Source organism: Tamandua tetradactyla, chromosome 12 (genome assembly GCF_023851605.1).
Source record: "Tamandua tetradactyla isolate mTamTet1 chromosome 12, mTamTet1.pri, whole genome shotgun sequence".
Classification (NCBI taxonomy): domain Eukaryota; kingdom Metazoa; phylum Chordata; class Mammalia; order Pilosa; family Myrmecophagidae; genus Tamandua; species Tamandua tetradactyla.
The window spans coordinates 77891855-77963943 of record NC_135338.1 but is presented as its reverse complement, the minus strand read 5'-3'; the positions used below and the strand labels follow the sequence as shown (position 1 = coordinate 77963943).

Genomic DNA, 72089 nt, shown 5'->3' with positions numbered 1-72089 from the left:
ATGTGATCACAGTGGCAGAGTAGGATGATAGTTGTGAATCAAGGAACACCTGAAGCCACAAGAAGCTGGAAGAGGCACAGAAGGATTCCTCCCCTCAGAGGGATGGTTGCCTTGCTGACACATTGATTTCTGATTTCTGTTCATTTTTTTCTGTTGATTATCTTTCTATTTTTTCAGATCAGATTAACTTTATTGATCTTTCATCATGTTCACTGATTCTATCTTCTAATCTCCACTCTGCTGTTGAATTCATTCAGTGAGGTTTTTTTTTATTTTGGTTATTATATTTTTCAGTTCTGTAATTTCCATTTGGTTCCTTTTATAGCTTCTATTTCTTTTACTAAATATTTTACTTGTCCCAAGATAATTTTTATTTCCCCTTGAAGCTTTTTTATGATAGCTGCTTTAAAATCCTTGTCAGATGATTCCAGAATCTGATTCATCTTGGTGTTGGTGTCTATTGATTATCTTTTCCCATTTGATTGTGGTTTTCCTGGTTCTTGGTTTGGTGAGTGATTTTCAATCATATCCTGGCCTTTTTTGACATCACATTGTGAAACTCTGGATCCTATTTAAACATCTTATTTTAGCAGGCAAACTCCCCTTTTGAGATATAGCATAAAGGCCTGGGAAATGTGTATGACCAACTTCCCACTGAACCCCACCAACACTATTTCAGCAGAATTGTAGGACTGAGTCACACTGCCTTATTGCAGATGGGTGGAGTGAAAGCTCAGGCTCTCCCCTACCCATTGATCCCTTCTCAGTGAGTGCACAGCTCTGAGTCATACCATATAACTGACTTAAATTTGTAAGTGTAAGCTTTCCTGCTGTGTTTTGCTAGCAGCAGGAAAGGGAGAAGCAGAAGGCAAACCCACACTGCCTTGTAGCTGCATGGTGAGAATGGAGGAGCTCTCCACTTGGCCCTACTAACACCAGAACTGTAGGGAAAGTGAAATAATCACCTCACTAGTCAGATCCTCGCTGCCTTGTTCAGTCTCATCGATACTGGGTGAATGGAAGGTAATTCCACCACTGGATCCTGCTGATGTTGAGAAAGTGAAGTAAAGTGTTTACTCACCCCATCTTGCACCTCCTTGTTTAGTGTTGTTACACCTGTATGTCAGTGGTAGCTCAACTCTCCTTTGGAGAATCAGAGCACTGCCTGGTTCTTCTTAGTATGCAAGGGCTGCTAAAACAAATACCACACAGTGGGTTGGTTCATATTGCACCTATTTGTTGTCTCATGGATTATAAGAAGTCAAAAATTAAAATGTTGGCAAGACAATGCTTTCTTCCCAAAGTCTGTAGCATTCTTATGATGGCCAAACTCCATGATATGGTGATGTCCTTTCTCTTCTCCTGTGACTTTCTCTGACTTCTGGCTTCTCTTTATGAGGTGCCCAGTCATGTGGATTAAGGCGCACCCTGAATTAGTTGGACAATACCTGAATAGGATCTTTGCTTAGAAGATCCTATTTACAAATGGGTCCACACCTTTGTTAGTCAGGGTAATCTAGAGAAGCAGAACCCACAGGAGAGATATGTAAATATGAGATTATAAAGGTGTCTCATACAACTGTGGGAATGGAAGAGTTCAAAATCCATAAGGAAGGCTGTGAAGCTGGCAGCTCCAAGGTAAGGTTTGGACAAACTCCACAGTACAGGCTCATCAACTGAAGATGGAGTGAAAAAGTCGCTCTTCTTCCTTAAAAGCCTCCAACTGGTTAGTTTAATTTTTAATAAATCACTGTAAGAGACGCACCTTAGTTGATCACAGATGTAATCGGTCACAGATGCAATCAACTGACTAATGACTTCATACACCAGCCATCCAGTTTGTGAACCAGCCACAGAATATCCTTGCAGCAACAGTCAGGCCAGTGCTTGCCTGATCAAATAATTGGGCATAATCATTTGGCCAAGTTAACACCAGAACCTAACCATCACACTCCACCCCTTGTCAACTTGACAGCTTTATATATCACCTTGAAACATGCTTAATTTCCAAATAGAACACAATAACAGACTTATGTTTTGCTTAACAATACTCAGTTGTCCTGCATACAACCAGAAATACACTTCAACTCTCCAGAATAGGATTCAAGTCCTTAGGTAACATTCACTTTCATTTTTTTTTTTAAGGAAGACAATGACTGTATTTTAGAACCATACATACTCTTTGAGACCAAAAGAAGAATGGTTTATTTGGTGTGGAACCAAAATTTTCTGTTGCACATAATGCAATTCAACCTATCTGTACAGCTCATTTGAACAATTGAAACACAGGGAGCCCAGAGTAAGAATGAGGGTTTTTTATCCTTGTTCTGGTTTACTAGCTGCTGGAACACAATATACCAGACAAGGAATGGCTTTTAAAAAGGGGAATTTAATAAGTTGCAAGTTAACAGTTTTTAGGCCATGGAAATGTCCCAATTAAAGCAAGTCTATAGAAATGTCCAATCTAAGGCATCCAGGGAAAGAGACGTTGATTCAAGAAGGCCAGTGAATTTCAGGGTTTCTCTCTCAAGTGGAAAGGGACATGGCGAACATGGTCAGAGTTTCTTTCTCATCTGGAAAGGCACATGATGAACACGTCAGGGTTTCTCTCTTGGCTGGAAGGGTTCATGGCAAACATGGCATCATCTGCTAACTTCCTCTCCAGCTCCCCGGGAGATGTTTTCCTTCTTCATCTCCAAAAATTGCAGCCTGGTGGTCTCTCTGCTTCGTAGTTCTGCAGCATTCTGCTCTTTCAGAATCTCATGGCTTCCTCTCGTTCTCTAGCTTTTTCTAAAGGGCTTCTTCTAAAAGAGTCCAGTAAAACTGATCAAGACCCACCTGGAATGAGTGGATACATGTCTCCACCTAATTCATTTTAACACTCACTCTTGTGTGAGTCACATCTCCATGGAGAAAGTCTAATCAAGTTCCCAACATACAGTGCTAAATAGGGTATAAGATTGGATTAGGATTAGGAAATGACTTTTCTTGGGTACGTAAATCCTCTCAAACCAGCACATTCCACCCTCAGGCCCCTAAATAAGACATGTTTTTCCCATATACAAAATTCACTCTTAAACCTCATATCCTATGACTTAAATATTATAACACAAACAATACAATAAATGTCGTATGATAAGAGGAAAACAAGATATTTTTTATGTACAAATGCAAACATACTTATAACAAAACAGGGAGGAAATATTCACACAATCACAGTCCTTATTTCTGTAAATGGTCACATAGTCATAGTTCATATTTATCACTGCCTTCTACTATGCATTCAATAGTCTCTTTAACCTCAACAAGTACTTCAGACGTCCATGGCTCTTTGTCAGGTGGGTGACGTAGACCCTCATTCTTGAAGTTTCTGGGCTATTGGTATTCCTAGCTGGATTGGGTTACTGCAGTTTTCCATTGCCTTTAAGCACAGGGCATGGTAGTACTAAGAGACACGCTAGGGGATCTCCTGCATTCCAGGCAAACTCTCCTTTACCTCCATTGTGTCGTTGCAGTCCTATTTCCCCTTGATGGTCAGGAATAGAACAGTAATCTCCTTTTATGCCTATTGATTCAGTGGCATGAGAAGCCCAAAGTGGCCAGGTCGTGTCTTAATTTCCAGTTCAATGGCATCATTGTTGTATCTCCTGGAAGGTGCACTCTTCCTTTTGGACTTAAGACTTATAGACCAGCAGAGTTTAACATTTCATGGACAGGAAGTAAAAATTTTCCTAGTGGATCACTAGGGGTGATAGTGAGTGGTGCCACTCCCAATTCCACCCCTTGATTCCTCAACTCATGAATCCTGGCTATGGGAGAAACAGCACCATAGAGTGGATGCTGATTGAGAGCATACACAGCCTCCTGGAGAACATTATCCCAGCCCTGCAAGGTCTTGCCACCTAATGGGCACCAGAATTGGGTCTACAAAAGGCCATTCCACCATTCTATTAATCCAGGTGCCTCTGGACTTACTTACCGTAAGTCCAGAGACTTACCATATTACCATTCCATGAGCATGAGGTCATTCACACACTTCATTTGCTGTGAAGTGGGCTCCTTGATCAGAAGCAATGCTGTGTGGATTATCATCATGGTGGATAAAGCATTCCATAAGTCCATGGATGGTAGTTTTTGTGGAAACATTGCATGTAAGGAAGGCAACCCATATCTGGAGTATGCCTATTCCAGTTAGAACAAATCACTGCCCCTTCCATGATGGAAGTGGTCCAATGTAATCAACCTGCCACCAGGTATTAGGCTGATTACCTTGAGGAGTAGTGTCGTATCAGGGACAGAGTGTGGGTCTCTGCTTTTGGCAGATTGCTAACTCAGCAGTGGCTGTAGCCAGTTCAGCTTTGGTGAGTGGAAGTCCATGTTTCTGAGCATGTCAGTTCCAATTATGTATTCTGGAACTTGGGGAAATGACCACAGAATGGGCCTGGGGACCCACTGGACCCACTGTGAGATGGATCTGAGCTAAAATTCCATCAGTCACCTGACTTCCATAAGCCTTACTCTGACTGGTGGACCAGAGCAGTGTTTTGGGTCTCCTGGAATTAGTGTCATTTCTGAGCCAGTGTCTAATAATCTCTGAAATATCTGATCATTTCCTTTTTCCCAGTGCACAGTCACCCAGGTAAAAGGTCATAGGTCTCCTTGGTGAAGGCTAAGAGCAGGTTAACTTGTAAATTTTTGGCAGTGTAACAGGGTCCTTCCCAAGCATACCTGACCTTCCCCTAATTCAAGGGGCTCTGGGTCTGTAAACTATCTCACTTCTGGGAATTGATTAAGGGGCCATGACTCTCTTTTTTTGTAATTCAAGTTAGACTTCTGTTCAATTGACCTAGAATTCTTCTGCTTATATAGCTCAAACAAGAATGTAGTAGACTCCCATCTATTTTACTTCCAGGTACCCCAGTATGTACTACCCAATGCTACAATTTTCTGCAAGTAAGATTATTTTGACAGCTGCTTTGAGTCTACTATCCATCATGGTGGTCAAGCCTGCCTTGTCTATGATGATTAGCTGTCCCCACATGGCTTCTTCTAACATGGGATTTAATTATTCCCATTGTGTTTAAGGATTCCAGCTCAGTGACAGCAGTTTCCACAGTAATAACTGACCCACAGGGAAGAGTGACTACAGAGCTCTTCAGGGACAGTGGAGCTAGTCTCATGAATTTATTTTTCAAAGTACTGGTGAAATATTTGTCCTTTGGACATTCCTGAGGTGTGTGAGCAGGTCTTCTATTATAAACCCACTCTAATATTCCCATCTTTCTAATCCTCTCGATCACCTCATCTACATTATACCAGGGGAGTTCTGGCATTTTGACCTCAAGTAATGCCAGCCATGCTTTGATCCATGTTTCAGCTAACCATACAATTAATGCCCTTTCTAACCCCTTGAGCTACAACATTGAATGCAGAATCTCTGCTTAGTGGGCTCATATCAATAAATTCAGCTTGATCCAACTTTATATTCCTTCCACCATTATCCCACACCCTTAATATCTTTTCCCACACATATTCCCCTGATTTCTGCCTATATAGACTGGAAAACTCCTGCAGTTCTTTTGGAGTATAGTGTACCTTCTCATGGGTCACACTTTGTACCTCACCTTTCAGGGCATGTTGGGGCTTTAGTCTAATTATAGGTCTTGAAGAAAAGAGGGGTAGTGGGGTTGGGTCATGAAAAGAAATAGAAGTGTCTTTCAAGCCAATTACCTCAGGACATTCCATTGTAGTTTCATCTGGTGAAACAGGATTAGTCATTCTAGACAGAGGAAGGAGGGCTATTTCCCCATGAAAGGTGATTAGAGTGCTAGCAGGTACTGAAAGTTGGATGGCAGACTCCTCTGAGGAGACTGAATGTTGGGAATTTGTTTCCTCAAGGCAGGGTGGAGGTCAGGAAGTTCTTTCCTAAGGTCAGTCCCTTATAAGTCTATCTAGCAAAAGCTCAGTAGATTCCAGGGATTCCATCTCCCCATTGCCATCATTATAAAGGCATATATCACCATTCCATGTTTCAGGATCCCATTCTTTTCAAATAAAAGCCCTTACTGTAACAGGAGACATCCTGTAAGGTTGAGATTTTAGCTTATATTGTAAATCTGCTACTCACACAATGAGGCTTTGTGTCCGGTTTTCAGACATCTGAAGTCTGCGACCACAGGAAAAAAGAGTTTCTTTCAGAGCACATATGGAAACTTCTACATCATTCATATGGCATATAAGGTGCAAATTTTAAGTTTTCAGTTCATCCCTTTCCTACTTTACTGTATCCAGTATATCTAACAACAACTAGCCAACATCATTATGCCTCTTAATTTCACAAAACCCCTTAAAAGTATTGAAAACATTATCACCAAAAGCCTTGACTCATATAAGCATACAATTAGCAGAATCTGATGGTGATATTTTGAGTATCTCTTTTTCAAATCATTCCATGGACTGTCAGTGCTATCTTGATTATTGGAAACAGAGTCAGTAGTGCCTCTAAATCTAGTCATAGTAGAAAATGAATTGTAAAAACTCACCTTTAAGATTCTGTACCTCAAGAACCACTCCTGGTGCCAAGATGTGTTTGTCAGCATTCTCTAGAGAAAGAGAACCAATAGGAGAAATCTGTAAATATGAAATTTATAAAGGTATCTTTTGCTGCTATGGGAATGGAAGAGTCAAAAATCTGTAGGCAGGCTGTAAAGCTGGTGGCTCCAATGAAAGGTCTGGATGAACTCCACAGGAGAGGCTCACTGACTAAAGAAGCAGTGAAAGTATCTTTCTCCTTCCCTAGTAGCCTTCAACTGATTAGATTATCTCATTGTGAGGTTGTGCCTTAGTTGATTGCAGATGTAATCAGCCACAGATGCAATCAACTGACTGATAATTTAACACACTAGCCTCTCGGTTTATCAACCAGCCATGGAATATCCTTGCAGCAATGGTCAGGCCTCCTTGCCTGACCATTCAATTGGGCATAATTATTTGGCAAAATTGACACCAGAACCTAACCAACATAGCACCTTAATTGATAGTACATCTTCATTGGGTCCTATTTTCAAATGGGTTCATACCCATAAGAATGCAGATTAAGTTTAGGAATATGTCATTTGTTGAGATACATGACCCAACCTACCATAAGATGGAAGATCAACTGTGTACTTGGATTTGGAATGCTTCCCCCTGCTTCTGTGGAGTGCGAATGGTTATACCTTAGTTTTGCCTGGAATAGGTCAGGCTTTGACAAAAATCTTTTCTATTATTAGCCCATCCATTCCCTGGTCCTTTGACTTAGGGGAGCAAGTCTTTCTGGGAACTTCTCTTTTATTTGCTTGTGCTTGTGGGCAGTTTAGAGTTGGAGGCTCCTGCAGCTCCCTGCCCAAATATCTGGAATGCAATAAGGAAGCCAAGGAACCCATGTTCCTCCATCCCTAGGCAGCCAAACTTCCTCCTTCTACCTTTCAGAATTTTCCTATGCTCATTTGTTGTATTATGTCCAGGGATTTTTAGTTGTAAGGGGAGGACCTGGGATGAATGAGGCTGTCTCATCCTGTCTGTAATAATATATTAGCATTTTTGTAGTATTTTATTTAATGGGAGGAGAGTCCCCTTAAAAATTTCAAAATTACTCTAAGTAATTTTCTACTCTAATCCTCTCTGGGATTAAATTCTCCAAATATGTGACATTTCAACTAGGTTGGAAACAAATTATTTTATTCCCTGAATCATTGCATACTCAGGTCTGTTGGCCTTGAGGGTATTATCCCAGAGAGGCAGTACAATGTGATGGCTTAGATTTTGAATGTGGACTACCAGTCTGCCTGGTTCCAAATCCTGCCCCACCCACTTACCTGCTATTAGTATAAGCAAGTTGTTTAATGTTTTTACCTCAGTCTCCTCAGTAGAAAAATGCCTGGCAGAGCAAATGCCATGTCTTAACTGCTGTTTATTGGCCTCCTTGCAAATTTCACACCCACGAATACACCCTTTTCCTTTGGCTTTCTCTTCTTTCAATTCTATGACCTTTAGTCTCCCATTTTTTGCTTATCACTGTGATTCTTTGCTCTCTAAATTAACACAATTTTTTTGGCTCAGAAGGATCAGGACAAGGAGAATTAAGAACACTTTACTGTGTGTAAAAAGCAGGAGTTGCTGAGAACAGCCTGGTAGGAGAGGGCTGGTGGATGGTCACTGGGTTTTTATAGAGCTCTAACGAGGAGTTTCATAAAGAATTCTGATGTAAACAAACATGTTTTACACCTTTATAATAAGAGTCTTGTGTACTTCCTTGTACCCAAAAGCCTTTCAACTTTCTTGTTCACTTAGCAAAATACAGTCTACAAGAACTGAGTGCTGAGTGGGAAATAGTCATTTCCCATGAACCTCCACAAGTGTCTACTCAGTAAATGCTCTTGGAGTGATTGGGTGTTTGGAAGGGCCCAGAGAGTTCCTTCTTTCTGCTTTGTCATGAGTGATCTAGGATAGATTACTTAGTTATTATTATTACCCTTGGGCTAAATTCACATTCAAGTGTTTTTTATTCTGGGATAAGCAAAGGTCCAGGGATCTTTTAAAGTATAATTGCTTTTTGTATACATATATATGTATACAAAATATATATATACAAGAACTCTGCCTGCTGAGCCACCACGGCCTGCCCTAGAAAAACCGCCTCACAAACAGAAGGGTTTTTCTGTTGCTGTTGTTAGTTTGTTAGTTTGCTTTTTAGCAGGTGCGGGGTCTGGGAGTTGAACCCTGGTCTCCTGCATGTGGATGAGAATTCTACAACTGAGTTAACCTTGACCCTGATTTCTGTGTATTTTTAAAGAGAAGCAGCGAGAAGAAAATGTTCTAAGCAAGCATATGTGAAGTCCCAAGACCTTCTGTATCAGTATAAATAGAATGTAGTAGCATATTTCAGAGGATCCATTTTCACCATCTGAATGATAGAGACTGTAGAACACGTTCCACATTTCCTGTTAGAGGTAAGCATCAGGATTTTCCAGCGTGAATGCATTCATGCTATCTCCTACTATCAGCTTATTGAGAAAACAGAATAACCAGTATGGAGCTATAACAAAGTCACTTCTAGAAACTTCTAGGTAGGAATGAGGTTTGGGAGAGAGCACACATCAGGTTTCCTTGCTTCCTTGCCAGCCTTCAAATAAAAGCTATAAACAATCCAGCAGACTTCCAGGATGATGGCAGAATAAGTTAGGCTGTTTATTTCTGTTCCATGGAACATGTAAAGAAGTGAAAGAAAAATGACTGGGACAGCAGCTCCAGGGTGGAAGTGGCCAGAGAGGGTCTTCTACACTATTTAAGGAGGCCCTGAATGAAAAAGCAGATGAATTGGTTCAGAGAGAATGGGATAAATGTGCTTACTTGTGACTCCATGGGGAACAAGAAGCAGCACCCACGAAAGTATAGGTCCTGCTTGCAACTTCAGCTAGATTGGGAGATTTGCCCTCACACTTCCACAGCTGAGATCTCAGATGGGGAACCATTTCCCTTTCCCTACAGAGACCTGGAGCCGTCAGGAATGAACAGACAGAGAAGTAGGGATGATAAAAGCAAGCCATGTCACATTCTGTGCCCCATACCCCATGCCGTACCATGTGCCCCATGCCCTGTGCCCTACAATACACCTTGTGCCAAGTGCCCCACACTGTCCCCTACCCAGCCACATGCCCCATGCCAAACCATGCACTCCACGTTGCATGCTGCACCATAGCCCCACCCCATGCCCAACACTTTGCCCCATTTGTACTTCTCCACATGCCACATTCATGCCCTCCCCCCATTCCCTGTCCCATGCCACGTGCCCTGCGCCCAGTGCCACAATGAGCCGGCAGGCTTTAACAGGTTGGCTGTGGGCAAGGGCAGTTGAAATACCCAGTCCAAGCAGGATCCTGGGTCATCAGACCAACCAGGCCCACAAGCAGAACCTCTGCTGAGATGCACACTACCCACTCCTCAGCTCCAGGGTTCGTGGCTTTCAGAGTGCACTGGGACCAGTGGACCTGGCTAGAATTGTACCTTGATTTCATCCAGCTCAGCCAGCTGCTGCAGTTGAGGCAGACCTGAGGAAATGAGGAGGCCCAAGTGGCCATCAGCAGGAAACAAGGGTAAAGGGCAATCTGGCAAACTGCCTATCTGTCTAGCTTTAAACAGATCCTCAAGTAGAGTGCATCTCATGCTTGAGGTCTGGGCCTTGGTTTGAAGGAGAATTATGGACAAACCAAGTGCAAAAGGAGACCTTCAATTCAGACCCAAGCAAATACAGAACCTTAGATGAATGAGGGAAATCAGCGTTTAGATTAACCCTATGAGGATAATCAAATGCCTTGAAGCAACAGAAAAATCACAAAGTACATGAAGATCCAGGCAGATATGGCCCAGCCAAATGACCAAATTAAAACACTAGAGAAGACACTGAATTTAAAACAATTAATCAAAGAAGTTCATAAAATTCTTCTAACTAAATTCAATAGGTGGGCTAACGACATAAAGAATGTCAAGAAGACACTGGAAGAGCACAGAGAAGAATGTGAAAGAATACACAGGAAAACAGCAGATCTCACCGAGATGAAAGAGACTGTCGATTGTGTTAAAAATATACTAGAGACATACAAAAACAGACTTGAAGAAGCAGAAGAAAGAATAAGTGAACTAGAGGGCAGGACAATTTAATTTGAATGCACAAAAGAACAAATGGCAGAAGGATGAAAAAATGGAATTGGATCTCAGGGAAAAGATGGACAAAACAACATGCACAAATGTAAGAATCATTGTATTCCCGTGGGAGAGCAGAAGAGTTAAGGGCTAGGAAGATCAGTTGAGAATATAAAAGGGGAAAACCATTATCTTAAGGTCTTCCCTTATAACAGACATAAATACAAAAATCGAATAGGATGAATGAACTCCAAATAGAATAAATCCAAATAGGCTTACACCAAGACACATACTAAACACACTGTCAAATGTTGAAGAGAAGCAAGTCCTGAAAGCAGCAAGAGAAAAGAGACATACCACACACAAGGAAAATCACATAGGGCTGAGTTCAGACTACTCAACAGGCATCATGGAGGTGAGAAGGCAGTGGTATGATACGTTTAAGATCCTGAAAGAGAAAGACTTCCAGCCAAGAATTCTTTATCCAAATAAGTTGTCCTTCAAAAGTGAGGGAGAGATTAAAATTTTCACAGACAAATAAAGGGTGAGAGAATTTGTCAACAGGAGAACTGCCCTAGAGGAAATAATAAAGGGAGTTCTGTCAGCTGAAAAAAAAGACTAGAGAGGGAGGTCTGGAGGACTGTACAGAACTGAAAAGTACCATTAAGGGTAACTTAAGGACTAAAAGAGAGAGAGAAGGAAAAAGAATATATAGATCTGACAAACAAAAACAAAAGAATAAGATGGTAGATTCAAGAAATCTGCTTACAACAATAATTTTGAAAATTAATAGACTAAATTCACTAGTTAAAAGATACACATCAGAAGAATGAATTAAGAAATATGATCCGTCTATATGCTGGACCTACTTGTCTTAGACCCAAGGATACAAATAGATTGAAAGTGAAAGGATGGAAAAAGATGTTCCATGCAAGCTGTAACCAAAGAAAGCAGGAGTAGCTATACTAATATCAGACAAAAAAGACTTTAAATGTAAAAGTGTCATGAGAGATAAATAATACCACTACACATTAATAAAAGGGACAATTCACGAAGAAGAAGTAGCAACCATAAATGTTTATGCTCCCAATCAAGAAGCTCCAAAGTACATGAGACAAATATTGGCAAAATTGAAGGGAGTGATTGATGTTTCAACAATAATAGTGAGAGACTTCAATACACCATTCTCCTCTATAGATAGAACAGTCAGATAGAGGATCAACAAAAAAATAGAAAACTTAAACAATTTGTAAATGAATTAGATCTATTAGACATATATAGATCTTATACCTCAAAATACCAGGATATACATTCTTCTCTAGTGCTCATGGAATATTCTCCAAGATAGATCATATGCTTGGGTGCAAAATAGGTTTTTATAATTTTAAAAGCATTGAAATTCCTCAAAGCATTTTCCCTGATCACAATGGAATGAAGCTGGAACTCTATAACCACCAAAGAACAGAACTTTCACAAATAAAAGGAGATTAAATAACACACTCTTAAACAATTAGTGGGACAAAGAAGAAATTGATAGAGATATTAGTAAATATCTGGAGACTAGTGAAAATGAGAATACAACATATCAGAACTTAGAGGATGCAGCTAAGGAAGTGCTGAGAAGGAAATTTATTGCCCTAAATGCCTATTTTTTTTAAAAAAAAAGAAAGAGTAAAAATGAAGGACTTAACTGCTCACCTGGAGGAACTAGAAAAAGAACAGCAAATTAACCCCAAAGCAAATTGAAGAAGGAAATAAAGATTAAAGCAGAATTAAATTAATCGGTGAATAACAATAACAAAAAACAATAGAAATAATCAAAACTAAAAGTTGGTTCTTTGAGAAAATCAATACAATTGATGGACACCTAGCTAGGCTGACAAAGAAAAAAGAGAGAGAGAGGATACAACTAACCAAAATTAGAAATGAGAGCGGGGTCATTACCATGGACACTGAAGAAAAAAAAAAATCATAAGAGGGTACGATGAACAACTTATATACCACTAACTAGACAACTGAGATGAAATGGACAAATTCCTAGAAACACATAACAACCTACACTGACTGGAGAAGATATAGATCTCAACAAACCAATCTGAAGTAAAGAGATTCAATCAGTCATCCAAAATCTTCCTACAAAGAAAAACTCGGGGCTACAAGAAAGGGAAACTACATACTGGCCAATCTCCCTAATGAATATAGATGCAAAAATTCTCAACAAAATACTAGCAAATTGAATCCAACCACACATTAAAAAATTATTCACCTTGGTCAAGTGGGGCTTATACCAGGATTGAAAGGGTGGTTCAACACAAGAAAACCAATCAATGTAATATGGCAAATTAACGAATCAAAAAAGGAAAATTACATGATCATCTCAACTGATCTTGGAAAAGCCTTCAACAAAATTTAACATCTTTTTTGATAAAAACATCTCAAAAAGTAGGAATAGAAGGAAACTTCCTCAATATGATAAAGGGTATATATGAAAACTGAGAGTCAACATGGAGAAATTGAAAGCCTTTTCCCTAAGATAAGGAATGAGACAAGGATGCCTTCTGTCACCACGATTAGTCAGCATTATATTAAAAAGTCTAGCTAGGGCAATTAGACAAGAAGGAGAAATAAAAGACCTCCAAATCTGAAAAGAAGTAAAACTTCCATTATTTGTGCATGACATGAGTACTATACTTGGAAAATTCTGAGAAATTTATGATAAAACTTCTTGAGTAATAAATTCAGCAAAGTGGTGGGATCCCAGATTAATGTGCAAAAATCAGTAGTGTTTCTATTCAAAAGCAGTAACCTAACTGAGGAGACAATTAAGGAAAAATTACATTAAAAATTGCAACTACAGCACTCAAGTATCTGGAATAAACTTAAGCAGGAATTTAAAAGGTTTACACAGAAAACTACAAAACATTGCTAAAAGCAATCAAAGAAGATCTAAATAGGTGGAAAGACATTCCCTGCTCATGTATAAGGAAGTTAAATGTTACTAAGATGTCAATTCTACTCAAATTCACCTACAGATTCAATGCAATAGAAATCAAAATTCCAGTAACCTACTTTGAAGTCTTGGAAAAGCTAGTTAGCTAGTTATCAAGTTTGTTTGGAAGGGAAAATGACCTCAAATAGCTAAAAAAAATCCTAAAAAAGAAGAACAAAGTGGAAAGACTAACTCTGATTTTAAAGCTTATTATAAAGACACAGTGGTCAGATCAGCGGGATTTGTACAAAGATAGAAATTTTGACCAACGGAATAGAATTGAGAGTGCAAAGATAGACCATCAATCTATGGTTTATCTTTCCGTGACAAGTTCCCCAAATCCACTGAAGTGAGACAGAAAAGTCTTTTCAATAAATGGGCATGTGAGAGCTGGATATCAATAGCCAAAAATTGAAAGAGAACCCTCACCTTACACCCTATACAAAAAATCACTCGAAGTGGATCAAGGACCTATATATAAGAACCATTTCCATAAAACTCCTAGAAGAAAACATAAGGAAATGTCTTCAAGACCTAGTAATAAGAGATAGTTTCTTAAACTTTACACCCAAAGCACAAGAAGTGAAAGAAAAAGTAGATAAGTAGGAGCCCCTCAAAAACAAATGCTTCTGTGCCTTAAAGCACTTTGTCAAATAGGTGAAGATGCAGCCAACTCAATAGGAGAAAATATTTGGAAACCACATATCAGATAAAGGTTTGATATCTTGTGTACATAAAAAAATCATACAAGTCAACAACAAAAGAGAAAACAACCCACTTATAAAATTGGTTAAAGATATGAATAGTCATTTTTCTGAAGAGCAAATTCAAACAACTAAAAAGCACATGAAGAAATGCTCATCTTCATTAGCTACAATGAGATACCACTTATACCTGTAAGAACAGCTGCTATTAAACAAACAGGAAACTACAAATGTTGGAGAGGATGTGGAAAGATAGGAACACTTATTCACTACTGGTGGGAATGTATAATGGTACAGCCGCTGTGGGAGAAAGTCTGGCGATTTCTCAGAAAACTAAATATCGAGTTGCCCTATAACCTGGCAATACCACTACTCCACATATACCCAGAAGAGCTGACAGCAGTGACACAAAGAGACATTTGCACACCAGGTTCAATTGCGGCATTATTCACAATTGCCAAAAGAGCGAAACAGTCCAAGAGCCCATCAGCAGCCAAATGAATAAACAAAATGTGGTATATAGATATAATGGAATATTATGCAGCAGTAAGACAAAATGCAGTCCTGAAGCATATGACAGCATGCATGAACCTTGAGGACATAATATGGAGTGAAATAAACCAGACACAAAAGGATACATACTGCATGATTTCACTATTATGACCTTGGTAAAGACAAACTCAGAAGTTTATAATGTAAAATATAGGGGACCTGGAAATATACAGAATCTACAGAAAAGTGAACGTTTATCTGACGGTGAGCTTAATGTAAGGGAATGGATAGAAGTAAAAGCAGCTCATGTGTGGGTTTATAAGGAATATTGCCATATTGAAGGTGACATGATTGAAAGGGGTTGTATAGAGCTATGTATCCCACCGATTAGCACTACAAATATAAATACAAACTTGCGTGAACTACTTCAAATGTATGAATCGTGTTCTGAGTCAATTATAGAGGAATAAAGATGCCTCAACACGGTCATCTGCAAATTGGTGATCACCTGGATTCTATACCTATGTGTTCCCCACCTTCCCTGTTTCTCACTGTTTCTCTCTCTCTTGCATTCATACATAAAGCTATAAACACACATGCATGTGCACACATACTTCCCTCTGCTTTCTAAGCTCCTTAGATCTAGCGATTGAAAATAAAATCTGACTTAGAAACACAATATAAAAACCTTTAAACTCATAAGCCAACAAAATTTATTCCCCCAATGTATCCCAGGTTAGATAAAATAAAATCACAAAACACTTCCAATTGATTTCTGAGTATATTACATAACTTGGTTTTATTCACCTAATTATATTTAACTCAGAGTGCTAAGAAACTTCAGTCTCCACACCAGAGCACATGCCAAATGAGATTCCAGGGGGTCACTGGAGCAGGGTAGATTTTCTGACCTGGGTCATGCATGAGAACATCCCTGGTAGACAGCAAGGAATGTTGCTCTACATCCCGAGAGGGCAGGAGTGCGGGCCCTACAGCACCAGAGCACTCAAGTTGCCTCTGCTACAAGGTGAGTCAAAGGGATGTCACTTGCTTATGTATGAAGTGGATAGTCGTGGAAAAAATAGGACTCCTGTCTAGGGAGGGCGAGATACCCAGCGCTGAACTTTGTGAAAACCTTCCCAGAATTGCCCAGCAGTTTCCCTTGATCTCCCTCACTCCCACGGAGCGACTCTTCTCTTCCTGGCACCTCCACTGAAGGTGAAAGCATTGAAGGTGAAAATAACGCACAAGATTCTTAGGCAAATTTACATCTTCACAGGGGCCCAAAGGCTGGCTCTAAAGGGAGATTTCCGCCTTGGTACCCAGTGTCTGCAGGAGGCGTGTTCTATGGGGAGGGAGGGATGCACGTTGCCTCTTCCAGATTGGTTCTGAAGATCAGACAGCAGAGGCAGCACAACATTTTCTCTACTCCAGGGAGACTAAAAATAGCTGCACTGCGGGATGGGCTAGAGCTGCAGAGGCTGCACTTGGCTGGGTTCCCAGGCACCTGGAACCACCCGCTGGGACGCCGCACAGCGAAGCACGCTGCTGCCAGCCCCAGGCAACCGCCACAGGGAAAAAGATGCAGGAGGGCAGTTGCCGAGATGGGAGGCAGGAGAGTGAAATTTAGGCCCCCAATTCACAGCTAGGAGCTCTGAGAACCTGCATGCCCCCTGCCCTTTGTTTCCGGGCTCTTTGTCCCAAAGCCCCAGTCCCTTACAATATGTCAGGGTGTTAAAGACCAGAAAGAGGAAGGGTAAATACTCACAGAGCTGCCACTGCATTTAGGAAATAGGCTCATAAATATTAGAAGAGTGATCCTTGTCCGCCTGTTTTACAAGCCAAATAATGGATTGCTCCTTTGAGAATATTTTGGGTTTATGTGGCTTGAAATTCGTCTGAAAAGGTTAATAGCAGAAGACAAAAAGGCAGCCAGCCACCCTGGGACCTCTAAGAAATGCTAGTGAGATTTAAGTGTACTACAGGGCACCCCTGAAAGGCAGTGAGACTGATTTAAAATTTCAGTGCCAATAAAGTCTAAGGGCTGATCATACAATTCTTTTAGAGAGAATATGTGACGTAGGGACCGGAGAAATAGCTTTCCTTTAGGATAGCGTTTCTTCCCTCGAAAGCATCCCTGTATGGTCAGTATTGTGCATGGTTTTAGAAGAAGTGCTCTCTTAGAGCCCCTCCCCTGAATGAGGAACACAGAGATGTGTGCACCAGTTAGGACTGGAACACAGGATTCTAGGTTTTCTTACATCCTACGGATTTGAATCACTTTTTCACAGTCAAGGATCCCAAGCAATATCTGAAAGGCTGGGACACTAACAGCCCCATGCAGCTGATCATGCCTCCAACTTTCTCGGAAGTGGCTGGGGTATGTAGAATGAGAAAGGATCTTCTTTTAACATATACATTGTTTAAAGTTTTTCATCTATTTTCTGCTTTCGATTGACATAATCTGTGGGTACGTGCAGTATAAAAACACATTTTTCCCTTATTGATTTATCGTGAGGGACATAATTCTGTTAGGAATGTAAAGGCAACAAAAAAGTCATCACCACATTTTTCCCTTATTGGTTTATCATGAAGGACATAATTCTGATAGGGATGTAAAGGCAACAGAAAAATTAACAGTCCACCAACATTTATTTAGAGCTTCATGCTGATGCCAGAGAAATACAAAAACAAATGCATCTGCCCCCTTTCCTGTTCAAGGTGTTCACAATCTCGTAGGGCTGCAGACCTATGAAGAGTATCACAGCACAGTACTCCACTCTTCCAGCAGTGGGGGTAGAGGGCACCAATGAAGGCTTCTCCGAGGTGCTTGTGTGTAGTCTCAGAAGATATGGTAGAATATGCCAGTGGAAAAAGAGGAAAAGTAGACTTACCCAACATGAAATTTAGAATTCATAAAACAGTGTCATTCTCAATTGATCTTGCCTTTAAATGAAGCTACAAATAAACACTCTGTATTAGTTTGCTAATGCTGCCAGAAAGCAATATTCCAGAAATGGAACATCTTTTTAAAAGAGAATTTAATAAGTTACTAGTTTACAGTTCTAGTGCCAAGAAAACATCCACACAATGGCACCAACAAGAAGTTACCTTCACTCAAGAAAGGCTGATGCACTCCAAACACCTTTGTCAGCTGGGAAGGCATGTGATTGGCATCTGCTGGTCCCTTGCTCCTGGGAGTCACTGCTTTTAGCCTCTGTTTCTTGTGGGGATTCCTCACTTGGCATCTGTGGGCCTTCACATAGCTCCTTGGGGACACTCTGTTCTGGCATGCTTAGCATCTCATGGGAAGGCACATGGCAATGTCTGCTGGGCTCTGCATCTCCAAACGTCTCAGTCTAACGTTGGTTCTGTTAGCTCTGAGGCAACTGTTCTCCAAGCCTCTGCACCAACTCTGTGCTCTCTCCAAAATGTTCCCTTTTTTAATGGACTCCAGAAAACTAATCAAGACCCACCTGGAACGGGTGATGCTACATCTCTATCTAATCAAAAAGTCACACCAAAAATCGAGCATGCCAAAACTCTGTGGAGATAACCTAATCAAGAGTTTCCACCTTACAATATTGAATGACGATTAAAAGAAATGGCTGCCCCCATAAGATCGAACCAGGATTAAAACATGGCTTTTCTGGGGTACATAATGGCTTTAAACCAGCACATACTTTTAGCTCCATGGCATTTTGAGGCCTAGGGGAGCCCAGTATAGAGGCTTTCTCTCTTGGGTCAAACTCTTTTCTGGAAACTCCTGGTGAAAAGGCAGGGCTAGCCACAGGGATTGCAGGAGAAAGGGGCTGAGGATTTTAAAATTCTGTGTTCAGTGGAAAAGACTTAGTGAGGGTAGGAAAACCTGGAATGGGCTTAAGGGGCTTCCTTGAGTGTTGGCTTTCAGATAGAACAGAAACAGGAGAGATTTGGAAAACAGAAGGAGCCCAGCTGAGCTACAGGGTGAGGTGCAGCAGCAGAATGAAAGGAGTTTATTGAAACAGTGGTAAGAGAGCAGTGAACATCACATTGGGCTCCCTGAGAGCTTTTCAAATGCTGTCCAACACTGTAGTAAGGCACAACCCTTTGTGGTGGGTGGGTTCTGGGGCTGTGCAAAAGCACCTCCTTCAGAATTTTTATTCTCAAAACAAACCTCTGTTTTTACCTCTGCTTAGCCTGGACAATCTTTCAGGAGTTGGAGAAGTAGAACAACTTGGCATGAACAAAGATTGTGAAGAACCCAAGATGGGAGTACTGGGTATTTGGGGAGAGGGTTGGAATTCCCTTAGAGCCATCTATGCTCCCAGCCATCAGCTACTGGATTGAGGAGGCATTACCTGGTTGTCTGTGAAGTTCGGTGGATTGCCCTTTGAGTGCACCTGAAATTTTATACTATTTAGTCATCAATTCATTCAATGAGTATTTTGCCCATATGTCTCTCAAAATTGAATTAGCAAACATTTGCTGAGCACCTATGGTGTGATAAGCCCTGGGCATATGTGCTGGTTTGAAATGATATATGTACCCTAGAAAAGCCATGTTTTAATCCTAATTCCATTTTGTAAAGGCAGCCATTTCTTCTAATCCCTATTCAGTATTGTATGTTTGAAAATGTAATTAGATAATCTCCCTAGAAATGTGATTTAATCATGCCTAGTTGTTAAACTGGATTAGATAGAGGCATGTCTCCACCCATTTGAGTGAATCTTGATTAGTTTCTGAAGTCCTATAAAAGAGGAAACATTTTGGAGGGTGAGAGATTCAGAGAGAGCAGAGCAGATCAGCATAGCCACGAAAAGCAGAGTCCACCAGCCAGCGACCTTTGGAGAGGAAGAAGAAAAATGTCTCCCAAGGAGCTTCATGAAACAGGAAGGCAGAAGAATAAGCTAGCAGATGACACCTTGTTTGCCATGTGCCCTTCCAGATGAGAGAGGAACCCTGACCGTGTTCACTATGTGCCTTCCCACTTGAGAGAGAAACTCTGAGCTTCATTGGCCTTGTTGAACCAAGATATCTTTCCCTGGATGCCTTTGATTGGACATTTCTATAGACTTGTTGTAAATGGGACATTTTCTCGACCTTAGAACTATAAACTAGCAACTTATTAAATTCCCCTTTTAAAAAGCCATTCCGTTTCTGGTATATTGCATTCCAGCAGCTAGCAAACTAGAACAGCATACCAGTAAGACATGCTCTATTATAATTTGTGATTTTCAATAGTTACTGGGGAAGGGCATAGATCTCCAAATCACATAAGAACCTTTTCCACCACCTCTTTCCATTAGGTGTGATTTTTTCTGCTGTTGTCATGTACACCAAATAGGCTGGAGCAGAAAAACAGTTGGGAACTACTGATTTAAGTGCTACAACCAAGTAGATAAAATATCTCTCAGGAGACATAAGGAAAAGAAACAGATTCAATGACAAGGATCTTCAGACCCTTTTCAAAGGCTGTGTGAAGGGTGGACACTGAGGCTTAGTTGTGGGACATCGCCTCCACCCACGGAGGTTGAGGATGGCTTTATGAAGGAGTTGTGTGAGCAAGTCCCAAAGGGGGGCCATGTGGAGCTGGTGGAGAGGACATTTGGTTCCATCCTGTGCAGAGCTGGACGGTTGGGGAGCATTCTGCTGTGCTTGGGTCCTCCTGGGCTCAGCCTTCTTAACTAGAAATAATGGGTCTGACAGGTACCCCCAAGGCTCCTTGAAGCTACATGAACCCACCATCCAGCTGCCTGGAATTTGGGTTTTTGTCTGCTGCTTGGAATTGCTACCTTCCCTACTCTCACCAAATCTGCTACACTGTGTTCTTCCTACCAACTTTCACCTGCAGGGCACTGGCCGTGTTCCCTTTGTCCTGGCTGCATCCAGCCCCTACTTGGGCTTAGGACCCCACACCTTGCTCATCTTCTTGGTCATTGCCAGGAGTTTCAGGTTCCTGTGTTGTCCCTGATCTCTCCTTATGGACTGGCAAGTATGGTGAAGAAACCAACTCCTATTTTGAAAAAATAATTAGAAATGGTAGAGGGATTTTAGGACTAGAGCTTCTTCTCACCTAGTCATCCTTGGCACCCTCTTCCCTGAATCATTTTAGACATCCTTCCAACTGGGTGTTGCTGCCAAACACAGGTTCATGTTCGCATTGCACCCACAAGTAGGGCACAGGGAATGCAGTGATCCTACTGTCTTAGGAGGAGATGATTGAGCACTTGGAGGCTGCAGGCTTGGCCCTGCCCATTTACAATACTTTAAAATATAAAACACTTGGAAATAGCTTTTACCAGGAAATTGCAAGAACAGTATGAAGGAAATTTTAAAGTGTCACTGTGAGAAACTGAGAAAGTCTTTAAAAATGGAAAGACATAACATTTATTGCATGGGAAAATTCAACATTATTTAAAAAGAACACAATTTTTCCTATTGATGTATAGAATTAATGTATTCATAATAAAAAATCAATAAGATCATTTTAGGAATTAGAATATAGCTGGTTCTAAAGCTTATATGGAAAACTACACAAGTGAGAACAGCTATGAAAATTATGTAAAAGAAAAGTATTGAAGATGGAGTAACCTAACTATTCATTTAAAAATAATGCAATCTAAAGTCAGTAATTAAAACTGTGGCCTATGGAATATGAACAAATGAAAAGATCAGTGTAAATAAACTGAGTATGTAATTAAGATGAATTAATGGGGAACATGGATTAAAAAAATAAAGTTGGATAACTGGGGAGGAATGTGGAAAAGTTTGGATTAATATCTCATATTTTGAAACAAAATAAAACAAATATTTACACATGAAAAGGCAAATCATAATTGCATCAAAATTTAAAAATGGGGCCTAACTTAATTTCTCAGTCTTGAGAATAACTTTCTGAGAATAACTCAGAATCAAGAAGCTGAAACAACAACATATACAAACAAAAGAATGAAGGAGGGTAAACTCAAGTACAACTGCAGGGAGAAAAATTACCTTAGACAATATTAAAAGATAAATGACAAGTGGGGAAACTATTTGCAATTCATAGCCCAGACAAAGGCCTCTTAGCATCAATAGGGACTGAAAACCATTATAGAAATGAGCAACACATACAAATCGACAGTTTGATGATGAAATAAATACTCTTTTACTCATAATAAGAGAACTGTTAATTAAATCCATAAGATGTCTGTTTTCACTGACCAGATTTGCAGACATTGACAATTTGACTAGATACCATGCTGACAAGGTTGTGGAAAACTGCCTGCCCATCCACTGCTAATGGAAGTGTGAATTGCTGCAGCTTCTATGGAGAGAAATTTAGCAATGTATTCACTGTGTGATTCCATTTCAAGGATTTTATCCTGCAAATGTGTCCACATTGCATGAAATTATGTGTGGGCAATGTTTGTCATTGAGGAGTTTTTGTAATACTGAAACATTAAAATGCCATCTAAGTTCTCATCCACTGGAAACTGGTTAAGCAAATCATGGCATATCCATAGAATGGGAAACTATGCATCTATGAAAAAAGATGAAGGAGACTATAAGAATTGATATTGAAAGATCCCTAAGGTATTAAGTGGAAAATGTGTGGTAAAGCTATTAGGGAAGTGCAAACTCCAACTGTGAGATATCATTTCACACCCACTAAGATGGCTATTTTTTTTTCTCTTTCTTTTTTTCTGGGTGCACGGTCCAGGAAATGAACCCAGGTCTCCTGCATGGCAGGCAAGCATTCTACTACTGAACCACCCATGCACCTTGGCTATTATTTTCAAAATGAAAAATAGCAAGTGTTGCTGAAGATGCAGAGAAATAGTGGCCCTTGTACATTTTTGCTGGGAATGTAAAATGGTTCAACAACTGTAGAAAACAATTTGGTGGTTCCTAAGAAAGCTAAGTATGGAATTACCATATGACCTGGCAACTCTACTTCCGGGTGTATACCCTAAAGAATTGTAAGCAGGAATTCAGACAGACATTTGTGCAGAAATATTCATAGCAGCACTATTCACAATTGTCAAAAGATGGAAGCAACCCAAGTATACATGAACACATGAATGGATTAACAAACTGTGGTATATGCATACAAAAGGAATACTATTCAGCCATAAAAAAGAAATGAAGTACTGATATTTGGTACAACATGGATGAACCTTGAAAACATCATGTTAAGTGAAATAAACCAGATGCAGAAGGAAAAATGTTATATAATGTCTTCTATATGTAATAATTAGAATAAGAAAATTCTTAGAGACAGAAGTAGATTAGTTATTGCTAAATGGGTATGAATTTGGGGTGATGAAAATATTCTGGAAATTCTGACCTTCCTGCATCTATTACCTTGTCAAAAATAAAATAAAAATGAGGATGGAGAAATGGTCAATAATTTGACAAGAGGGAAGTACTGCAGGCATTTGAGGTCAAAACAACAGTGGAACAACTGAAGAGGCAGGGTTTAGAATGGGAAAGTGAGGAATAACCTCAGTGAAGAGAAGAGAAGGGTGAGAAAGGATGAGGATAACATCAAGCTCTCCCTCAGCCCCCTGGGATCACCAAGTAGCCTTTGGTATACCTGGCAGCAGTGCCCACAGGAACATGGACTCTGGATTCAGCCTCAGCAGCCTGCTTCCAGGGCCATCCCAACCAATGAGACTGTCAGATATCATGTGGTGACATGGTATCTTGTCATTTAGAGGAGGGTCAGAAAGTCAGAGGACACTGATGCGGGGACCTCATGCATTGGTGCTTATCTCTCCCGTGACACTATACTAATACTTACTTCTCTAGGGCTGCCATCACAAGTACCACCAACTGGGTGACTTAATCCCAGAAATTTATTGCCTCACAGTTCTGGAGCCTAGAAATACAAAATCAGTGTGTCAGCAGGGCTGAGCTCCCTCTGAAATCTACAGGGGAGAATCTTCCATGCTTCTTTTCTGGCTTCTGGTAGCTACAGGTGTTCCTTGCCTGGTGGCAACATCACTCCAGTCTCTGCCTCGTCTTTACATGACTTTCTTCTCTCTTGTGTCTAGTCTGTCTCTTATCTTCTTCTGACAAGAACACCAGCCATTATGAGTTAAGGGCATGCCTACTCCAATATGACCTATCTGAATTAGTACAACTGCAACAGTCCTAATTCCAAATAAAGTGACATTCTGAAGTACTTGGGGTTAAGACTTCCATATAGCTTTTTAGAGGGCACAATTCAATTCATATCTACATATATATAACAAAAATGTGTGTATTACATAGAATAAGCAATTCATAGAGATAGATAGGAGATTAGGAGGAGGTATGAAGGCGAGGGGGAGTTATTGCTTAGTGGATGCAGTTTCTGTTTGAGATGATGAAAAGTTGAGATAATGGAGTTTGGTTATGGTAGCACAATTTTGTGAACATATGTGCTGGTTTGAAAGGAAGTATGCCCCCTAAGAAAAGCCATGCTTTAATATAAATCCCATTTCATAAAGGTAGAATCATCCCTATTCAATACTGTATATTCGAAACTGTAATGAGATCATCTTCCTGGTTGATGTGATTTAGTTAAGAATGGTTGTTAAACTGGATTAGGGGATGACATGTCTCCACCCATTTGAGTGGGTCTTGACTGGTTTATTGGAGTCCTATAAGGAGGAAATATTTTGGAGAATGAGAGATTCAGAGAGAGTGACACTACGAAGCAGAGAGTCCTTCAGCCAGCGATCTTTGGAGATGAAGAAGGAAGATGCCTCCCGGGGAGCTTCATGAAACAGGAAGCCAGGAGAGAAATCTAGCAGAGGACGCCGTGTTCGCCATGTGCCCTTCCAGCTGAGAGAGAAGCCCTGACTGCGTTCGCCATGTGCCTTTCCAGATGAGAGAGAAACCCTGAACTTCATCGGCCTTCTTGAACCAAGGTATCTTTCCCCGGATGCCTTTGATTGGACATTTCTATAGACTTGTTTTAATTGGGACATTTTCTCGGCCTTAGATCTGTAAACTAGCAACTCATTAAATTTCCCTTTTTAAAAGCCATTCCGTTTCTGGTATACTGCATTCTGGCAGCTAGCAAACTAGAACAACGTAATTAATACCGATGGATTTTACACATGAAAGTGGTTATAATGGGAAATTTTGAGTTGTATATGTTACTGAAACAAAATGTTTTTTAAAATATGTATAGATAGGTAGATGGATAGATGAATAGATAGATAGATAGATAGATAGATAGATAGATAGATAGATAGATAGATAGATAGAGATAGGGAAAATGTGGTAAAATGTTAAAAGTTGGTGTATCTGGGTGTCTGATGGGAGGTATGTTGGAGTTCTCTGTAAAGGTTTTGTGTTATTTTTGCCACTGTCTCATGAGTTTGATATTATTTCAAAACAAAATGTTTAAAACAAAATAAAAACTGACTGACTTAATTGCATGGCGTTGAATTCCAATTCTTATTTGTAATTTCAAATGAAAAGGTCTTTGGTTACATAGTCAAAAATGTCTGTGTGCAGTTCATATTTTTCCAAATGTAATTACTGAAATAACAAAAATGTAAGAATTGGTTGACAAATGCCAAAGGTAGAAAAAAAACCCACATAAAATGTACCTTTTTGAGTCTTCCTTTTCAGTAACCTTTTTCTTCTCCTTCCTTCAATGAATATTATGTTAATTTTGCAGTTTGCTTTTGTTCTGCAGCAAAAAGAAATAAAGAATGCCTTTCGATGTTGCTATTGCTTGCTTGAACTTCTGTAGATCTGTGCACCTGTCTCGTTGCGTGATGCACCTGCTGGAACCAGGCAAGGAAAACATTTCTTTCTTATGAAAGTGCAACATTTCCTCCTATGGAAGAGCAACAGAAATTCATTTCTTATGGCCTACAAGTTACTCTGTTAATGACTTTCAAGGCTACAGTGAAAGCAATAGTCCCAAATGGGAAAGATGAGTTATTGGTGATAGTAGGAGTGAGAAGGAAAACCCTATGATCTGTGGTGAACAGTGGTCTGAAATGTGTTTAGATTGTCTACAGGGAAAGACTTTAGAACTCAGTTACAGCTGAGTTTTAAAATTTTTCATTGACAACCTACTGATAACTACATAATGAAATAAGTGCCTACTGATGACTACATAATGAAATAAACAATAGGGGATAAGGCAAGATGAGGTTTGTCTTTGAAGAACTTTTAATTCAGTGGGGAGGACTGTGATAAAACAGATGGAATGAGCTCAAATCCAGCATACAGCTTCATGTGCAACTTCAAATTTACAGGAAATTTGCAAAAGTAATAAAAAAAATACCTAGAATTACAACGTATCTTCTATTCACATACCCAGATTTAACAACTATTAACATTTTGTCACATTTGTTGTATCATTTTCCCTTTCTCTCTCTCTCTCTCTCTCACACACACACACACACACATATACTCTTTCTCGCTCTTACTCTATCTGTTTTATAAACTTTTTAGAGTTGGTTTCATGCATCATGTTCCTCTAACACAACATTTTCATGATGGATTTCATGGAAACAAAGACACTCATTTATGTAACCACCTTAATATAGCTAGCAAGTTCAAGAAATTTAACACTGGAGATGGGTAAACTTTAGTCAGGTCAGTTTCTGCTTCCAGACCCCTTCCTAGGCCCCAAACAGTGAAAGGTCTCAGGTCCCAGGTCTCTGCTGTCGATATGTGTTCTCATCAGGGCACTTCATTCCCCAAGGTTTTGTCAGTGGCTCACATGGTCTTTGCTGGCTCCCCTGGTCTTCAGAACCCTCAGGGTGAAATGGACCCTCAGACACATCAGAGCCTTTCACAGGAGCAGTACAGATGCCAGGTACTTCCAGAGTTCATGTCTCATGTGGTTACTGAGGAGGTAGGTGGCATCTGTCCAGAGTCCTTTTCTCTACCATAGTCATTCCCAAATAGATTACAATCATGACTGGATAAAGGACATTTCCCTTAATCTCTTTACAACTGGGAATCTGATTACAGTTATCAGGTGGAGGCACTAGCCCCATCAATCAGGATTGCTCCATATTCTCCTGGAAGGTTCTCCATAGCATTAACCTCTGATGGCTACAAGTACCAGAGGCTTTGCTTAAAAGCAGCCGCATTTGCTTCTCCTCCCTCTAGGAGCTCCACAACACCTCCTTCTTCTCATAAGTATCACCCAGTCTTTGCCAATCAAGCATAGAGTCTCTGGCTTCTCTTTTGCTAGGAGCCCTAAAATTCCTGTTAGCATCTGCAGTTTTTAAAAAAATCCTGTGGGTTATTTTAATACGCAGAGTCTGTGGAGAAATAATCTGTCTTCCCAAGACAAGGCAAAAATAGTTGTTTGCATGTCCTTAATGGCTGAGAAGCTGTCCCAAATGTTCCACCTTTGGGCTCTGCTATTCCTTCTCTAGCCTGGCTGTGACTGCCTAAAGCAGGATAAGTTGTTATGATGGTTAACTTTATGTACCATCTTGGTTAGATTTTGGTGTCTAGTTGTTTAGCCAAACACTGGCCTAGTTGTTACTATGCAGATATTTCGAAGACAGCATTAACATCTAAGGAAAGAAGGCTACTCTCCATAATGTGGGTGGGGCTCATTCATTCATTTGGAGGTCTTAAAATCCAGAATTGAGGATTTTAAGAATCAGAAGGTATTCTGTCTCAAGAGTACACTTTCCATTCCTCCTTGGCTTCCCCTACAGACTTGGACTAAGATTTCAACATCTCTTCTCTTGGAATTTCCAGCCTCTGACTAGCTCTGTGGAATCAGGATTTGCCAACCCCCACAACCATATGTGTTAATTACTTATAATAAATATCTTTTTATATAATGAATATAATATAATATAACATAATATAATATATACTATACTATAATATAATATAATAAACATAATATAATAATCTTAGTGGTGTTTCTCTGGAGAACCTAATACAATTTCCTTTTGATACACTTTATTGAATATCATTCCCCTGTAGTAAATGTCACAAAATTTTATGGAAATAAAGAGTCCAGGGAATATCCCCACTGAGGAAATTTGGGTGCAGTGAAAACTATGCACAGGTGTGAGATAATGTTCTGGGCAAGGTGTGCAGATCATGCTTCATTACCTGACTCTATTTCATATACCAATTTGTTAAACGTTTCCTGTATGATGCTCCCAGTGAGACTCTTGATTAATGGAGGGATGGAGTTCCTTAATTTTATTCCCTGTTGATTCTTCCATGCTTAGAATATAGTCTGTAATACCTCTGGAATGTCAATAAATATTTATTGGAATGCCATTCATCACCCAGGCCAAATTAACAGGCATTTTCTAAGGTATGATGTCCGATAGCACATTTAGGTAACAGTTGCTCCAGCGAGACGCAGCACCTCTGGGGTGTGGGGTGGCTGTTGCATGGGGAAGGATGTCTGTTGTAGGGTCAAGGTGGTTGGGTCAAGGTTGTTGGATCAAGTGATTGCTGCTGACAGTCTGCTGGCTTCCAGGGTGGACAGGGGAGCTCTGACCTCTTCAGCCTTGGGAAATCCCTGCCTAAACAATCAGCCCAGCAATGGGAACGACACAGGTGTCTTCATGGAGGTTGCGCTCCTGGTAGGAATTACGTTCTGGGTTGTGTGTAGAAACCATTTCACTTTTTGAAATCTTTACTTTCCTGGGCTTTATTTTATTTTATTTTTAAAAAAGAGAATTGGGAATCTTTAGCAGTTCAAAATCTTCTGTTTATAGTTTTGGAAGCTCTGATGGTGCTTCACCAGTTTGTGTTCTCTGCATCTTAGTTTTAGATTTGTGGTTTCCTTCTTTTTACTGAAGTCACTGGGTTTCCTCCTAGAAGTGAGAAAAAAAGAGGAGAATTAGATAACCTCTGACTAGGATGACTCCATGTCAATGAATATATTCTACTCCCTGAGGGAATTCAGATGTTTGGGACATAAAAGATGACCTCAAATTCTGAGTTTTTTTTTTTCTCTTTCTACTTAGTAACCAATTAAATGTTTAAAAATTAAATTTCAAGTTGTATAATCAGTTAGAATATGTGGAAACTTACTGTGATGGTATGGAAGTGGAGGCATTGGTAATGAGCAATTTGTAGATCTGAAGTGTGATGACTTACAACCCGTTTGTCATCCCTTCCTCCCTGAGATGTGAAGCCAGGTGGCGACAGGCACACGTTTGCTGGAATCTTGGTCCCCTAAATGCGTGGTGTATAATGACAACATTCTGTGAGATTTTGTAGAGCTCTCGTATCTGAGGGAGGAAGACTGCGATTTCTTGACTATGGTCCTTACTCCTCTTTATGGAGTGAGATGGCACTCCGGTTAACACTATATAAAAAAGCTCACTTTCCTAAAAATATCAAGGACAGCAATTACAGTCAAAATTTCATTAAATGATTTCAATTGGAATAATCATGGAAAAAAATGCATCTGTGTACTTTCTCTTTCTCTTTCCTCATCACTCAGGGTACTGCAGATATAATGAAAAGTGACAAATCTCCTTTATTATTTGGTCACTGTCATTTAGTAAAATTATATTCCCATAAACCTGCACCTTTACTATTTTAATCTTGGCAGCCCTTGCATCACGACTATAATTGAACTCCTTCTGCCTTACCAATTCCAGAATGTTTCTCAATCCAGGCCTCCCTCTCTGTGTACCCAGGAATTCTTGCAGATGTACGCTCAACATGCCCCCCTGGCTTCCTCCTCACCTCACAGAATAAAATCCACATTCTTTTCAAGATCTTCCCAAATCTGGCCTCCATGGATCTATGCAACATTGCCTCTTGTAGTCTCAAGCTTCCCCACAGTGTGCCTATGTTCTAGCCATTCTCTTCTCTTCACACTTCTCTGAATCCCACGTGATTTTGTCCATTCATTTGCTAGACCCACTCCCCTCGTCATAAGGACCTCTTTTCTGCTTTTCTGAATACCGCTCACCTTTAGACTCCATATTTTCCAAGAAACCTTTCTTGGTCACTCTTTCTTTCATTCAAAAGCTCTATTGAGCCCATACCATGTGCTGAGGATGCATTGGTGAAGGAGAGCTTCCATCACAGAGGTGGGAGGTAAACAATGATCCAAGAGTGAGAAGTCATAGGGACAAAGTGCCAAGGAGGAAAATGAAGCAGGTAAGGAAGAGGGGATGCTGAGAGTGAGGGTAGGAGAGCAATTTTAAAGGAGGTCATCAGGTCATCAAGGAAGGATTCACTGAAAAGGTGGCATAAAATAGAAGACCAGGAGCCATGCAGATATTCCTGGGTGAGGGAGCTGTGAGTACAGGGATGCTTTCCTAACCCCCCCCCCATTCAGGCTCAGAAACACATTTCAGGTTACACCATCTATGGTATGGACTGTGACATCCTTGGACATCATTGGGGCCTCTGGCTCAGCCTCTGCTGCTCAGGCTCTGACACTCCTCTCCCTTCTCCTACTGGCAATTTGCACCATGTGGAGGGCTTTCTCATTTTGCTAAGTTTCCAACACTCCACTCTGTGTCACTGCAGCACTCCATACACAGAGACCCACCTTGCTTGGTCTCTAGTGGCCAAGGGACTGGATTTTTCAGGAAGAGAAGGGAAGAGGAGGGAAAAGAGTTACATCACATTTTAATTCCAGTTGAAGCCCCAGGCTCAATCTTTGGGTGTTTTCTCTACTCTATCTATAGCTCTTGTTCTCATCCAGTTGATTAGTTTTAAAGATTGCACAGGAAATGGGGATTCTCATATTTATATCTCTAGCCTGAACTCCTTCCCTGAACTACAGATCTGTGTATTCAAGTGTCCATTTAACATCTCCATGTGGCTATATAACAGGCATCTCAAACCTAATGTAGCCAAAGTGAACTCCCTGCTCTTTCTCTACAGCTGCTCATTCTGTACTTTCCCCACCTCCATAGATGACAACTCCATTTTCCAGTTGCTAAAGCTATAAACCATTATCAATTATCAATGGCATTATCAAAGAAGTCTTCCTTCCACAAGCTTTTAAAAACACTAACAGTACCTGGTGCCAGCTGACATCCACTGCTAAGAAAAACATGATCTCTCTGAATGGCCATGAAAACAAATATGCTTTTTACTAGAGAATGTAAGATATAATATTACCTTGTTCAGTGGGACTGATGTTCAAAGTTTCCAGAAACTCTGAACTTTAACCAAAATGAGACACTTGGAGAGGAGAAGGAATAACTGCTTCTTGGGAGAGCTTTGAGGAAAATTACCATTAACTAGTAATTTGTATGTGAAGCTACATAAGAAAAAAAAGCTACATTTTTGGCCACCGACTTTGAAAATCCAGTTTTGATTCTGCTCTAGAAATTTCTTGCTTCTTTTTATTTTTGTATACTTGAAATACTCCCAGAGCATAAAGAAGTGGACAAGTTGTATGAGGCTCAGAATAATCTCTTTCTTCTGGCCATAATATATTTAACTCTGTCAGGTGGCTCTTTGTTTCTTTGGCTGCTATTCTTAGACTTGCAGTAACTCATGGATAAAGTTAACTGCAATCCGATAAGCAGAGTATTGATCATCATTCTCTGATGAGTCATAGTTTCCAGTTACTAAAACTGAGATGTCACTGATGCTTTGCCCTCCTCTTCCACTATTTTCTTCCTTTTAAACTAGATTTCTAATGGGTAAAGTGTTAAAGAAAAAAATAGGGCTGCTTTAGAAATCTATTCCTTACTGGGATTGAATATATAGCATATGCCCAACCCTGAAGGATTTCTGGGATGACTGAATAACTAGATTACGCATTGTGAATTGTCATTTATTCGCACGTCATAGGTGGTGTTGCTAATCAAAAAAGGGGAGAAAACTACTTTACACCTTTGGCAAATGAAACACAGATACTTTTTTCTTTTCTCAAAACCAGAAACAGAAATGACTGTGCTCAGTTTCTTTTTTTTAACTCTGACCTGGATGACATTAAAACAAAATTGAGTTTCTGTAAAAGTGAGTTCAGCTTAGAAATTACATATATATATTTACATATATTCCTCTCTTTTAATGTTATTCCAACAGTTATTTTTATTGTTGAGGTAAAGAATTTTATAAATAATTGCTAAATTATTTCAGGATTATATTGTATAAGTTAATCATTCTCAAATATTTAATCCCCAAAGGATGAGTTTTTCACACGCTATTTCAAAACAAGTAGAAAAATCTTTCTGAAAAACGTGAATGAATCATCATGATGATTCTCTTGAAATGTATGTATTAAATATATACATACATTATATTTATTTACATCCTACTACAATAAGTGATAGGTTGCCTTTTTCTATTAAATTGTATCCTGACCGTGTTTACCTACATTTTATTGGTAGGTATTTTGGGGAGATAAGAGTGTTAACATACTAGAAAACAAAATATTCATACCTCAGGGGTTACTGCAGAAAAATCCTGTGATATATTAACATATTCATAGAACTTTCCTGTCTCACTCAAGTGCAAAGCAGAAATAACATTTTTTGATGGCTTTTAATGTTTATGGATGGATTTCCTATCACTCACTGATTTGTTTGTATAAGGAATTACCTATTTTATTTCTAGACTAAACTTATTTCTCTCATAACAGAACAAAAATCCCAACCAAAGTATTGCATCATTAAAAACCCTTCAGTTTGATTGAAGTTTTATAAAATTATAAAGTTTTTTGTTTATTTGAGTGGTTGGTGTTTGGTTTGGTTTGGTTTAAGCTAATTCAGCTTTCCCAGAGTAATGACAGTAAATATCTGTTCTTCAGAATTCTATAAACTGACCAGAGTTTCTGCAGTTCTTTTGAAATGACTGATACTGACGGTGACTACTTGAGATAATTGCAAAGTCCTAAAGAACCATTATAGTCTCTTCAGCGTATTTTTAGTGTTGAGTGCAATTCAATCCATTTGAAATTTTTGAAAATCACCAATCCATGGAAATGCATAGGTTGATACCTCAGGTCAAATACGTATTTACTGTGTTGATTGCTGTTTCTCTTTAATTGTATAATTTAATTGTATAATCAGATATATAAGCTATAAGCACAAGTTTGCAGGAAAATTACCTTCTGAAAAGACAGTATTTGAAAACTGTAGAAAATTTTTTAAAGTCTTTTTTTTTCTATTGAGAACTCCATTAGTTGCCCCAGGACACCTTGCTGGTGATGAAATTAATGGCACTTTTCTTGACATACAACCTTAGGGAATTTAAGTTTCAGACACTTCTTAAATGTCACCTGTTACAAAGCTTTACCCTGGTTACATTGTACCCAGGTCAAAGATCCCTAGAACAGATGACCCATTTGCGCCCTGGATTGGTAAGTGAAGTGGTATTGACATTTTTACCAAGGATGAAGACTGTGAAAGATTTAACAAGGTGAAATAGGTGGAGAAACAATGAACTGTTTGAAAAAGTCTCTCTATAAAATCACTGGTGGACATATGTATTAAAAGATTGAAATGTTATTGCATATCTAAAACTAAAAATTAATTATTTCCCAAATAGGAAGATATTCTCTTAAGAAAGAAAACATTGCTGAATTCATATATTCAAACTAATTATGTTAGTCCTAACTGGTAGTTTCATACATATGTATCTTCATATACTTTATAAATACATACATACATATCACTGTGGATATCTTCTTAAAATTTATTATGTGTAAATCCTCATATGTGTTATTAAGGATTACAAAGTTGTATTCACATAGGACAAACTGAAAGCTTTTCCTAGTTCTGTAAAGACGATTCTTTAATTTTCCTTTTGGTTTATAATTTAGGTCGAGGATTAATGATTTTATTTTTCGGTCGTATTGTAGAATGTTCACAAAGTCTTTTAGATTTAGCCGCAAGAAATCAAATTAATGCTTATTCTTAAGAGTATTACATCAAATACATGGAAAGCAATGCCTGACACATAGTAGGAACTTTGGGTTGGACCTCTGGTTGCCAGTTTCATACATTCATCTTTTCTCAATTTTAGTTACATTAGCTCCTTTTAAATCCAAATGAAAGTAAGTTCCATCATTTATACCTTTTCAACATGAATACAAAATAATTCCAATGAAAATATTTTACTTTTCCTAATAAAACCAGTAAAACTAAACTAAATGCTATTTTCACCTTTCAACTAAGTTTTGTGAAGAAGTCTTTTATATGAATAAATGAAATGTTCTGAAGCATGTGAATAAACTATGGTCATAAAATTTTATTTTCAAATGTTTATAAATATGGTTCAATTTTAAAAGTACATAAGCTTTAAAATAATGTTTCTGTATAGTTATCAGTTAAAATAATTTTGGAAAAATAATATTAGTGTTCCTTGAATGGTGGGGTTATGGATACTTTTTATTTCCTTTTTGTTTTCTCTATTTTCCAATCCACAATGAATTTTTGCTACTTTTCTAAAAGTATATAAAGGTAAGGAAAAGTGGAGTAACCATATTAATGCCAGGTATAATAATTAACCAGGTTGTTTACTATAAAGGTATTATAATGTGGTGGCTTCAGAGGTAACTAATAAATTGGATATTAATTTATAATTTTTGTTCCAGACATACTTCTACCATGGGCCAATTTGGAAAGACATTATTCATTCATTCACAGCATTTCTATTAATCACCTACTGCATGCCAAGCACTGTGAAAGACTTTGGGGTTTAAGTCTGGTAGGGGAGACAAGCAACATACAAAATAATTAAAAAAAAACTCTCCTTCTCGCTTGAGTTTGCATGTATAATGCATGGTATCTAAGGTAGTAATATGTGTTATGGAAAAGCATTAAGTGGAAAGGACAAGGTCATGGAGAGAGCTACAATTTAAAAAAATGTACCATAGAGTACTTGTCTTCTCCTTTCCATATTTCTCTCCTGGCTTCTGGTGGGTGACTGAAAATCCATGGCATTCCTTAGCTTATCACATGGCTTGTCCCATGGCCAACTCTCTCCCTTTCTCTCTCTGTCTGTGTATGTATGTCCAAATTTCCTCTCCTTATAAGGACACCAGTCATGTCGAACTAGGGCCCATCCTAATCCAGTTTGGCCTCATTTGAACTAATATGGTTTTCAAAGATTCTACTTACAAATAAGTTCACATTCACAAGACTGACAGAACTTGAGTATATCTTTTGGAGGGCACAATTTGATGTATAACAATTATATTTTAAAAGGATCACACTGGCTGCTGTGCAGAGATTAGATGTAAGGAGCAAAAATGAGGCAAGGAGACCAGCTCCAAGGCCGACTACTGAAAAATATTCTGTGTCAGAGATAATATTGGCTCTAAGCGCAGCCATTGCAGAAGAGGTCAGCAGTGAGTAGATTCTGGGTCGATTTTGAAGTCAGATGTGGAGTGTGAGGGACACTGGAATTAAAATGGTGAAAAAGCCCATGATATCTCCAGCTTTCATGCCATATCACTGCTGAAATCAGATAGTAGAGTGAGTCACTACCTTGGACATGAAGAAGACATAATAAATGGGGATATTAAGTGATGTATTAAAGGTGTTCAGTGTCTTTTTGAGGTAGTTAATCTGTTCTACTGAAAGCACAATACTTCTAGCAAAACCAACACCAGAGGATGATTGTAAACTGGATTCCATTCTAATAGTTCTTTACTGGCAATTCTTAAAATGCTCCAATCAATGAAAAGCTTGAAATGTAGACCAATATATTGATCTATCCATTCTTGTTTGCTATAACCAAAATCAGCAACAGGGACATCACAGTTTTGATGATAACAAAGAAATAAAGTCCTGAAGCTCTGAATTTCATTTCCATTTTATGCAAAGAAGAATGGATTTCTTCTTGCAGGGAATGGATGACCATCGCAGTTGACCTCAATATACTTAATATGCAGCATATTTCCCCATGAATGTTTGAGTGCTAATTTAAAAAATAGGAACTAAATATTGCACTTACGAAGACACTGAGGTCATCCAGTGGGGTGACCAAGGTGACAGGTACAAAAGCATAAACTGCAAAATTTGCAGCTTCTCTTGCTACCATTGAGAGTAATCCTGCTTACCAGAGCCATTCCCTGAGATAAGAATTTCCGCTTGTCCAGCTCTGATAACTCCTTTTAGGCCAGTTATGAGGTCCTTCTTTTTCACTATGAAACTGGAGCCAATAAAAACTGAATTTACTGCCAGTACCAAGCCCACAGAAAGATTATTTGTTTTCTGCTTTTGCAGAAATGCTCCATTTGGTTAGGCTGGAATTCAAAATATCTTCACAGAAACATGTAGGCTAGTGTTTGGCCAAACAACTGGATACCATAGCCCTAGTCAAATTGACACAAAATTAGCCAGCACAATACATTTGAAAATTCTATTCAGTTGTGTAACCATCACTATGAACAACACGTGAAATTTTCATTGCCCCTTTGCAGTCAGTTCCCTTCCCTTCTCTAGCTTCAGGCAATCTCTGGTTTTCTTAGCTTCTAGGGATATTTCTTTCCACTCATCCAGTCTTGAGTTCCATATACTCTTGTTGCTTAATGAAGTCCAAAATTGGGACTGAAATTTTCTAGTGCATCAGAATAACCTGGAGGGAGTATTAAAATACAGACTGTTGCCTCTGATTCAGTAGGACTGGCCCAGATGGGGCCCAAGAATTTACACTTATTACAAAACTGTTTACAAAAATTATCAGTGATGCTGATTCTATTGGTCCAGGATCCACACTTTGGAAACTAGTGAGCCATGAGAGTATCACCTGAACTGTCCAGCAGAAGAGAAAGAAGAGTAAGCAGAAACCTTTGTAAAAGCTCTTGGTGGAGTTGCCAACATTGGAGAGTAAGATGTGAGTCTTACCTAGCCAGAGAAGGCATCTCTGCCTTTCAGAGATGCTGTGGTTGTCAGCACCACTTAATATGTCTTGTACACATTTATATGTGTTGAATTCCTATAGTACTACATAATTTTAGGCTCTTGCTCTCATATATCCTAGTGTAGACCTTGGAACAACCCACCTGAGGACAAAAATAGTGAGCAATGTCCACTGCCTTGACATAGTCCTGGGTACAAGGGTAGGAAAGGAACAGTGTTCCACTTCCCCTTAGCCCAAGACATCTAGTCCAGTTGAGAAATATGGACCAGTAGGCTGTCATTTACAGTTCCATCCATACTCTCTTCATGATAACCAGAATAGTGGAGAGTAAGACTTCTTCTTCTCATGGCCTCTGAAATCTCTTGGAGTTTCAGTTCAAGCATACTTGTTTATATTTTTATTTCCTCCTTCCTACAAAATAGAAATTGGATTGGCTGCATTCAGAGGGATTAACATCATACAATACATAATATGATTTCATCTAATTATCATTTGTCTATAAGATATATAAAATGCTTTATTAAAATATCCAGGGTGGGCAATGGTGGGACAGTGGCAGAATTCTTGCCTGCCATGCCGGAGACCTAGGTTCAATTCCCAGTGCCTGCCCATGCAATCAATCAATCAATCAATCAATCAATCAATATATCCAAGGATAAGCATAATACTATTAGAATTTTACCTGGCATTGAACAATGTAGTTATGTTCACGTGCTATGAAAAGATGCAATGTCAGACAGATGTTTAAGCCGAGATCTAGGAATGAACTTGAAATAAGTTGCTGGCATGGATGAATCCTCAGTTATTCACTCACTCTGAAGCTTTGCTCACTAAGCCCACATCCAGTAAAAGTGTATTTGAGCAGTTTATCCCTCAGGTCATAGAGGCTAGGCCATGCCAATGAGGACTCATTAAGAGTCACTGCAGGTTTTATTTTTTATAAGTGTATCAACACCATAAACACATGCACAACTCTAAAGCCAACATCATCTCTGACTTAGAGGGGTATGTAGTTCAGTGACAAAACAAGACAGGTATGGCAGGGAAAAATTCATGTGGAGTTTAACCCAGGAAATCAAAAAGAAACTGAGCTAGTCCAATAAAAAGAGGGGGCATGAGAAAGGTGGTCTCTATGGATGACCTTGAAGTATAGATCCTTGGTGGATATCTTCTCCTGGAGCCTTGGATTTCCTGGTAGAGTCTTGAACTTGAACCAACAGGACAAAGTTCCTTGACTGAATGATGTTTGACTTGGGAATGGTTTCATTGAATCTGACCTGATTTTCAAATTGTAATGATGCAAAGGAATTACAAAGGATGTAAAGAAATATATCAGGGATGGATTTTATTTGTGAAAATATGGAAGACCAGCAGAAATTCCTGTAGGGCAGAATCCTGTGCGTTTAGGGGTAGTGTATCAGCTCCACTTGCAGGCTTATCCCTAATACTGTGATTAATCCAATTAGTACATCAAACTAGCTGTCCTGACGGTGGTCCAGACTTTGGAAGGGATGAGGGCAAACCAACACACCTCCTGCATGAAAAAATGCTGATAATCACCCAGTGTGGGAGCAGCCTGACTCTTTCAGGAATATTTTCCAGATTTATTTGAGATTAAAAGGACAGGGTTTGAGAAATGAGGGTGATTTTCATAGTTCTAATTCACTACATCTCATTACATCATATGCTATTTAGTGAGCTTTTTATAGAATCTCGCTGATTGTAAGCCAGGTTTTTGTCTGAGTACATGTGTTTCTAGGTAGAAAGAAAAAGGTGCATGAGGATGTCTAAAATGGCTTTTGCATATCCCTCAGCAACATCACTTAGATAGCGTCTTGGATGGAGTGCACATTCACTGATCAGAGGAGATGATGCCTGGAGACTTGAACCTTGGACAGGAACTGAACTCTGCCTATACACATGGCAGGTGGACAATGCTTCCAAGTGCTTTTTGAGTTCCAGGCACCATTTAGGACGTCAAAGAGGCTCAAACGAGCCAGCAGACATTTTACTTTTATCAGGACATAAATATATGTCTTTAAAATATATATTTAGAAAATTCAAGTCTTTGATTCACACAAAGAACATTGAGCTGTTGAGAACACACAGATTTGACTGTGACAGAGCAGGGGTAAGTGACTGATCAGAGAAGGGAGCTTATATTTCTGAAGCTCAGGGAACCACTGCCAGGACTCTTATTTAAAACATGCCTCAGAATAGGCGAATGTGGACGCCAGCATAAGCCGCATTTCAGAATGCTTTGGAATAACCCTATGTTTTTATGGCCAAAGTTGTGCATTGCTGGATGCCAGGTTTCTGTTTGAAATTTGTCAGTGTGGCCTAAAGAGACACTGCTGGCTTGTGGCCACCACTGATCCTACATTAACAATGTTTTCTTCCATGCTTGAGGATCCAGAAATGGATACCCAGCTTGAGCCTTTAGCATATTTAAACATTTCCTCAGTCTTTGAATGAAAATTGTGACAATTACTTCCGTTGAGATAAAAGATACTTTCAGTTGAAAGTAACAATTTACGTCTAAATTCTAGCCAACTTAAACCAGAAGGGGAGTAGTGGCTTGAGCAATGTAGAGAGGCAGGCATTAGTAGAACTTAACAAAATCTCCTTTCCAGGCATGATACCTTTTGGAGTAAGGCAGCAAAGATGGGGTGTGTCCATTCTGGGGGGAACGTGTATGGTCTAGTGCGAGTTTCCATGTTCTCCTGCATCTAGAGTGATCATGAAGTCACGTGCTGATATGGAAGGGCCAGAAGACTGAAGCCATCAGGAACACTGAGCCACCTCATGGACAACAGCTGACCTAAAGCATGACCTAGACCCACAGCAGACTGGATGAATGGGAAACACTGAGATCAGTGGTTTATGGTTACCACTTATTCTTGCCCATTCTAACCAGTACAGAACATTTTCAGGGTGGGTTTGATTCTGTGACTCAACAGTCATTGAGGGCCCAGTTCCAGTCTGTCCTTCTGACATCCTGTTTTAGTTTCCTTGGCTACTCAAAGGAAGTATTATGAAATGAGTTGGGTTAAACAGTGTGACTTTATTTGCTCACAGTTTTGAGGCCAGGAAAATGTTCAAATCAGGTATCGTCAAGGTGATGCTTTCATCCCAAAGACTAGCTGTTAGTGATCCTTGGCTCCTCTTCACATGGCTATGTCTGCTGGTCTCTCCTTTCTTTTCCAGGTTTTATTAATTTCTGCTTCTTGTTCTGTAGCTTTCTCTTCCTTTGCCTGAAGTTCATTTTCTTATAAAGGACCCCAGTGATGAGATTCAGACCCATCCTGATTGAGATGGGTCACATCTTCATCAAAAGGTTCTACTTACAAGGAAAACATACTTTTCTGGAGTACACTCAGTTCCAAATCATCATACCTCCCAAATGTGATGAAGTGACTACTGTATTTCTAACCTTTAAATCTCACACTGGACCATCCAGGGGGCACCCAATAATCTCCCTTCCACTACATTGGTCCAAACTGAGGGTACACCCCTCCTTGAAGCAAGTTTTTTGTTCAGAGAAATGCTATGCCCTGATGGACTTAGATAAGGGGTCAATCATTGGACAAGGATAGGATGTGGGATTACAGTAGTTAATCATGTTAGACTAATTGCAGCCAGCTCCTTGAGCTGGGGTTAGGATTATTGTTCCTGAAGCATGTGGGATTGGAAAGGGGTAGGAACAGGGGAGACTTAGGAGATGGATGGGAGATCAGCAGGCATATGAAGCTGAGTCCTATGCTGGGTTGGAAAGTGCTGGGTCAGGATTTAGACCCAGGTCTTCCTGACTTCTTTGTAGTATATAAGAAGTTTTAATTTTTTCATAATCAATGAAGTAGGAAATTTCTGAGTACATTGTAAGGAATCAAATTTAAAAAACAAAGATTCTCCTAAGTCCATTAAAAAAATGAGAAAAAGTTGGGCCATGCATGTTTCGAAAGGATAACATATTTAAATCAAGTACAATGTCATGAATTTGTCAATGATACCTTTGTTTTATGGGACCGATGTTGGTAAATAAGGAAGAGATGGGAATTGCAAAAGGGCAATGAACAAGACTATTTCATGTAAAAATAGTAACCCCAGGTGATTGTCTTGAAATAAAATTGAAGATACTTGTTTTCTTAATATTATTATAAATGCCTAAATATAATAATTTCTCATATTAATTCCTTGGGTTCTTGCTCCCCAACTGGGCTTTTGCATAATGATTTGTAAAATATTATTTCACCCAAAATTTGATATCCAATTTTAAATTCCTGTAAAATAAATCAGCCAACAAAAGCAGGCTAATTTATTCTGAATGTAGGTGAGAAGAAGCAAAATGCACTGTTGGGATCTTAGCTGGTCCCCCACTAGGACTTGTGACTTGAGTTTGTTTAAATGTACTGCTATCCCCTTCCCTGCATTACTAAGTAAAAATGCCCTCTATCTCAGTGGAAAAGTTTATGAAGAAAGTAGGTGAGCCTAAGAAGCCTCAAAAGGCCCAAGCACTAGAAAATACACAGGATAAGGAAGGGAGAGGGAAACAAGAAGCCAAATCTTTAAAAGAAATATCGTCATATAGATAAAATTATTGATGTGGCATCATGATATTAGAGTGATGAAATTATGCCTCAATTTCACATTACCAACAGCTGCGGAATATAAACCAAAGGAACACAAGCATACCCTAATTGAGTTTTACATATGTGTACACCCATGTAACACTAGACAGATCAAGAAATAGAACTTTCCATCACCCTGTCCCAAGTCAACATCATCCACCCCTAGAGATAACCACTTACCTAACCTCTATTATCATAGACTAATTCTGTCACTTCTGGAACTTTCACAATGTAATTATATGAATACATACAGACACACACTCTTTTTGCATTTGACTTCTTTTACTCAACATTATATTTTTTAAATTCATCCATCTTTTATGTGTGTATCAGTAATGTGTTCTTTATTGCCGTGTAGCATTTCATTGTATGAATATGCCACTATTTATTCATCCTCTATGCTTTAATGAACATTTGGATTGACTTACAATTTTTTGTTATTAATAGTAAAGTTACTATAGACATTCTTGTACAATATCTTTTTCCTTGGGGTATATGCTTCTGGGTTTTAGAATAGGCAACGTTAAGTTTTAGAAGATACTTGCAAAGTTTTCCAAAGTGATTGAGCCAATTTACATTTCCTCCATCAAAGTATGGGCGTTTCAGTTGTTTCACATCCTTGTCAATAATTAGTATTGTCAGGCTTTCTAATTTTAATGGAAATTTACTGATGTTTTATTGTGATTTTAATTTGCAGTCCATTGATGAGTAATGATGGTAAGAATGAATTTATATGAATCTTGATCATTTGGATAATCTCTTGTGAATTGCATGTTCAAACCTTTTGCCCATTTTTATTTGGATTGCTATTATTTGTATTATTTATTTGTAACCATTCTTCATGTATGCTGGATACAAATCTTCTGTCATATTTCTGTATTGAAAATATATTCACCCAGATTGTGTCCTCCCTCTTCACTTTCTTAATTTTATGTCCTGTTGAACAGAAGTTCTTATACTGAAGTAGAACATCATTTTTTTGTTGTTTTATTATTAGGGCTTTTTGTATCCTATTTTAAATAAGTTTAGTCATTTCATGATCATGAAAATATTAAACTGTTTCTTTTAGGGTTTTTTTTTTTAGAGTGTGTATGTGTAGTATTACTTAGAATGTTCTACAAACTGAATTATATCATCTCTGCATTTTATATCTTTCTTCAGTAATTTTGTCTTTTATTTCTTTTTCTTGCCTTAATATACCAGTTAAACAGCAATAATAATAGTGGATATCTTTGCTTTGGTGCTGACCTCAGGGGAATTCACTGTTTCACCACTGAGTCTAATGGTGGTTTCAGAATAAGGAAATTCCTTTCTACTTCTAGTTTGCTCTTAGTTTCAATGCATCTGCTGAATTTTAGGAAATGCTTTTTCTTTTGGAAAAGAAATATTCTTTTCTTTACATAATCACGTTGTTCTCTGTAATTCTATCACTGTGATGAATTGCACTGATTGATTTTATTTTTTTGAGGGGGTTAGTGTATCATCCGGGAATTGAACACTGATTGATTTTTGAATGTTAAACCAACATTGCATTCCTGGAATAAACCTCACTTAGTCATGTTGTATTGTTCTTTTTATACACTGATGGAGTCTATTTACTAATGCTTCATTTTGAATCTTTGCTTCTATATTCAAGCAAGATAATAGTCTTTTGTAATGTCCCTCTCAGGTTTTGGTATCAAGGTTATTCTGGCTCACAAAATGAGTTGGCAAGTTCTCTGCTTTTTCTATTCTTTGAAAATTTTGTGCTTGTGTGAGGTATTATGTCTAATTTTATTATATTAAATGTTTGGAAAAATTAACCATTGAATCCATCTGGTCCTGGAATTTTCTTTGGATGAATATTTCTAATTGTGGATTTAATTGCTTTAATAGATTTAGGACATTTTTTATGCCACTTTTCTTAAATTGCATTCTTCAACTAATTTGCTAAATTAAGTCAATATTTAAATTTATTGGTACAAAGTTTTTTTTTACAATATCTTCTTACTATCTTCTTACTGCCTGTAGGACATTCTCTTAATATCTATAATATCAATTACATATTTCATTATATCACTTTTCATTCCAGATATTGCTAATATATGATTACTTATTTCTTGATAATCTTGCTAAAGGTTTATCAAATTTTAAAAATCTTTTAGAGAATCAACTTCTGGTTTTGCTATATGCATATTTTTATTTAATTGCTTTTCCTTATCATATTTGTTTCTTTTATTTCTACTTCGATTTTAATTTGTTATTCTATTCCCAATATCTTAACTTGGAATCTTGGAAAATTGGTATATTACCTTTTATTCCTTTCTAATATATACATTTAAAACTATAAATTTCACTTTCACTATTGTTTTAGCTGTATTTCACAAATTTGGATGTAATGTTTTATTTAATTCAACATATTTTCTAATTTCAACTGTGATTCTTTCTTTGATGTTTAATTCAGAACTTTGCTGATTTATTTTTAAAAAATGGAGATTTTCTGCATTTGAATTCTTATTGAATTTCACAGTTGGTCAGGAACATTTGCTGTATGCTTTCATTACTTTAAAAGTTGTTGAGCAGTTCTACATTGGTAAATGGCTTATGGATATTTGAAAAGAATGTGTTTTCTGCAGATTTCGATTGTGCTGTTCTTAATATATCAATATTGCCTAATTGTAATCTTCAAATGTTCTATATCTTCACTGATCTGATTTTGTCTTTTTGATCCAAGAATTGCTAAAAGACATAAGTTTATACATCTAACTATAATGTGGACTTATCTAGCTCTCTCTTTAGTTCTCTAAGCATATTGAAACTTTGATATTAGATACATACAGATTTAGGATTGCTATGACTTTCTTTTGAATTGATTCTTTTATCATGGAATGTTACCACTTGTCTGTCAGAGTATTTCTTATTTTAAAGTGTATTTTAATTAATATTAATTTTTCCATGCAAGGTTTTTTTTTAGTTTCTGTTTGCATGCTATATTTTTTCATCCCATTACTTTAATCCTATCTGTAAATGTTTATTTAAAATGTGTTCATTGTTAATATCATATGGTTTGACCTTTCTTAAAAATAAATCTAACTCACTTTGATTGGGTATTTAGTCCATTCAAAATCAATTTAATTACTTATATGGTAGCTTTAAAAGTGTATCATTCTGCTACTTGTTTTCCATTTGTCCTGGGTGCTATTTTTTTCCTTTTTCCCAATTTCCTACTTTCCATTGTATTGTGCTTTTTGATATTGCAATTTATCTCATCCATTAGCAGTTTGTTATAAATTTTAGCATCAGTTTTTGATGGTTACTTACCCTAGAAATTACAAAATGCATCCTTAATTTATTACATTTGCCTAAAATTTGTGTTTTTCTTTTTTAGAGGCTGTGGGTTTACAGAACACTCATGCATAAAATACAGCAGTGTAGGAGCTCTGAAATCTCTGCCACGCATCCTTTCTCCCAGCAGCTATTCACTGCCAATCTCTTAGAAACGGCACCTGAGTAGTTTCAGATTAGGACAAGGACCAAAAGGGTACTTTTATCTAGATTTATTGGGTGCCCTTTCTCAGAGGTTCCCTGCTCTCCAGTGTTCCCCCAACCCCCTTTTCAGCTGCCTGAGCAGTTCAAAGCGAAAAGCTGTTTCCTCTACACAGAGACAGCTGCTGTTTGCATAGGTAATATTTCTCCATGCTTCCATTTGGAAAATGCAGCCAGGATAAAACGGGTATATGTACACTCACCTGGGGTACTCTCCTTCTTTCAAGGATTATAGCTTTACATTCGCTGTTGCCCAAGGCTGCTGTACAATGAGCAATTCTTTTATATATTTTGTCCAGCTTTTATAATTATTTAAAACAGTATGAGTTTGATATCAGATATTTTGTTATGGCTGGAAGTAGAAAAGGAAATCAGGAAGCAACCAGTTTTTAAAAATTGTCTGTTCATTTTATTCTGCCAGGTGCTATTACATTCATTATTTATCTTTAATATATTATTTCATTATTCATTTACATTAAGTACATGTTTGTTTCTGTGCAGGCAGAAAGTATAATCTATATTTGATACAGACAAGATTAATGCACAGTGCTCATAAACATTCTCATTAGTGAGCCCGTAAGTGCTAAATTATTAACTACTTGGACTTTTAAATGCCACATTATGCAGAAAATACATGATGAGTTGCTACGTCTGTGTTAAAAGTGTTTTAGTAATATTTTGGGGGGAAATCTAGGTGTTTAGGGATGGGTCTAGGAATGCATTATTATGTTTACATTTACAAAAATTGTATGGGCTTCCACTTTCTCAGAAATCTCTTCAAAATTTTTGCAGGAATAAACTGGATTTAGATAAAAAACATTTCCCACCTACTGCTGTTTCCATGATTCTTTCTCTTATACACAAAATATTAACCCAATAACCTAACCATAAGAATTCACAAGGCTCTGACATTCATATAATTAATCCTAGGCTTTTTACAGGTGTGACTTATCATGTCTTAGTGATTCCCGAACTCAATTCCCTTAGAACTTGCTCCTTTTGCATTTCCCTTAGACGTCAGATTTCACCTTATCCCCTCAATGGCTTGTAACTGCCTCTCTTACATTACTGAGAAAAGTAAGGTTATTCTTTGAGAAAACTGTGGTCTCTTTCAATTATTGCTGAGATACCTCTCTTGGCTTTTCCACCTGGCTTAGCAGAAGGGTTATCCTCATAACCCAAGTCACTCCTTCTCCAAGGCAGAATTTTATTTTCTCCCTCTCAACGGACGCTTTTTCTTTTGCTTTCAACTGAGTCACCCTCCTCTGCCTGAAAAACTCTGAATCTGACTCTGTCATTGCCCAAGTTGGCATCTTCATTCTTCACATCCATCCACCGCTCAAAGTCCTCCCATGTCTGGGCTGCACGCACCGCATTCTTTCACAGCCACTCATCGGGGGTTGACGGTGGCCCCCAAGAAGTCACGTTCAAGGGTCAACCCTCAGACTCAAGAATGTCACCTTACTTGGAAATAGGGTTTTTAGGTCCAGATCAAGCTTGTACAGTGCCCAGGAAGGGGTGGTTGCTAGACCAAAAGACATACCCGGCACAGAAGTGGACATGGGTTTCTTGGGATTTAGAAGCTTTCTGGTGATGGCCAACTGGAATTTAGTGCTCTGTGAAGGGACTAAAAATGCACAAGGCAATATATGATTTCAGAATAAAGGCATTCCATATAGTGTGAGGACATTGGGTCTCTAGAATAATCACTAAAGAGGCCTAAGAACTGATGTTTTACTAAGGTTGGTGTTTAAGATTAAGATACAATCAATGCCATTTTTCTACATTTGTAATTTCATTCTTCCCCTGTGGGAAGATTGTTTACTTTCGTGACCTTTGTCCTTGGCTAAAGTAGGCTTTTATGGGCTTTCAGGAGGGGTCCCAGGTATTGGGCTGCCATAAGGGTCTTTGAAGATGTGAACGGTAAAGATGAAGCCAAACTGGATTAGGGTGAGCCCTAACGACTGGCGTCCTTTTAAGAAGGAAAGGATTAGACTAAGACAGATGAATGAATGCCTTGTGATGACCGAGGCAGAATGCACCATGGAAAAGGCACCAGTCGTTGCCAGAAGCCAGGGGAGAGTCAAAGAACATATCCTTCCCACAGATGTCAGGGGAAGCAAAGCCCTGCCAACACCTCAATTTTGGACTTCTAGCCCCTAGAACTGTGATATAATAAATTCATTTTGTCTTTAAGGCATCCAGTTTGTGGTGCTTTGTTACAGCAGCCCCAAGAAGCTTAGACACCATTCATACCCGGCAAATCTCCCCTAACTGACCTTTACTCTTCAAGGTCGGCAGTGGCTTCCTGATAGGAAGGCTAGTGCTTTTCTCATAGCACTTGATACAATTTATTGCCTCTTCCTAGTCAAGGTATGCATGTCAATTCACTATACTGGCTGTCTTCCTTCTTCCCTTCCCCCTTTGCTGATTACCCTTTCTTTGCCATCTCTTTATAATGGAAATTCACTAAGGTTCAGTCTTTGGCTCTCTCTTGTCCCTGCTTTTGTTTTTTTCTCTCAGAACATTATTTTTTATAATAGATATAGCTGTTCTCTTCAGATACCTCTTGGATATACATTCCTGGTATGGTTTTAATGTGAACTTTCATAAATGCTCTTGAGTAATTTTTCTTCCCATTACTACAGCAGAATCTACTGTTTCAATTGCCCAGTGAGCCCCTGCCATAGCTCCCATGTTCCTCCTTTCTTCCTTGCTAACACAAAAGCCCAGTTTTGTTCTGGCAGCTTTTGCCCCATTTCACTGAAGAGATGATTGAGGCTTGCCTGGATGGCAGTCTTGGAAATCTCGGAAGATCATTATCCCTTCTGCCAGATATGTGTGTAACTTAGTTTTACCTAAAGAGACGTAAGAGGAAGTGTGACGAGCAGTTTGGGAATTTTTTTTTCTACCTGGTAAGAGTTATTGCTGTGGGCAGAGAAAGCTATTTCCCCAGTGTTCCTTCCTTTCCACTTTGGATGTTGTTCTGTGAAGATGTAGATGCCTTGAAGCAGTGGTCGCCTTCTAAGAAAATGAGGAGCCAGGCAGAAGAGGGAAAGGTTCCCGTCAACTGATGACTTTGTCGACCTGCAGAACCAGTGCTGAGACTACCTGAAGCCTGACTTCTCATTAAGAGAACTCCTTCTGCTTTTAACCAATGTTATTAGCCGCTGAAATATCTAGGCACTGCACTGCCAACCTCTTAGTCAAAACCCAATTTCAAAATTGGGTCATTTGGGTTCTTCCATCTCTCTGTCTCTCCCTATCCATCAAGTCCTGAAGTTGAGCATTTTGTCATCATTTCCTGCTCTCATAGCCCCACCCCCACCACCACCATCTTTTTTCCATGCCTACAGCTACCATCCAGTCTGGACCTAGTTGCTGCTTTCCTCATTTTTTTTTTAACAGCAGCTTTGCTCTCTCCAGATATTACCCTTTTATTCCAGTATATATTCTAAGATTATTGTCACTTTAAAAATGATATTCATCTTCAAAATCAGTTTTTCTCTAACTTTTTGGTCTTAAGAAGTTTTTACATTCCTGAAAAAAATTGTGGATACCATAAAACTTTTGTTTGGGTGAGTTATATCTTTGCATATTTACATACTACACATTTAAACTGGAAATGTTTTAAATATATTAATGAGATCATTAAAAATAATAATTTATTAAAGGTTAAAATTCTGGTATATGTGACAACATGGATGAAGCTTGAATGCATCATGTTGAGTGAAATAAGACAAACACAAAAGAACAAATATTGCATGATCTCACAGATTTGAAACAATGAGAATAAACAAACTCATAGAGTGAGAATGTAGAATATAGGTTATCAAGGGATAGGACAGGGATAGAAAATGGAAAGTTGAGGCTTAAAATGTACAGGGTTCCAGGTGGGCCATGGTGGCTCAGCAGGTAAGAGTGCTTGCCTGCCATGCCCGAGGACCCGGGTTCGATTCCTGGTGCCTGCCCATGTTAAAAAAAAAAAAAAAAGATGTACAGGGTTCCTATTTGAATGATAGAAATATCTTGGTAATGGATGATGATGATTTTATTAATGTAATTAACGCCAGTGAAATATATATCTGAATACGATTGAAAAAGGAAATCTTAGATTATATATATATACGGTAATAGACTAAAAATTTTTTTTAAATCCTTGGAACCATACTACACATATGATAAACTATAAGTTAAACTATGGACTACAGTTAATAGTACAATTATAAAAATGTGCTGTATCCACTGTAATAAATGTTCCATACTAACGCAAGGTGTTGGTAGTAGGTGGTGTACAGAAATCCTGTGATTAGTCTGTAAACATACACTTCCTCTAATAAAAAAAGATGCTGAGAATATTGTTCAAATGACAGCAAAAGATTTAGAACATTACATAAATTTAGTTGACAGAGCAGTGGCAGGATGTGAAAGAATTGATTCCAATTTTGAAAGAAGCTCTGTATTAAACAGCATCACATACTACAGAGAAATCTTTTCATGGAGATGAAGCATCAATTGATGCCCCAAACTTCATTGTTGTCTTATTCATTTATGGTTTTTTTGTTTTTTTTTTTTTACATAGTCAGGCACCAGGAATCAAACCCGGGTCTCTGGCATGGCAGGTGAAAACTCTGCCTGCTGAGCCACTTTGGCCCACCTGTTGTTGTCTTATTTTAAGAAATTGCCACAGCCACTCCAACCTTCAGCAACTACCAACTTGATCAATCAGCAGCCATCAACATTGAGGCAAGACCCTCCACAGTAGCAAGATTATGATTTGCTGAAAGCTCAGATGATGGCTAGCACACTTTAGCAATACAGTAGTTTTAAATTATGTATATTATTTTTTAGACATAATGTTATTACACACTTATTACATTGACTACAGTATAGTATGAACATAAGTTTATATATGCACTGGGAAACAAAAATTTTTAAAGTTAATTTAAAAGTTAATTTAATTAACTTTAAAGCTAATTTAAAAATTACCTTTTTGTGGTGGTCTGGATATCTCTGACATATGCTGCATTACATTGATCTGTTGTCTATCTCTGCACCAATAACAGACCATCTTAATTATTATTGCTTTATAATAAGTTAATAAAAATCACAACTAGCATTTCTTCCAAGATCAAAGGGTCTTCCAAATTCTTGGGTTTGAGTACATTGATATAAACTTTAGAATCAATTTGCCAAATTCCACAAAAATCTCTTTTGGGACTTTGGTTGGATTTGCATTTAATCTATAAGATATTTTGGGGAGAGCTGATATCTTTTCAATATTCTGTCTTCCAATTCTTGAACATGGTATTTCACTATTATGTAAATTATTTTAAATGGCTCTTAATAAAGTTTTATAATTTTCCCATAGTATTTTTCATTTCATTTAATTTGTTTCTTTATTCATGGTTGTGGGTTTACAGAACAATCATGCATGAAATACAGGATTCCCATACACCATCCTATTATTAAACCTTGACTGCTGTGAGAAATTTGTTACAGTTGATGATAGCTCATTTTTATAATTGTGTTATTAATTAAAGCCAGTGGTTTAACAAAGGGTTCATTGTTTGCAGAGGGTAGTTCCAGGAATTAAAAAAATTTCTAGTGTACAATCTAAGATTTCTCTTTTTTAATCATTGTAAGATATATATTTCAAAGCTATTAATTGAGTTCATAATGTTGTGCTACCACCACTACCATTCATTATCACAACATTTCCACCATTTCAAATAGGAATCCTGTACATTTTACTTTTTTACTTTTTTATTTTTTGGGGGGAGCATGGTCTGGGAATGTATAGAAGGGGAGCATTCTACCATTGAACCACCCATGCACCCCACAATTCTGTACATTTTAAGCCTTAAATTCTCATTCCCAGTCCCCATCCCATTTCCTTGTAAACTTTATTCTAAATTCCAACTCTATAAGTTTGTTTATTCTAATTGTTTCAAATCAGTAAGATCATACAATATTTGTCCTTTTGTGTCTGGCTTATATCATTCAACATTATATCCTCAAGGTTCACCCATGTTTTTGTATGCATCAGGCCTTCATTCCTTGTCATGATTAAGTCATATCCCATTGTGTGTATAACCACATTTTGGTTGTCCCTTCATTGATTGAAGGACCCTTGGGTTGCTTCCATCTTTTGGCAATTGTGAATAATGCTGCTGTGAACATTGATATGCAAATATCTTTTCAACTCCCTGCTTTCAATTCTTTTGGGTATATACCAAGTAGTAGGATTTCTGGGTCATATGATAATTCTATCACTTAATTCTCTTAGGCACTATCAAACTGTCTTCCATAGTGACTACACTATTTTATATTCCCACCAGCAATGAATGAGGGTTCCTGTTTCTCCACATCCTTTCCAACATGTGTAACTTTCCATTTTGTTATACAGCAGCCATTCTAATGGATGTGAAATTGTATCTCATTGTGGTTTTGATTTGTATTTCCCGGATGGTTAATGATGATAAGCATCTTTTCATGTGCTTTCTGATCATTTTTTTTATTAATTAACAGAAAAAAAAAAGAAATTAACCCAACATTTAGAAATCATACCATTCTACATATGCAATCAGTAATTCTTAACATCATCACATAGATGCATGATCATCGTTTCTTAGTACATTTGCATCGGTTTAGAAGAACTAGCGACACACCAGACAAAGATATAGAATGTTAATATAGAGAAAAGAAATAAAAATAATAATAATAGTAAAAAAAAAAGAGATGCTCAATGTCCCTGGCCATTAGAGAAATGCAAATCAAAACTACAATGAGATATCATCTCACACCCACCAGAATGGCCATTATCAACAAAACAGAAAATGACAAGTGCTGGAGAGGATGCGGAGAAAGAGGCACACTTATCCACTGTTGGTGGGATTGTCAAATGGTGCAACCACTGTGGAAGGCAGTTTGGCGGTTCCTCAAAAAGCTGAATATAGAATTGCCATACGACCCAGCAATACCATTGCTGGGTATCTACTCAAAGGACTTAAGGGCAAAGACACAAACGGACATTTGCACACCAATGTTTATAGCAGCGTTATTTACAATTGCAAAGAGATGGAAACAGCCAAAATGTCCATCAACAGAAGAATGGCTAAACAAACTGTGGTATATACATACGATGGAATATTATGCAGCTTTAAGACAGGATAAACTTATGAAGCATGTAATAACATGGATGGACCTAGAGAACATTATGCTGAGTGAGTCCAGCCAAAAACTAAAGGACAAATACTGTATGGTCCCACTGATGTGAATGGGCATTCGAGAATAAACTTGGAATATGTCATTGGTAACAGAGTCCAGCAGGAGGTAGAAACAGGGTAAGATAATGGGTAATTGGAGCTGAAGAGATTCAGACTGTGCAACAGGACTAGATACAAAAACTCAAAAATGGACAGCACAATAATACCTAATTGTAAAGTAATCGTGTTAAAACACTGAATGAAGCTGCATCTGAGCTATAGTTATTTTTTGTTTGTTTGTTTGTTTGTTTGTTTTTGTTTTTTTTCTGATCATTTTCATATATTCTTTAGAGAGATATGTATTCAAGTCCTTTGCCCGTTTTTAAATTGGGCTGTCTTTTTCTTGTTAAATTGAAAGATTTCTTTAAATATTCTTGAAATTAACCTTTATTGGATATAGAGTTTTGAATATTTTCTCCCATTGTGCAGGGTGTCATTTTACTTTCATGTTCAAGTCCTTTGAGGTTTTTAATTTTTATGAGGTCCCACTTACCTATTTTTTTCTTTTCTTTCTTGTACTTTGGGAATAAAGTCTAAGAAACCACTGCCTAACATAAGGTAATGAAGATGCTTCCCTATATTTTCTTCTAGGAATTTTATAGGTCTGTCTCTTATATCTAGATCTTTGATCCATTTTGAGTAAATTTTTGTATAAAGTGTAAGATAGGGTCCTCCTTTTTTGTGTGTGAGTAAAGATACAATTTTCTGAGGTAGTTCGGCGGTTTGATTCCTGGCCCATGCACTTCCCCCCGAATAAGCAAACAAACAAAATCAGTAAATGGTGCTGCAATAATGGGATATTCACATGGAAAAAGAATGAAATGTGACCCTGGCCATACAAAAAAGAAAAAAGATCAATTTTTCCAAGGTATTTCTGTCTCTTTCTGTGAGCAGGGAGCCAGCCTGGGGCTAACCTGTGGCAAAATAGGGGGTGGGCAACTTGAAGCCACCTTGCAGAGAGATGTTTACAGTAACATGCCCTCTCGCTCCTCCTCTTCCCTGGATGCTGTACAGCATACTGATGGCCTCTGGAGTTTCAAAATAGTTGTTTCAGACAATTTCTGCTTGTTTAAATAGTTGTTGTGGTGGAAGGACTGAATGCTATAGCTCCCTACTCTATCCTATTCCCACAGTCTTCTTTCCCATAGTGTTTTAAACTTATTTTGTTAATTTTATTACTAGGTAATTGACACTTTATGACTAGAATGCTCATGCATAGCTGGTGGGATTGTAAAATGATGCCGCCGTTATAAAAAACAGTCAGGTAGTTCCTTAGCAGGTTAAATAAAGAATAACTATATGATTTGACAATTCTACTCCTAGGAATATACCCAACATAATTGAAAACAGAGACTCAGACAGATGCTTGTACACCAAATAGCAACATTATTTACAATAGCCAAAAGGTAGAAACCACACAGGTGCAATCAATGGATAAACGGATAGGCAAAATGTGGCATATACATGAAATGAAATCTTATTCACCCATAAAGCATATTAAGTTATTATACATGCTATGGCATGGATGAACCTCTAAAATATTATGCTAGATAAAATAAGCCAGACACCAAAAGACAAAATATTCTATGATTCCACTTATATGTTAATCATTATATTAATATCTGGAATGAACCAATTCATAGCAACAGAAAGTAGATTAGAGGTTACCAGGGATTAAGGGGAGAGGGGCAAGAGGAGTTATGCTTAAAGATTTTGTTTGGGATGATGAAATTTCAGCACCGTTTATATTTACTTTGCCTAAAGGTTATGAATAATTTGGACTTTTATACATTAAATCATGCTCTACTTATAGTACAGGAGTTTGCTGAGGATCTTTGGTTGCTTGCAGTCACTTCAGGGTTACCTGTGTTGGTAATTTGCATTTGTAGCCAACTGGGATGAGTTGGAGGATTTCGGGGCTGATCAAAAAAGACACTTGACCACGAGGTGGCAGCAGCACACAATAAACTTTATTCTGTTGCTAGGACAGGTTGCCTGGGAAGGGCAGTTGCTCTCAATAATGGACCTTCCAGAGATTTCATGTGAAGGACCACCAAGAAGGGAATCAGGACAGGGAAACTCCTGGGAGAGGGGGGCTTACATGCCTAGGTAATGTTACTCAGCAGCACAATGAAGACCTCTGGGTCAGAGAACTCCCAAAGAAGGTGGAACTTGAGTCTTTGTGACCACAGGGCATGTCGCATACATGGCTAGCAGATGTTGGGCATGGTTTTGTGGGCTGTGCAAATCAAGTTGGCTCCAAATGGCTAAAAACATATTTATTCGGGCCATATTTAAAATAACTGGATGTATAAGAATTTGAGTTTAGTGCTGGTAGGTTTTGGGCTAATTGCCCTAGCCTGCTATAATGAAGTAAGCAACATATAAAGCCAAAATATAGGGGCCAACTTTGGCTCATTTATATAACAACATGCATGAGGCTTATCTGCACCATCTTTATAATACTGGGGAATCATTTTGGCTCTGTTACAAAACAATCCCCTTGTCCTGGTTGGATTTTTAGAATTTTGAAGACATTAATTTTCATGTGTCTGTAGTATGTATTATAGCATCCCTTGCCAAGAAGAAAAGCATGAGTTTTGTATCTACTTTAGTTTTGCTTCTTCAAATAAACTTAGAAGGCATCAATGTGGAAAGAAATAAGGAGAGATTTCTGAAAAGTTTAGAAATCAGTGTAGGGTTTATTCTAAAGAAAACTCATGGAACAGAGCAGGGGCACAGAGTATGCATGCCATGTTACTCAAAGATGCATTTTGTCACATTTTTGTCTCTAGCTATTTAATATATTTATACAATTTTTGCTGAAAGTAAGTTGCAGGTATGACACATTATCCTTATCCTGCATCTCTTCTGTGCCCAGAATAAGAAGATTTTCTTCTGTACCTAGAAGAGCATGATCACACTTTAGAAATAAGCCTTGATTTCCTAACGTCAAAAGTTGAATATAGTCGGTGGGTAGATGATTGTTCATCGTAGTATTCTTTCAACTCTTTTTATGCTTGAAAATTTCATAACAAAAAGTTGGTGGGAAATTAATTGCCAGGTTACCATCTTGTGGTGGGGTGAGCTACAAACTCCTTGCCAAGTATACAAGTCCAGGTTTGCTGTCTGGGACTAACTTCTTGAAAAATCTGTTTGCTCACCTAAGAGGAACATCATGAAAAGAAATCCATCTTAAGCAAGAGAGTGAAAACTCACAAGTATGTTCCAATGTTAATAATTAAAGACTGGCCTGAAAAAGAGAATTCAGAGTATGGAAAGGTGAGCGCTGCTCACACTATTCCTTACTCTGATTCTTTCTCCCACAAGAAGGGTGGATGGAAACTATAACTCAAAGAACCATGCCATTAAACTCTGTGAGCGACACTGAGTAAACACCAACACCATTGTCAAAAATAAGGGAAGAGACCTGCCCTAAAGTAACAGCTGGGACATCCTGCCTCAGGAGAAATCAGGCGGGAAAACTTTCTTCCAGCAGAGAGTAGGCTGGGTCTCTCTAGTCTTGTAAATGGGGGTTGAATGATGGAACAACGTTACTATTGTTGATGTCCTTTGGTATTTTTCATGCTGATGTTTTACTTTACATCCCCACACATTTCTAATTAAATATATATATGTATATATGGAGGAATGTCAATAAAGATGGATTAAAAAGTATTTTCAAAGCAACTCTAAGAAACACAGTGCATCTGTAAGTAACATGGCATGCGTACTCTGTGCCCCTGCTCTGTTCCTACCACTTCTCCCTTGGTTGACCACTCTTTTTCAGCTTTCCAGCCTATTCCAACTCTCTCCAGCTTTATATCCTCATTTCCAGCCTCATCCCCTCTTCCCCCATCATTCCTTCCCACCATTTCTGGAGCAATCTTTCTAAGGGACAAAGCCAACCATGTGCTGTCTCTTACTTACAATGCTCTAAGGAGTCCCCATCACCCTTTCAGGATAAAGCCCAAATTCCTCATTATGTCAATCAAGGTTCTTTGTGATTTGGCCTGGACTGAAGTTCTAAAATGTCTCTTCCCCTGGTTTCTCAGGCTTCTATGCCTTAGTTGTACTAGATTAGCTACGGTCCCTGAAATTAAGGTCTCTCTCTTTACGATTTTCTTTCCTTTCTTCATCACGATAAGTATTTATCACTGATACTGTCCTTTTGAAGGGTGAGTAAATGAAAACTAAAAACTGTGTTCTCAGGGCCCTTGCTATCTGTGGGGGAAAAGACTAGGAACAGAAATTTTCAAGCGTTTCCTCTGCCAGAATGTTCTCTTCCTTGTTCACTGGGTGCCCATTTATTTTTCAGGGTTGGTTTCAAAGGTAATTCTCTGAAATATCTTCCTTGGCACTTTTCCCCCTGCCCACACTCCCACGCCCACTCCAGAACCTTCTGCTACTTTGTACCTGCTACCTTTATTTGTGACCATTTACTTCTACTGCCAGGCTTAGCTTCTCAGGGAAGTGTGGCCCTACCGATGACTTAACAGTGGCTGAAGGGACATGATGAACAATATTTTCCCCTTTCTATGACTGCTTATGGTAATACATTTTGACCTGTATCATTGTTACCTTCCAGAAAATCCCTCAGAGAGAGCTTGCTTTCCAAACCAGTGAGATCTAGAGGCACACACAAAATTGCAGCCATGGCCTTACTCAGCACCTGTGAGGGTTCTCTGTTGGAGATTTATTAGACCAACACATCAAGTCATTAAATCATTTGATTGACTGATGGAAAATCCATGAAAACTGAGGGAGAATTGAGGTTCTTGTCCCTTGTGCCCCCTACCAGAGATTACAGCCATTGCTGATCTTTTAATCAAGAGTAGGGAGGGGATTTTAAAAACAAGACACATTTCAACCTTCCCTTCAAAGACTCCCAATCTCTTTCTTATTCAGCCCTATTATTTCTCAAAATAATATCTTACCACCTTCCATCTAGTTTGTAATTTATCTTCCATCTTCCTCTGACAAGTGAACAGATCTGTGAGAGCAAAGATTTTGTCTATTTTATGTCAACTGGTGTATTCCAAGTGCCTAGCAGTGTCGCGCACATGGTAGGTACTTATTAAATATTTCAAGAGTGAAGGAATGGGAGGTCCCTTTCCCCCACCAGCCAGGGGTGGGTCCCTAGTTTCCTGATCTCCCTTGCTTCCTGCTCCCCCTAGCCCCAGCTCCCTCTCTTCCTCCTTTCTCCCCAATTACCCTTCCCCAGTTGCCATCATGTTGAGGCCTCAGCAGCCACAACAGAATCCCAGCCCCAGCAGCCACCTTCCCACCCCCACGCAACAGGCCATGACCCACCTCCTGGGGGCGACCTGGTGCCGCTGGCCTCCAGCTGAGCTCCCCAAGAACCTCCTGCGGTCGCTCACCCCTGCCTGGGGCCTGCAGCCCTCGTCAGGAGCGGGCTTCGCCAGGGAAGGGAAGCCAAGGGTATCTTGACTCCCCAGGCTTGGCAACATCAAGAGAGGTCAGAGGCAACAGCCATGGGCTGTGCCAGGGGACAGAGCGCAGAAAAGTGACCCCCACAGGCACCGGTGTTTGACGGTGTCAACAACAATTCCAGAATACTGCCTTTCCTTACAGCTGTTGTGGGCTCCACTTGTGATGTAAAAGTAAAAAAATGGTACCATCTTTGAAGGTATCTTCAAGACTCTGAGCTCAAAGTTTGAAATAGCAGTAGATGCTGTGCACAGGAACACATCAGGGCTTCCTTGTGAAGACACTGTGGAGACCATGGTGTTTAAGCTGAGTGATGTCATGCTTGTCCACTTCAGAAATGTTGACCTCAATTATGCTGCTAAAAAGTTCACCGATTCAGCCATTGCGATGAACTCGCAGATGAATGGAGAGCATAAAGAGAAGGTGCTTCATTGCTGGGAGTGGGGAGACAGCCACAGCAATGACAACCACGTGGGGTCTGACATGCCCGATGGATGGGACCCCAATAAAATGTTCGAGTTCAATGAGGAGAACTTTGGTGTAAAGACCACCCGTGATAGAAGCCTCTGTTCTTATACAGTGCCCTTAGAGAAGGACAACTCAGAAGAGTTCCATCAGCGGGAGCTGCGTATGGCCCAGTTGGCCCAAGAGATTGAATGAAGCCCCCAGTACTGTCTGCAGATTGCCATGGAGAATGATGATGGGCACACTGAAGAGGAGAAGAGCAATTCAGTCCAGCGGCAGGGCTCGGGGAGGGAGAGCCCCAGCATGGCATCCAACAAAGGAAAGTATATCCCTCTGCCCCATTGAGTTCAAGAATGTTCCTATAGACATGCAGCAATTCCTGGGACAGCTGGTATGGCCTTAGTAATTTGTTGCCTTGTGGCCCTCATCATCTTGAAAATAGCAGCCTTGGTCCAGGTACTGAGGCACTTGGTATCAATGGAGGCCCTTCCTGCATGTCCCCTAAGGCACAGCAGCCTCTGAGAGGTGCCAACACTCTGTCATCACCCAGCAGTTGGCCTTCTGGAGAAGCTTCTGTTCCACCTTCTGCAGTGGGCCAGATGTATCCCCCACACTCTCCCAAGTCTGCCCTAGTCTCTGCTTCTGATCCTGAGCCTCCCGTCGACTCAGCAGTGCCAACCTCTTCAGCTTCCATTCCTGGGGCATTATCAGTTGTGGATCCTGGAGTGGGCTCCATTTCTGACAGGAGGCCAGAGTGGGCTGTATAGCCCCCAGTTTATCTCTTACATACCTCACGTCTATATGGGACCAGTTGTGCAGGCATTCAGATGTCTCCATAACCTGTATTTAACTCATTACCTGGACAGCAGGGCAAGTACCAGAGATCAAAATCTCCCTGTCCCCTGAGCTCTCAGACCAACACCAGCCAGCCTCAGCCCCTCCGATGATGCAGGCCACTGCTGTTGCTGGTCCCCTCTGGTGGCCATCATGCCCTACTCTTCCTACATCCCCTACAACCCTCAGCAGTTCCCAGGCCAACCTGCCATCATGCAACCCATGGCCCATTACCCCTCACAGGCAGTGTTTGCCTCCATGGTTCAAAGCAATCCGCACATGCTAACATCAGATAATCCTCTCCAGGCCATTGTGTCATCCTCAACTCCTCAGTACCCTTCTGCAGAGCAGCCTACCCCCAGGCCCTTTATGCCACCATTTATCAGTCCTATCCACACCATGCCATACAGCTCCATCCTTACCAAGTGCAGCAACCACCACAACTATTGGGAGACAGCAGCAGTCCCAGCACATGGCCCCTAGTCCCATCCAGCACCAGACGAGGCAGGCCCCACACCTGGGCAGTGGACATCCACAGCAGAATCTGTACCACTCAGGGACCCTGACGCGCATGGTGCTTTCTCTGCCACTGGGCCCTTCTGTCAAGTTCCCTCAGAGCAGCTTCCCCCAGTTTGCTGCTGTGTATGCTATCCATGCCTACCAGCAGCTGCCCCACAGTGTCACTAACATGACCCATGTCACTCAGACCCATGTCCAAACTGGAATCACAGCAACCCCACCCCCTCACCCTGGGGAGCACCGCTGTACCCACCGCAGAGCTATGTCCCCCCCAAGGCACAGTGCCCCAGAGCAGGATGCCTGCATTCTCACCCTACCCCTATACCAGACACCTCCAATTTCAATCTCATCCCTCCCAGCAGCTCCCCTTCCACAGGGAACTGAAGATTGTCCTAGCTGCAACCTGAGACTTCTATGAGTGGAAGGAAGACTAGCCTATGTTTCTTCCCACAGAAGCTCAGACCAGTTCCAGATCCCCAATCCCCCATCTTCCCCCGAGGAGCTGGGAAATTCCTGCCAAGCACCTTGAATTGGACAGGTCTTACAGTGGGCAGGGGCAGAGTCCAGCAGGGTAGGGGTTTCCTTCTCTGACCCTGCCCACTCCCACCCCACTTGCCCTCCTGTCCTGTCATTTACTCCCTGATGGAGATGGAAGATCTTTTATTTTCTATTATTTATGACCTGAGACTTGGGACCCCTGTTCTTCCCATTAACTAAAGTGACCTGCCTGAGAGACAGACAGATGCCCCACAAGGATGGTTGAACAAGGACTTTTTATTACATACACAGTATTTTAAAACATAATAGCAAAAAATAAAATTTTAAAATTAAAAAAAGAGTGAAGGAATGTATGAATATATAAATACCATTGTACATTGCATTCAGAATGATTCCCCCAGGGATGTACAGGTCATCCTTATACCCCTTTGCTCACTGCCAAGGCTATGTCAGGGCCTTAGTGACTCTACTTTGTGACTTAGCTCAGAGGCAGGATTTAATGGAGCCTGGCATCACCAATGGTGAAGATTTCTGACTAAGGCACACATTCACAGATTGTTTTCTTCACAGGGTCTTGACTAGTTGCTACTTGGGCTCTTATTAATGCACATTAGTGACATGGCCATATCACTTGGGAACTTTGGATTTGGAAGTTTGTCAAAGACCTAGACTTTCCACAGATTTCCATCTATCAAGGTAGAAGGAACAAGAATGTGCAGGGTTTCTTACAGCTTTCCTCTCCTTGGTATGTCCTTGTGAGTTCTTTATTTTGGTCCTCAATCCCTCTCATCTATGCTGTTAAATAACATCCTAATGCACCTGTCTGCCTAAGTATTGGTCACTCTTATCTTGTCCAGCGGAGGAAGGTTAGTGTCCCAGGAAACAGTGAGCTCAGAGCCTCATTCTCCCATCCTGATGGTGGCAGCACTTGGGGTGACCTGGAAGCAGAACAGTCCAAGAACTGTAGGTACACTCCTCTGCAAGGTTGCCAGCCTGTCCTCAGAGGCACAGTGGTTGCCTTTGTCAGAGGTGGTGGCTGTGGTAGATTGAATTATATACCCCAACTAAAGACGTGCTCTTAATCTTGGTTTGTATTCCTGTGTGTGTAGGAAGCCGTTTGTAAATAGGACCCTTTGAAAATGTGGTATCTGTTTAGCTGTGGACTTATTTGTGAATAAGATTTTTTGAGATCCTATTTAGGTGTGACCCAACTGAATCAGGATGCGTGAGCCTTCATCTCTATTGCTGGAAACCTTATAAAGAGAAGCCAGGAAATCAGGGGAGCTGGAAGAACAGACACAAGGAGAAAGAGATTGCCATGTGATGGGGGCAGAGATGCAAAAGCCAACAGACTCCAAGGATTGTGGCAAGACTGAACCAGAATACTATAGACTTCAGGCAGAAGGCAAAGCCTTGTCAACACCTTGAGTTTGGAATTTCAGCCTTCAAAACAAGCAACCAATAAATTTCTGTTATTAGGCCAACCAGTGTTTGGTTTTTGTCATAGCAGCCATTGCAAATTAAGATAGTGACAAATAGGTGTCAGGTTCTTGAGGAAGGACAGGGGTCCATAAAGAAGAAAACAAAATCACAGTCCTGCCATATGAATAAAGATAACACTGTTCTTGTGGAATACAAACCTACACAGTGCTGAGATTACCCAGCAAAGCGTTGAATCAGCTTGGACCAGTTTGGGAGTGCCAACTGTGCTCATCTCATCCCAAATCCACATTCAGTAACTTTGCATTGGTGTCTTGAAATTGACCATTTGGAAATATTTACACCATGGAAACTGGCATAAGCTGCAGATCAGAGCTTTTTTTGCCAGGAGAATCATTTTCGAAGCATTTACTAACTGTTGATGGCTTACACCGCATGCACAGTTTCATGGCCTGCTTTGTCCAGTTATTACTTTGGGCACGAGCTTTAGAGAGTGCAAGAGCATACCATTAACAGTTATACCAGAACTGTATGCATAGACCAAGATTCTAAAATGGGAAAAGGGGACATGAGGTCACTCTAATTATGAACTCTTTGCCAGGTTATTATTATTGCATAGCATAATTTTCTTTTGGTTGCAGTGTTTCTTCTTTTGGAAGTTTGGAAGATTTTCCTATTATTGAATGACTTATAATTTTCCCTAATGTAAATGCTATTTTGATAATCTTATATTAGAATAGATTCCTAAGAGTATAATGCCAAAGCAGAGGGCATAAACATTATTAAACTCTAACTACATATTGCCAAACTGCTTACCCAAAAGGTTGTAGAAATTTGTAATGTCCCCCAGCCAGCAGCTCAATTCATCACTGCCTTTCCAATTCTTAGAATCAGGACAAAGATAACATTTTATAAATACCAATTGCTCCTCCCTATGTAGGCTCAACTTTTCAGTTAGGGTGAGCATATCCTGGGAACCCGACAAACTCTGCTCTCTCTGGCTTCATAGGCTCTTTTTCTTCTGTCATTCTCTCCACATGAAAGCATGTCCCTATCTATCATCTATACATCCTGTTCATTCTTATTTTAGGAACTATTCCCAAACAAATGATTAAAGAGGCTCACAAAGATGTATACTCAATTATAGTAATGACAACTTGGAGACAATCTGAATTTCAAAAATAGATATTAATCAAATAAATCATGGCAAAAGCATGCTGTCATTTTAAAAAGATGATGTAGACATAATTTTGCACATGAAGAGATGTCCCTGAAGTGGTAAATAGAAAAAAAAAACCAGTATATTATGGTGTAAGCCCATTTTTATCTGTCTAATCTTAAAAGGCATGTACTAAGTACAAACGGATTTATCTATGGGTGAGAGTCTGGGCTTGAAAGTGATTTAAAATTCTTTTAATCTATATTTCTGAGTTTTACACAGTGAAGATAAATGATTTATGCAGTGAAAAGGCTTTGGGGTATAAAAATATAATAACTCCTACCATCCTTCAAGACTCCCTTGAATAAAATACTTCTTTCTGAGGTGGTTGCTAAACTGGATGCATCAACTCCTTTCTTTGTATTTCAGTAACCCTTTGTGGCTCCCTTTGGACCCTCATACACTATCAAATCAAATGGTGTTTGATTGCTTGTCTCAGACTGTCCCTATAAGTTCCAAAAGGACAAGCACTCCATCATATTTTTGCTCAAGAAAATGCCGATACCTCCTGTATTTGGTAGGATTTCAATAAATGTTTCATAAATTTCTTTGAATTTTGTTTTTCCAGGTCATCAACACTCTAGTAAAAACTATTCTTCCTATAAAGTTTGGAACAGGTGTAGGTGGTGCCATGAACAGAACGATGACTTCAGGAAGCCGTGTTGAACCAGGTACTGGCTATCAGCTACTCTACTATTTGTGTTGCATTTTCATCATGGCCGCTGTGACCTCACTCTAGCATGGGGAGTGTCTTAAGTCCTGCCACAAGAAGGTACCCATTGCAAAACTCTCCTAAGAGGAATCAGAGAAATCCTCTTTCAAGAAAGCTAGTCCCAAGACTCCGTCAGCAGGAAACATGATTCAATTGAGCACTGTCCCTACTGGAAGGTGGGAATTTTTGTTTTACCTATTTCTGATGTAGGATACTACTGAATTTAGCCATTTTCATAGTTGCACTGAGACTTCAAATTTGACTGGTTCTTTGCATCTTCTGCTCCAATAGGAATCTAGCTACCTACAGACTATGACAAAAATCCTTAGCTTCCGTTTAACACTGGCAAAATAATTATAGATTATTTGGTACCACTTTATAGATAATAATCAGTTAATAAACTCTTAGTAAATGGAGTTTTGTGATAAATAGTCCATTGAAAATTTGAACGTGGACTTAGTTGCATAATTATCTTCTAAAATATGGTGCACTGGCTCCAGGGATTGGGGTAAACATGGACTAATTTTTTTTCTTTTATTACTGGGTAATTTTTAAGATCTTTTCAAAAAAGCACTGTAACCTCCATCAAAAAGAACTTCATTTCCTAAGGAGAGAAGTTTTGATGCTTGATGGTGCCACTTCCCTTACATAGGACTCACTGGGGCCAACTCAGCAGTAGCATCCTAGCAGGTAGCTGTGGGTGCAAGTCTCCAGAAATCCCATTCACAAGAAGGTGAGGAAGTGTGCTCTAGAGAAGGAGAGCTGTGGAAAAGCCACCCACACTATGGGGAAAACAACGTCAGATTAGAGTTATTATGAAGATTATAAGTGACTATATAAAATGCTTTGCAAATGTTAGTACTATGGGTTGAATGGTGTCCCCTAGAAATTTGGCCAAGTCCTAATCCCTGCTACTTATGAATGTGACCTTATTTGAAAGTAGGGTCTTTGCAGATATATACAAGTTAGGGTGGGCCCTAAATTCAATATGACTTTTGTCCTTACAGGAAAAGCAGAAAATACACAGACACACAAGGGTAAAATGACGTGTGTACAGAGGTAGAGATTGCAGAGATTGCAGAGATGCAGCTGGAAGCCAAGGAATGCCAATGTTTGTCGGCAACCACCAGAAACTGGAAGAGACAAGGAAGAGTTCTCCCCTGCAGGCTTCAAAGGCCCAGGGTGGTCCTCTCAACACCTTACATTTGGACTTCCAGCCTCCAGAACCATGAGATAATACATTTCTGTTCTTTATTTTTTTCATTTCTGTTCTTTTAAGCCACCCAGTTTGTGGTCCTTTGTTAATGGCAGCATTAGGAAATTAATAAACTTTTCTATTATTATTTCTTATAATTTGGAAAGCTTGCCTGGACAAACTGCAGAACTCACTGCTTAGTACTGTAGGCACCTCACAAACACCCTAGTTAGCCAGTGACAGCTCTCAAATGTGCACAATGGGCTGCAAAGCAAAGAAACTGCCCAAAGTAGCTTATTGGTGATGGAGACATATGTGGCCACTTTGATGAGACTAACATGGAGAAGTTCCCCTTGAAAAATGAATTGTCTTCACTTATGTCTATGTTTCAGGGAACTCTGAGTCTTGAGCATGCAACAAATGTTGATGTACAGTCTTTTCCCTTTAGTTCCCTCCCTTAGCAGTAACATCTTCATCCTCAGGGATGCTAGGGAGACAGGTCTGTGCCCACATGTCTTCTGTCTAGCAATAAAGAATAGGGCTTTGGTGGGTAACTCCCCAGCCAGGGCCAGCTGTATGGGCATGCAGTCTCATGAGACCTCACATTCAGAAGAGCCCATGCATTGTTTAATGTTCTGCAGTCGCCATCTTGATATTGCTAATAATTTTATCTTATTTTTTAATTTATTTTATTAAAGGAGGATTTTTTCTTGTTTTTTTTTTTTTTTTTGGCAAGTGCAGGGTCCAGGAATTGAACTCAGATCTACCACATGGGGGGCAAGAATTCTACCACTCATCTACCTTTGCCCTGCCCCTTAATTTTATCTTTTAACTTGTGTTTGTACATGAAGCCTGATGGGATAAGGAGCATGTGCATCATTAGAAGGGATGGCACCATGTGTCTGTCCCCTAATGTCCTGGCTACCCCATTCCAGTACAGCAGACCCTATGCCCCCAAGCACAGAATTCCAGTGGACCCCAAGGTGTGGGGTTTCGGTGAGAAAAAGTGAGTACCAGGTAGTTTACAAAGTCACAATTGAGTGTCCAGAATATTGACAGCCCCTAGGGGCCACACTAGAACTTGTTTCAAATGCAGAGAGAAGATACAGGAGTAACAAAGGAACACTGTGTTCCCTGCATCAGCTAACCACTTACACTGTAAATGATTACATAGAAGGAAAGGGAATGATAAGGGCAACCCAGAGGTCCTTCCTCTACCATCAGTAAGTCAAAAGTAGAGACACTTGATGGAATGTGCACCTACCAAGAAGTGAAACAAAATCAAGTGGGTTAGTTTTGTGCAACCACTGTTCTGCAATAAATATATATGCATGTATAAGCTATGAAATATCAACTGTATAATTTCAATAATTCTTCATAATTTGTATTTGAAACTGGCATCGCACAATATAAAGATGAATGGTAAAATTTATGGTAGTAATTTACATTTATTCTTCATCCCTCAGTAGGAATAATTTTGAGGTATGTTCTCCATAGCCAGTTAGTGCTCCCTAGAGGTATGGAACTCCAGTTGCCCCAAGGTTACCTGCTTGATAATTTACTGGTTGCTTTCTCTCTCCTGTCTTGCTTCTCCATTTCCCTTCACTCTTTCCTGGGATTACCTTCCAAAAGCCCTACTTTCACCAAAATACTTGAATCAGGTCTTCTTCTCCAGAATCCACCCAAGACAGCATCTCTGCATTTGACACCCGTGTTTAGGGGCTCCTGGCAGGAGTGTTCTCTTTGGGAACTTGCTCTGATAAGATGAAATACCAGCAAGCCAAAGGAAAGCTTTGATGTGCATCTTATCAATCCACTTGGGGTTCATTGCTTCTCATACAAGCCAGGAAACTGCAGTGCTTTTTGAAGTTTGTTGATATTTTAAGGGAAATGTTACATTGCTGGTTTTAAAAGCATTGTAGCCAGCAATCAAAATAATTTTTCATAATGCCAGGATATCCCCCTGGAATAAATACCTTTATATCATTTCATCAACTTTTAGAATTTGCTCTGTGGAAACCTGGGGACATTTATCATCCTCATGAGGCTCATGAACTCTGAGGGGGTTAGACAATGTGCACCTGTCATGCCTGATGTATTTGACCCCCAAAGAGGCTCTTTAGCTCCAACCATAATTCTTTTCTTAATTGCAGGGCCTTCCCAAGACTCATGACAAGGAGGGAGGCTGCATTACCAAGTGAGATGGGAGGGACCAGCATGTTTGCCCTTAGCTCAGAGACATTTCTCCTAGGAAGTCCCTTCCTGAAGTGTCTGGCCCTCTGGTCAGGATTGAATGATGGGGACATAAGTAGGACCTCAGAACAGGTTCAGTGGCACCACAATCATGCTGAACATTCACATTCTGACCCTAATTTTTCTGGAAGAGAGGCCCATTATCACTGTGTGGCTCTGCTTAGCAGATACACAATAATGGAGGCATCACCGTTGCTCTTTTCCTGAAAAGCAAAGGGAACAAACTTTCATCGGAGCAAATTTCATACCAGTCTCTCACCATTTACATGGGGAGCAGTCTGGCTCTATGACAGTTAGGATTATATACTCTAAGAAAATAAAAACAAAATTTAAAACAAAACAAAATATGTCCTTAATCTTAATCCATTTTTGTGGGTGTGAACACATAGTTAACAGGACCTTTTGAGAATGTTGCTTTTAGTTTGGGTGTGGACAAATTGGCTTTAGTTTGGACTACTTGAGGTTTTTATAAGCAGAATGAAATTTGGGTATAGTGAAAGCCATGAAAAGAAGCTAGGAGTGAATAGAACCCAGAAGAGAAAAGAGAGGACATCACCATGTCACGGAAAAGCTAAGGAATGCCAAGGATCGTTGGCCATCCAGAACGATATTGACCCTAGTTAGCCTTCTAGTCTCTGAAACCATAAGCCAATAAATTCCTGTAGCTTAAGCCAACTCATTGCATGGTATTTGTACAACAGCAGGAAAATTAAGGCAGTCTTTGGTACTGGGAGTGGGATGCTGTTATTACAAATTCCAAAAATGGGTAAACACTTTTGGGGTTGGGTAATAGGTAGAGGCTGGAAGAATTTTGAGGTGCTTGATAAATAAAATCTATATTGCTTTGAAGAGAAGCTTCTGGTAGGAATATGAACATTAAAGCTATCTCTGATGAGGACTTAGAAGGAAATGGTGAAAGTGTTATTGGAAACTGGAGGAAAAATCATCCTGTTTTAAAATGGCAGAGAATTTGACAAAATTGAGTTCTAATGTCAGCTGGAGGACAGAACATGAAAGTGATGAACTTAGATATAAAGTTGAGGAAATTTCTAAGCTGAGTATAAAAGGTATAGCCTGATTTTTCCTTGCAGTGTTTTGTACAATGCAAGAGGAAAGAGATACGCTGATAACTTATCTTTTAAGCATGAAGGAACTACACTTTGATGATTTAGAAAATGCTGAGCTTATCCAGGTAGTGTGCTCTGAGATTAGGACCAGATAGAGCTCTATCAGGGACCTTCCTGAGCTTCTAAGTGAGTCCCCAGAGAACAGAGCTCCATGTGAGGGTTTAACTGAACAACCTTTTACTAAGAGAGGGTGGAATATAGATCCAGTCAACCGTTTCAGTGGAAGTGAGGACTGGAAATGAAATTATCACAGAATGATCTGTGGAAATCCCTTTTGTTTGATGGTTAGGAGCTCCCCCTCCCCCCGCCCCTGCAAATTGCATTCAAAGCTGACAAGGCTTTTGTGAATTTTGTCTGAGCAGGACCACTGCCAGCCTGGACTGAAAGGAATAGAGAAGGGACAAATTGAAGGGAAAATGACTTCAAATGCAGAACTATGGAAGCAGAGGTCTACACTGTAAAGGATCACCTGGGGCCAAGATAGCAGGCCCACCCATGTGTGCAGAAAGGGTGGATCTGTTCCTGTGCTTCCGCCTATGTGTGCAGAAAGGGTGGATCTGTTCCTGTGCTTGGATGGACAGGCCTTGTTCCTGATGTCCAGGTAGAGTGCCACCACCCCAATTCCCGGAGATACTGGGCCTGTGCCCGGACATTCATGGAGAGCCTGGACACCATCTCAGTGTCCACAGAGGGTGGTACCTCTGCCCTGGAGTTCATGGAGAGCTTGGCTGGATTCTGATCTTCAGAAAGCATGGGGTCTACATCTCAGTGTTCAGGGGAATCATGGCCACCATGCAGGCACTTGAAAAGGGTGAGGCTTCTGTTCTAGCAGGACTAGAGGACAAAACATTAATCCACAGATGACTATGGATCTCATGGAGATCTAATGGAGTTTGTTTATCGAGTTTCAGAATTGTGTGGGACCCATAACCACTGTTTTCCTTCCAGTTTCACCATTCTGGAACGGGAATATCTATTCTTTACCTGCCTTTCCATTGTATATTAAAAGCAGCTATGCTTTTTATGTTTTACAGGCCCATCAGACAAAGAGGAATTTCATCCCAGAATGAATAAATTATGTTTTGTTGGGGATATTGTGATGGAATTAATGTATTCTGCATATGGGAAGAACATGTCTTTTTGGGGTCCAGAGAGTGGACAGTGATAGGCTAAATTATGTATCCAGAAAGAAACGTGCTCTTAATTTTAATCCTCTGGATATGAATCCATTGTAAACAGGACCTTGGAAAGATGATATTTTTAGTTAAGGTTTGGGTTTGGCCAACTGAATCAGGTTAGGCTTTAATCTGTATTACTGGAATCCTTCACAAGCAGAATGAAATTCAAACATGGAGAAAGAAAGCTGTGGGAAGAAGCTGAAAGTGAACAGAACTCAGAAGAGAAAGGAGAGGGCATCACTGTGTGATAGAAAAGCCTAGGAACCTCAAGAATTGTCAGCCTGCCAAAACAACCCTAGGAGGAAGCAAGATTTCTAGCCTCTGAAACCATGAACCAATGAAAATTCCTTTTGTTTAAACCCAATCATTATAATTAATTTGAGCCTGGAAACTAAGACAGGCTCTGGAAATTTCAATTCTTTATTCCTTCTTTTGAGTCTCTCCATCAAACCAAAGACTCAAGGCTTTGGGATGCGCATTCCCTAGACACCACTCTGGCTCTACTGTCACCCACAGCTTCCTAGACAGTTCTGAATGTCCATGGAATAGGAACACTCCTCTGTACTTCTGTTCGGGCCAGGCACTCTACTCTCCCCTGATCTGGCTCAGACAGGTGGTGCCCTAGTTACCATACCACCACATTTATTGTGCCAATTTGAAAGGATTTATATATACTAGAAAAGCCATGTTTTAATCCTAATTAATCTTGTGGGAGAAACTGTTTCTTCTCATTTCTCTTCAGCCCTATAGGTTGGAAACTTGATTAGGTTGTCTCCGCGGAAATACGACTCATCTGATTGTGGGTAGTAGCTTTTTTTTATCCTTTGTATACTGTGTGGTAAGGGTCCCATTTCATACTTTTTCCATGTGACTATCCTCTCATTGCAGCACCATTTGTTGAATTTTCCTTTTTCATTTTTGTTTGTTTTTCATTAGTTTGTTTGCTTGTTTGTTTTTTTCGGAAATGCATCACCCAGGAATTGAACCCGGCTCTCCCACATGGCAGGCAAGAAATCTACCACTGAACTACCCTCACACCCCCGGATATTAACTTTTGATTAGAGGAAGTTGTGACCCCATGCATTCCAGGTGGGTCTTGATGACCATACTGGAATCCTTTAAAGAAGGAAGCATTTTGGAGAAAGCTGGAGAATGATGACAGCAGTAGAGACGTGAGAACTACAGAGTCCACCAGCCAGTGACCTTTGCAGATGAAGAAGAGTGCCTCTGGGGGAGCTTCATGAAGCAAGAGGCCTGGAGAGGAAGCTAAAAGACTTCACCACGTGCCTTTCCAGTTGAGAGAAAAATCCTGAAGTTCGTCGGCCTTTCTTGAGAGAAGGTAACCTTTGGACGGTGCCTTAATTTGGACATTTTTATAGATTTGCTTTAATTTGTAGATTTTCATGACCTAAGAACTTAAACTTACAACCCCATTTTAAAAAGCCATTTGGTTTCTGGTATATTGCATTCCAGCAGCTAGCAAACTAGAACACTTATCTACTGGCACTTCCAACCACAAAGATACAGTTCATACTTTCTGCAGGAAATCCAAGACATTCTTTCCTTCAGAGATATGTTCTTTGCCTTGCTTCCTTCTGTGAAGATATCCTTGGGTGTTTCTGTAATAAGATAAAGCCCAGTCTTCTGCCTGGTAAGAGTCTCCCAGGAAAGGTATAGTATGGGAGGGACACTTCACTTGTGAACTCCACATTCTTTTGTTATTGAAGCCAGGCCACTTCTCTTTGGACTCAGGACAGAGCTGTGTGAACATGACCCAGTCAGGGTACATGCCTTCTCTGAGCTAGTCTTATGGGAAGCCTCAGGGAATGCACTATGTTAAAATTATTACCAAATGGAGACACAATGGGGGAAAGAACTCATCCTTAAAGAAAGACAAAGAAAACTGGTCTCACTGAGTGGAAGTAGGAAAGAGTGTGTCTTTAACACCTGCTGTCTTTGAAAGTATTCCAATCTAGACTCAAACTTAAGACTATGGGAAACAACCAAGAAATTGAAGAACTGCTCATATATTAAAGAAAAAACACTTTTGTTGAATTTTGAGGCAATCTGTCTTTCTTTCAGTTCCTTTCTTGTTTTCCCTTTTTAAAGTGGTTCCATTAATCTTCAACTTGAGTGACTATCTTTTGATGCAGTTTCCCTGAGGATTGTCAAAGGAAAAGCAATAGAAGAGGATATTAATGTGAATTCTGTTTTCTAAGAGTCACCTTTTACTTTCAGGTTAGCAACTTTTTATAAATCCCCTGACAACTTTAGCATTGCTACAGTTGCATGTTTACAGTTACTTCTCTGAAACTATACATTCTATATGTATGTTAATTTTTGAATAGCCTATCCTCAAAGTACAAATTTTTCAAACATCCTTCTTTACCCCTATTCTTATATAATGTATTATTTATCTATTTCTTCATAGCAAATTATCCCAAACTTGGTGGCTTAAAATAGCAGCAAACATTTTTTATCTCACAATATCTGTGGTTCAGGAATTCAGGAATGGTTTGGCTGGTGATTCTGGCTTAGAGACTCTCAGGAAATAGCAGTCAAATGTTGGATTTGATTGAGGCTCTGAAGACTTGATTGGGACTGGAGGTTCCACTTCCAGGGTGACTGGCTGGCAAGTTGTTCTGACTCTTTGCAGGAGGCCTCATGGGCTTGTCCATGGGCCTTCTTGTGTCCTTCTTGGAAGTTATACACTGTCACTTCTGCTACATTTTACAGATCAGACAGACTAGCCAGTATTCACTTGTATAAGCATTTACATAAAGGCATGAATATTGGAAGTCAAAGATCCTTGGGGATGGGGACATTTGGAAACTGGCTACCACAATTAAAATATCATATTTGTGCATAAAACTTTCTAATTATGAGAGAGGAGGTATATAAAGATACCAGCTAACTCAGTTGTAGTGATTTGTGAGTTGTCCTCATACAGAGTACTGCTAATTTGTGGATGGTGAGAAGGAAGTCTGGAGAAAATCTGGGGCTTGGGATCAAGAGCTCTGTTAAACCCCCTCTTCCCGAGTGTCCACTGCTTTGTGATAGGTGCTACACTAGGCCCTGGGAATACAGATCATGGGACAAAGATGTGAACCCCATGGGCTTCCCAGACTAGGAAAGGGAGTTGAA

The 72089-nt window shown here is 39.4% G+C and overlaps 2 pseudogenes; one reads left to right on the top strand and one right to left on the bottom strand.

The window, feature by feature from the left end:
• Positions 1–35144: 35144 nt before the first annotated feature.
• Positions 35145–56711, bottom strand: LOC143651459 (magnesium transporter NIPA3 pseudogene; annotated as a pseudogene).
• A 575-nt stretch (positions 56712–57286) lies between these two features.
• Positions 57287–59730, top strand: LOC143651458 (ataxin-2-like protein pseudogene; annotated as a pseudogene).
• The last annotated feature ends 12359 nt before the right edge of the window (positions 59731–72089 follow it).